Below are 72,089 nucleotides of genomic sequence, written 5' to 3' on the forward strand. Positions count from 1 at the left end.
TAAGGGATACATACCAAGCTTTCACTGCTTTGTGACAAAAGTTTGACATGTGTAATCTGGGTGTTTGTTTGTATTGTGAGTGGTGTTAGAGGATAGTGATCTGGCTACAACAGAAAGGTAATGAGGAGAAAGTTTGCTGAACGAGAAGCATAACAGAGAGTGATTTCTACTAGGATTGGATTTAGGAAATAAATTCCTCATCTGATTTGAAATAGACCCATGTTTACTGCAGCTTTCCCTTTGAAATGCACACTGCACTCCTTGTAAAGCCACGCAATTAAGCCTGGAGTTGTATTTCATTCGAATAGCGTGCTCTTCCTCCCCGACCACTGAGCGGATTGGAGACACAACTTTTTATTAATTAGAATTTTATCTCTTTGATTTTCAGCCCATATTTAGATTAGTAGTGACATGCAGAAATCCCAGGTTCCTCCAGATATGTGAAGAGTTTCAATGAGCTCAGTTGTTCTGCTGCCTCCACAAAGGCATCAAACAATAAACATGTGAACAAAGACAAAAAGAGGAAGAGTGAGAGGAGTCACTCCGCCTAGTATACACAGGGAATTGAACTCCAAAGGAATTGTCCTCCTCAGTTAGAAACACCATCTTATTAATAGGCAGACACATGCTACAGGCACACTGCATCATTATTGTCTTGAGAATGCAATTGTATGGAAGGGGCAATTAGGATTTAGAAGCTGTGAGGTTGCCATTATTTTTGCATTTAATGACCAGGCAGTACGGCAGGAGCTTGATGTAGAAATGAGGGCTGCAATACAAAAATTATGCATAATCTGGCAGATTTTACTGCACCCCCCCCCCCCCCCCCCCCCACACACACACACACACTCTCTTCCTTAGCCTTGAATAAATTTACATGGAAATGCTTATTCCTCTAATTTATTCTGAGAATTAGAATATACATTACAAATATTTCCATAGAAGACATCAACGACATGCAGTTTGTTTTCAATGGGTGTAGATTGGATTGTTACCCTCCCTAAAAAAGCTTTTTAGGAAATCAGATAAATAATTACTGTAGAGGTATGAATATATATTTTGATTTGTCTTAAATACTATAGGAGGACCTATATAATTAAAAAGCTTTCAGGAGGAAAAACTGTGGCACATACTGTAGGTAGTGCACATACGATAAATACCACAGACATACCACAGGATATGAATGTAAGATGCATGGGTATACGGACACAATCCAAAAGCATGTGATATTGACATGTATGCTAGACCATTAATAAGCTGCTGTATCCGCTGTGTTCAGGGTCACCATTGCCTGCTATAACTATACCTTGTCAAGACTGCTCCAGCCTCACAATATGTACCTCATGTACCTCCTGTCAGCAGACATAATTCCTGTGTGCTGGCACACCACTGACTTCTGCATAAGTGATGCAAGCCTTCTACTAGAGTTAGGAGCTGGCGTTTTTTTACCACTGAAAGATGTTCATCATTCTTGATCTGTCTCTGTCAGGGCCTAGTGTTTTAGTGCCTCTCACGATTAGGCAGAATTGACAGGCCAAGAAGGCAGCGAATAGCAGAAACGTGTGCAACTAAGGGAGGTGTGGTGTAGGGTGGAGGATGAAGTGAAGTGTGGCCGTCATTTAATCTGCAATTTATCAGTTTAGGCTGCACCATGTAACATCAGGATATTACATTCCAGAGAGGAGAAGCAGTATCTCTCCACTGCCTTCTCTTGTATGCTTCTTAATGTCATCTAGGGAGGCTGGAAGAAGAGAGGGCGGGATTTCTTTATTGTTATTATTATTATTTCTGAAACCCTTCATTAATATATAGCATTGTGGACTCATCTGTGGGGTAGATGTGGAGTGTTGGTGACAGAGTGATGGAGTGAAAGAGGTGTGCTGCAGGAAGAGAGAAAGTGAGAGAGCATCTCGCATGGTGACTGCATCATTGCCTGTCATGAGACCGAGGTCATACAGTATTGACACACACACATACACACCCGCAGTGCACACTCATGCACGCATGCACACACAGACACACACACAGAGCGAGAGAACTGATGCCAACTATGTCTACAAAAACAGTATCTGCTATTATACATGTTCTCTCTAACAACACTGACTTCGATACATGACCTCTAACAACACTGACCTCTATACATGACCTCTAACAACACTGACTTCGATACATGACCTCTAACAACACTGACCTCTATACATGACCTCTAACAACACTGACCTCTATACATGACCTCTAACAACACTGACCTCTATACATGATCTCTAACAACACTGACCTCTATACATGACCTCTAACAACACTGACCTCTATACATGATCTCTAACAACACTGACCTCTATACATGACCTCTAGCAACACTGACCTCTATACATGATCTCTAACAACACTGACCTCTAACAACACTGACCTCTATACATGATCTCTAACAACACTGACCTCTATACATGACCTCTAACAACACTGACCTCTATACATGATCTCTAACAACACTGACCTCTATACATGATCTCTAACAACACTGACCTCTATACATGACCTCTAACAACACTGACCTCTATACATGATCTCTAACAACACTGACCTCTATACATGATCTCTAACAACACTGACCTCTATACATGACCTCTAACAACACTGACCTCTATACATGATCTCTAACAACACTGACCTCTATACATGATCTCTAACAACACTGACCTCTATACATGACCTCTAACAACACTGACCTCTATACATGATCTCTAACAATACTGACCTCTATACATGACCACTAACAACACTGACCTCTATACATGATCTCTAACAACACTGACCTCTATACATGATCTCTAACAACACTGACCTCTATACATGACCTCTAACAACACTGACCTCTATACATGATCTCTAACAACACTGACCTCTATACATGATCTCTAACAACACTGACCTCTATACATGATCTCTAACAACACTGATCACATTTTGGAGTAATCAATGTTTAATTGGCACGTTTTCCCATTAGGCATCTATTGATCCAAACGCATCTATTGATGTTTTTTCAAAGCCAATACATATGAAGTGCTTGCTGGTCCCACTCGACACTAAATAGATGTATTGATTTAGTAGATGGTTACATTCACTGTATTACCTTCAGTTGAAATTACTTTACAATATCAAATTCCTTTACAAGACAAAAAATATGTAAATGATCCTGATGCATTAAAATTTGATAAGATGTGTGTTTTCCTCAATAGCATTTCCCTGTGGTAACCCCTAGGATGGTATGCCCAGGGGCAGGTCTCCTGCTTGTAGACAGGGAGCAGCGGCCAGTGGCCAAATAAACTCCCTTCTCCAGAGGTGTCACTCAGATTACCTCCCAGTAAGTGATCCCCAGCCCAGTGTTTAGTGGACTGTTACAAAGCCAAATCACAGTTAGTGGCAAGGGGCATTGCGTTTCTCTCTCAAAATGGATTAATTTCCTCCTTTCTTGGGAGAGCTTACTCCACCTCATGTCCTGCACATACGGCTAGTAGTAGTGAGCAGACACTGCAAGTAGGGCCTAGTACAGGGGTGGGAAATTTCAGTCCTCGAGGGCCTGATTGGTCTCACAGTTTTACCCCGGCTAACACACCTGACTCCAATAATCACCTAATCATGATCTTCAGTTTAGAATGCAATTTGATTATTCAGCTGTGTTTGCTAGGGATGGAGAAAGTAGGATGTGTGCAAAATTATGAAAAGAGAAATGCATTGATAATTATTAATGTTAAAGTATACCTCAATATAAAATCACCAATATACAACAATAGCATAGTCATCATGCTGATACTACTGATAATGTAGTCTGCCCAGTACATCACTGGAGCCAAGCTTCCTGCCATCCAGGACCTCTATACCAGGCGGTGTCAGAAGGAGGCCCTAAAAATTATCAAAGACTCCAGCCACCCAGGTCATAGACTGTTCTCTCTGCTACCGCACGGCAAGCGGTACCGGAGCACCAAGTCTAGATCCAAAAGGCTCTTTAACATCTTCTACCCCCAAGCCATAAGACTGCTAAACAGTTAATCAAATGGCTACCCGTACTATTTGCATTGACCCCCTTTTTTACACTGCTGTTACACACTGTTTTTTATCTATGCGGAGTCAGTTTACTCCTACCTACTTGTACTGTACATATTACATCAATTACCTTGACTAACCTGTACCCCAGCACATTGACTCAGTACCGGTACCCACTGTTTATAGCCTCGTTATTATTATTTTATTCTGTTACTTTTTTTAAACTTTAGTTTATTTATTTATATTTTTTTAGAATATATTTTTTTACTTACTTTACATAAAAACTCTGCATTGTTGATTAAGGGCCTGTAAGTAAGCATTTCACGGTAAGGTCCACACCTGTTGTATTCGGCTCATGTGACAAATACAATTTGATTTGATTTGTACAGTCAGTATGTATTAATAAGGCTGAGAGCAGCAGCTATTGATAAAGCTTCATTGTGTTTTTAGTGGTTGATCCAATTGGCTTCCAGAGCAAGTCAACTTGGAAGTGCAATGGGTGTTTAGGTCACAAAAGGCAGACAGGATAATAAAAGCAGACCAAGGTGACCAGTCTGAGATGGGTGACTATACGCAGTCCACCTACAGCTAACAACAGACTGGAGCCTGGGCTGACACACTGGGCAGGGAATCAGGCTCTGAACCCTTTTAAGCTAGGGTTTGACAAACAAACTTGCACAGGAGAGAAATTATGTGCAAGTCAAGTACCTTCAGGGCGTACGGGGGGGAAGAGAGGGGGAGCAATCTAGGGCATCTGAAAAGGTAAATTAGTAGGGAGCTATGACTGGATTATGCAGGCAGCAAGAAATAAGTGTTTTAGTTATGCATTGACTCTAGAAATATATTTACAGTGCCTTCGGAAAGTATTCAGTCCCCTTGACTTATTCCAAATTTTGTTGCGTGAAAGCCTTATTCTAAAATTAATTAAATCGTTTATCTACACACAATACCTTACTACTTCATAATGACATGGCTGATTGGCTGATATTTTTTTTTTTTTTTACGGAAATATCACATTTACATAAGTATTGAGACCCTTTACTGAGTACTTTGTTGAAGCACCTTTGGCAGCGGCTACAGCCTTGAGTCTTCTTGGGTATGACGCTACAAGATTGACACACCTGTATTTGAGGAGTTTCTCCCATTCTTCTCTGCAGAACCTCTCAAACTCTGTCAGGTTGGATGGGGAGCAATGCTGCATTGCTATTTTCAGGTCTCTCCAGAGATATTCGACCGGGTTCAAGTCCGGGCTCTGGCTGGGCCACTCAAGGACATTCAGAGACTTGTCCTGAGCCACTCCTGCGTTGTCTTGGCTGTGTGCTTAGGGTTGTTGTCCTGTTGGAAGGTGAACCATCGTTCCAGTCTGAGGTTCTGAGCAATCTGGAGAAAGTTTTCATAAAGGATCTCCCTGTACTTTGCTCCATTCATCTTTTCCTAAATCCTGAATAGTCTCCCAGTCCCTGCCACTGAAAAACAACCCCAAAGCATGATGCTGCCACCACCATGCTTCACCGTAGGGATGGTGCCAGGTTTCCTCCAGACCTGATGCTTGGCATTTAAGCCAAAGAGTTCAATCTTGGTTTCATCATACCAGAGAATCTTGTTACTCATGGTCTGGGAGTCTTTAGGTGCCTTTCGGTAAACTCCAAGCGGGCTGTTATTTGCCTTTTACTGAGGAGTGGCTTCCGTCTGCCCACTCTACCATAAAGGCCAGATTGGTGGAGTGTTGCAGAGATGGTTGTCCTTCTGGAAGGTTCTCCCATCTCCACAGAAGACCTCTAGAGCTCTGTCAGAGTTACTGTTGGGTTCTTGGTCACCTCCCTGACCAAGGCCCTTCTCCCCCGATTGGTCAGTTTGGCTGGGCGACCAGCTCTAGAAAGAGTCTTGGTGGTTCCAAACGTATTCCATTTAAGAATGATGGAGGCCACTGTGTTCTTGGGGCCTTCAATGCTGCAGACATTTTTTGTTACCCTTCCTCAGATCTGTGCCTCGACACAATCCTGTCTCGGAGCTCTACGGACAATTCCTTCAAACTCATGGCTTGTTTGTTTTTTGCTGTGGGACCTTTTATAGACAGTTGTGTGCCTTTCCAAATCATGTCCAATCAATTGAATTTACCACAGGTGGACTCCAATCAAGTTGTATAAACATCTCAAGGATGATCAAAGTGTCTGAATACTTATGTAAATAAGGTATTTCTGTTTTTTATATTTTTTATGTCATTATTTGGTATTGTGTGTAGATTGCTGAGGATTTTTATTTATTTAATCGATTTTAGAATAAGGCTGTAATATAACAACATTTGACTGAGGTTCACCACAATTTATATTTTTATATTCCTTATTTTTCTTTGCAAACACTTAGGAATTTATTGGTTTTACTGTAACTATTTAAACGATACCCATAACATATCCATGACATGTACTTCAACTACTTAAAAAACAGCATATAAGGTTACCATTTTGAATTACTTAGATAAGTGACTTACTGTATTTTCTCCCACAGAAATCCTGTTGCCCACCATGGAATAATGGAATACTCTACCCTTCCAGGAGGATCATAAACTTTACTGTATGCAGGAGCAGCACAGTACTGTAGTTAAGTCTCTCTCTCTCTCTCCACAGCAGAGAGAAGCCTGCTTCCCTCACTACAGCCTCCTATTCCCCTCTGGATGCCTGTAACCTGAATACCGGACAGCTAGCCTGGGTTCATGCAGATCCTTCACAGTGCATGGCTTCTCACTGAACCCTGCACTGACACAGAGCTGTAGTAAAATGTTAATGTCTTTGTGCAATGCCTAAAAGAGATGGATGGGACACAAGCACAAGAGTTACTGACTTTTAAATGGCTCCAATTGTAAATTGTGTCAATGCTACTGTTTCTGTAGCATGCTTATTCATATATTTTAGATATAGACTGTGACAATGTATGAGTATACAGAAATGTCAATCAGGGAAAGTGAAAAGCAGTTCTGTTCCTACCATCTTACAAAATGAAGCAAGAGATCATTTAAATGTAATCTTTACACCTTGATTAAATGCCATATTTTTAAATACTGTATGATAGGGCAACTGTATGTCTGAAAAGGATAGGGATCTGAGGATACACGTATCTTCATGGGTTCTCTCCAATGACAGAAAACTCGATTCCTCCTGAAATGTGGATTGAACTCTTCCCAGATGAAGACATGACATGACATCTTCCGCTCACTTGATGTCAATGATAGGACAGCTCACTTCTAGATCGGGCACATTGCCAGCCAGCCCTCCTCGGGTCCTGAGATCCAGTTGTCGTCTCAGAGCCCATATGAAAAAATACAATAGTATACTATGTTGAAATACGGTATTATTCACTGTAGTGTTTATGCAGACTTTAGTCCGCAAAAACACTACAGTGAATACTGTAGTATTTACTGTAGTTTTGCGGGCATGACTGTAGTATACTGTAGTATTTACAGTTTACTATAGTATAAATACTGTAATAAGAAAAAAACTGTAGTGTATACTATAGTAATTACTGTACTGTTTTTGTGGACTTTAATATACTGTAGTATTTACTGTATGGTTTTGCAGACATTACTGTAGTATTTACTATAGTGTTTTTGTTTTATTATCTTTGACATAGCAGTGGGGGCTTTATCCTTCAGGAAACCTACTGGACACAATACTAAAAGAGAAAATGTTCCATAACCTGTTGGTAGGTAGATAGGATTGAGGTCTGAAGAGAAAGTTCAGCACTTTTGCTATTTTTTAATAACCAGTAGGGACCACAACATATGCTCTATACTTGGCATGTAGATTTCTCACTTACGGATGGCACAAATTGGGATATGGGGGATGTGAATGGGCAGGATATATGCTAAATAAATACTGTAGTATATACTAGTAATTACAGTAGTGTTTTTGCAGACGGTGGTGTTTTTGTGGACATTACTGTAGTATTAACTGAAGTAATTTTTGCAGACAGTAGTGTTTTTGCGAACATTACTATGGTATTTACTGTAGTGTTTTTGTGGTCTGTACTACACTGTAGTATTTACTATAGTATTCTACATTATAATACAATATTCTATACTAAGTACTGCACATGATTGATGTATACTACAGTGTGTATAGTATTCTACAGTATACTACAGTTTACTGTAAAATCCTATAGTAAGTAGTGCAGTATTCTGTAGTAAACTGTAGTATTGTTTCATGTGGGAGCAGAGGCTGATGACACAGACAATGCCTAGGAAAGCCCATCAGCTATTGCTGAAAAGGGAAATCTGCAGTTGAAACCCTGTTATAGTTTTGAGGCTATACAGTGTTTGTTAACAATTGCGTTGTTAACAAACAAAGATGTAAAACAAACTTATATTTTGGGTTCTGATTGGTTAAGAGATATATTTAATCTGTATCGCTGTCGTGTTACAGATTGCCCGATAGAAATGTAAAGGTCATTTCTGATTGAGCCAACATATGCAGCGTTTACCGTGAATCCAGTCCCTGCTTACGCGGGAACATTGCCTTGAAATTTAAATCACGCTGTAACTCTGAACTTCCACAATACAGATTGAATAGAGCCCTAAAACAGATGAGCTAAGCTCATGAGGCATGTATAAGTTATACTCTTCAAGAATCAATGGGTATATATCATGAATTTAAAAGTAAAAAATGGATGTAGCAAATCGCAGATTGCCCTTTTAAGGACAGCATAACCAAAGTAGGTCACACAAGGACAGGGGCGGTACCCAAGACATCTTCAGTGCATGTGGGTGGGATGATCATCTAACCAATCCGATGCTCCCAGTCAAATCCCTTCTCAAGCTCACAACTGATCCGTGATATCCATGCTGACAGAGATCAACATAATCAGCAACAGCATCACATGCCCTGTCCAGATCATACTCACTCTGAAGGCCAGGCATTGACAGTACGTCCTGCTGGACAGCATGTGTGCAGTAGTAGCTGACGTTTTTGAGGAAATGATTCAGTTGAGAATAGTCTGTGGCACTTAGGCTGATTGTGACAGCATTGTGGGACTATGACTAGTTTATGTAACTGATGAATGGTACAGTTTAATGAGAAAGAAGTATCACTTTTTGACTGAATACATCACACGCTCATGCACGAACGCACACACACAATTCACAAAACTGTATATTGCTGTAAACAATACAAAATAGCTTTTCTCAGAAACATCAGCTCAATTCATTTAGAAGCATCATAGAAAAACGCATGGTTCAGGAATCACATCTTTCTCCAGGGGATTTTTTTTTTAGAATAGAAGTCTTCCCTAACTACGCTGCTTAATTGCAAGAACAAAGGAAAGTGCGTGTACAGTAATAGCAGCATCTCATTGTTGCCATGTATGTGAATGCTATAATACTGTATGAAAGTGAAATGAGGGATTTGTGCACCTTCACTTGTCAAGTCCACCAGGTAATTGCATGTTGATTGTTTCCATTTACATATGATGGCTAAGTGCATCTAATTCTTGTTATATTTCCATTTCCATGGTTCAATTTGATGTCACCACCTACACTTTCACCCGTAGGTGATTAGACATGCATAGAAAACTGTTTGTCTCTAATGGCGCAGGTAAGTGCAATTTTATGAAGGTGCGCTGTGTTCTAACCACCACAAGCACAGATGTAATTGACACCAATGCCTAATTAACACTTTTTGGTACACAATAAAGGAACATGACAGACACATTTAATTTCCTATCTCTTATTTCAAAACTAAACCACTTCTATTCACTGGCAAGGATGAATTTGTCAGGGCTGTCTTTGACCATACAGCCTAGTCCAATGTTATATTATATCTGCCTCTCTGTCTGTGAGTCTAGGTTGATACAGTCTCCGAGGAACAAAAAACCACTCTGAAAAACTATACATTTGGAAATGTTCTCTTGAATCATTTTCCTGATCATGTTGATGAAATCAGCTTTTTTATATTATGCACCAATACCACAGGCTCCTCAATTTTTTTGTTGTCAATTATTTTGTACTGCATTTCAGTTTGTAGAATGGGTCTATTGACGTGAGACAGTGCTGAGTTTTCAGCTGCATCATATCAGCGGGAGATCTCCATCCAGTTGCCCATTCATTCCCAGTCTGTGTAGTTTGGGAATCATCATAGAGAAGAAAGCTGAGTTTCATTATTTACGCCTGTTATCACCTCAGGCACAGATACTCTGTATCCTCCTAGGTTTTAATCTGCTCGTCTCCCAGCATCCTCCAGGCTATTTCATTTAGGTTTTAATATGTGTATTTGACATTTTGTTCATTTAGCCTCTCCTTTAATTTAATTGACGTGCTGCTGCCTTGTGCTGTTGGTTTTCTCCTCGGTGAAAGGATTCCTTACAATTGCATGCCTACTTCTCATAGTTGGCCTATTGCTTATTCAACTTCTTCTCTTCACTGCATCCCCAGATGGAGTAGGTTGATTGGTATTACAGAGGAGTGGAGAAATAAACAGAAATAGGACTTTTGAAAATTTGAACTAAAATATGAATAGTGACCATTTAGACATACATAACACATAGACATACACACACAGTCCAACTTCCAATGTATTTAGACAGTTGGTGTACTACTTTGAGCCATAAATATATACATGTAAACATATATGGGTTTAGATGGGGAGTTTTGCAATGCCATCATCAACTGTTTGCCCACTTGAATGCATGCATGTATGAAAAGTAGTTAGGAATAGGGGAATTATAAAACAGTGGTGACCACAGACAGGTATGTATATGTAAATATGTATCGATTCTGTCTGTCTACCCAGTAATTTGAATGTAGAGCTTTGTGATGGTAATATGCATTACTTCGAAAATAGCTTCAGCTGTGGCGATTTGTTTGAGAGCGCAACTGTGCAACGCTAATGGTGAACTGCCCAAATTAATGGGGACGCACACCTTTCATTATTACGATTAGATTAGGTGGCGCCAATTGATGGATTCACTTGTGGCCAAATTTACCGCATTACCGCGGTTCCCATCAATTTGGTTTAAGACCAAATACAGGTCTTAATGTTATGGGCACTTGCTAAGTAGCTTTTTGTCTTTGTCAGTCATTCATTAATTGTAATGATAAGTTTACTTCTATCCTTAGGGATTTTGATAGAATCTTTATTAAGTAGGGCGCCACATTGCCTAGCGGTTAAAAGCGTTGAGCCAGTAACCGAAAGATTTCTGGTTCGAATACCCGAGCCGACCGTGTGAAAAAGCTGTCGATGTTTAGGCCTACTTGGGCAATGCACTTAAACCCTGTTGCTCTGGATAAGAGCGTCTGCTTAATGACTAAGATGTATATAGACAACAAATAAATAACATCGGCTTCCCTACAAAAGTAAAGTTTTATTGATGTAATAAATTAAAGATATAGAGACAATAATAATAAAGCGAATAGGCTTTATAAAATGTGTGTATAACTTACTTTCTAACGCTTTATTTGTCCATGCATTTAGATCTCATTTTTTTTATAATCCTCGTTCGCTCTATCATGGATATTGTTTACAATTACATGCGTACCTCCATAGACTTTTAAATTGGTAATGTTCCATAGGTCCCTGTTGTTCTTTGTCTAAACTCAGCTCAGGAGACCGTCGTCGGGAATGGTGCGTCTGCCATCTGCAGGAGAGCGACCGCACGCCACATTAAATGACCGTTCCATTGGCCACAGTCCACACATTCAGACGTCCTCACGGCTGCACCTCTTCTTTTCAGACTATTGATTTACCACATATCGTTAAAAAGGAAAGTGCACTAAACATGTCCAGTTAGAGGGAACCTTCATTTCCCTCAGTTCCCATGGTTTGGATAGGCCTATTTTCTATTAGAAAACGTAAATGAACACAGTGGAGGCCCACTGTACACTTCTAGCCTAAATTCCTCTCTGAAGCTAACCTTTCAAATATTGATTGGTGAGACTTACAAAACTGTACCATGGTACTGCTATGGTACTTTAATTCATATCATAGTACTACTATGGTACTGGCATAGATGTGGATCATGGAAATATCATGGTTTTAAAATGTGTTATAGCCTACATTCTACCACAGTAACGCACCATTATGATAAATGGTACCAAAAATGATCATATGGTCCCATCTTTATTAGTATGTTAGTTACCATAGTACAATTGCAGTATAATGCAATAACCCCCTGATTTCAAAAGAGGTTGGTTGGCATTATATTGATTAATCTATATACCATTATAGGCTAGTTTCTGGTAAAGTCAGAGGCAGACTACTAGTGATCCTAGTTTGTCTAAAACATCAAAGAAAAAGGGAAATGGTTGCTGTGAAAAAGGAGTAATACCTTCTGTATTAATAGTATCGTTTTTTGCTCATGTTTGGGTTCCCTGTGTTGTCAACCTGAAATGTCGATCATGTAAGATTTTGTAACGTAATTTTGGGCATAATTTTCAGTATTTATAGTCAAGGGGTGTTACTCTTGTTTTGGCCCGCAGAGGGAGCCGCTTGTTGCGCTAGCCTGCCTAGTCAGTGAGTCAGTTGAGCCAACTGAAAACTGAAGAGTGAAGCACCAGATAAACGAAATATTTTAAACGTTATCATCACGATGAGTGAGTTGTAAAGCATATGATATGAAACCAAGTTAGACGGAGTGTAATGTTATGATTGTTGTTATTTTTTGACGATGTTTGATAGCTTAATGAATTTCAAAAAAAAAAAACTAGTTAGCTCCAGTCAAGCTAACCTGTCTATTCATGGCAGCAGGACCACCGAAAGTTCACACAGTGTAAACAAAGGGAAACATTGTAACTTGCTGTTTTTAGGGATATGTTGAGAATTACATGATGGAAATGTATCTATAAGATATGATGATAATTTATACATTTTTACAAATAGTTTTTTAGTATGTTGACTATTTAGAATTGTATAAGACTAGCCAAGTCAGTTGAATGAGAGAGAGACAACTGAAAACTGTAATGAAGAGAGAAGCACCAGATTAACTAACTTTTTTATATCTTCAAGGTGTCAGACTCAATTCTTCTCACCATACCCTATCCAGGTTTTTATTGTACTTTTACTTAAGCTTTATTTAACTAGGCAAGTCAGTTAAGAACACATGCTTATTTACAATGACGGCCTACCCTGGCCAAACCCTAACCCGGATAACGCTGGGCCAATTGTGCGCCGCCCTATGGTACTCCCAATCACAGCCGGTTGTAATACAGCCTGGAATCAAACCAGGGTCTGTAGTGACGCCTCTAGCACTGAGATGCAGTGCCTTAGACTGCTGCGCCACTCGGGAGCCAGGTCCCCAGGTTTAAGAGGATGCACTACTCTACTGGACCATGTGTGTTGTGGTTATTCACTATGACCTTAAGGGGTTTAAGAGGGTACTACACCGAGACTTTGCCATTGCAGAGCGGGTAGTCAATGTTGCATTATGTGAGTACCTACCATAAATTACTATGTTTTTGGTCACTTTACCCCAAAAATGGTGGGACACTTCACCCCAAAACTGGTGGGACACACACCATCATAATACATTGTAAACAACTGCCATGCTTTCATGTTTCACTACATGCTGTTAGTACAAAACCATGGTATTCATTTTAATTGTACTACCATGGTTCATTTTTGTACCATGGTAGCTAGTATACTGAACAAAAATATAAATGCAACATGCAACAATGTCAAAGATTTGACTGAGTTACAGTTCATGTAAGGAAATCAGTTAATTTAAATAAATAAATTAGGCCCTAATCTGTGGATTTCACATGACTGAGAATACAGACATGCATCCATTGGTCACCGATACCTTAAAGAAAAAGGTAGGGGTGTGGATCAGAAAACCAGTCAGTATAGGGTGTGACCACCATTTGCCTCATGCAGCGCAACACAGCTTCTTCGCATAGAGTTAATCAGGCTGTTGATTGTGGCCTGTGGAATGTTGTCCCACTCTTCTTCAATGGCTGTGCGAAGTTGCTGGATATTGTTGGGAACTGGAACACACTGTCGTACACGTCGATCCAGAGCATCCCAAACATGCTCAATGGATGACATGTCTGGTGATTATCCAGGCCATGAAAGAACTGGGACATTTTCAGCTTCCAGGAATTGTGTACAGATCCTTGTGACATGGGGCTGTGCATAATCATGCTGAAACATGAGGCGATGACGGCGGATGAATGGCACGACAATGGGCCTCAGGATCTCGTCACGGTATCTCTATGCATTCAAATAGCCATTGATAAAATGCAATTGTGTTCGTTGTCCATAGCTTATGTCTGCCCCTACAATAACCCCACCGTCACCATGGGGCACTCTGTTCACAATGTTCACATCAGCAAACCGCTCACCCAGACGACGCCATACACGTGGTCTGCGGTTTTGAGACCGGTTGGACGTTCTGCCAAATTCTCTAAAATTACGTTGGAGGCAGTTTATGGTAGAGAAAATAATATTCAATTATCTGGCAACAGCTCTGGTGGACAATCCTGCAGTCAGCATGCCAATTGCACACTCCCTCAAAACTTGAGACATCTGTGGCATTGTGTTGTGTGACAAAACTACACATTTTAAAGTGGCCTTTTATTGTCCCCTGCACAAGGTGTACCTGTGTAATGATCATGCTATTTAATCAGCTTCTTGATATGCCACACCTGTCAGCTGGATGGATTATCTTGGCAAAGGAGAAATGCTCACTAATAGGGATGTAAACAAATTTGTGCACAAAATTTGAGAGAAATAAGCTTTTTGTGTGTATGGAACATTTCTGGGATCTTTTATTTTAGCTCACGAAACATGGAACCAACACTTAACATGTGGTGTTCATCACTACCATGGCACGAAAATACCATGGTATTTGTGACCAAAATAACATTATAGTACCATGGTATTTTTTCATTGTACTATCATGGTACATTTTTGTAATAGACAATATTAATATCTACCAAATCGTGAAAAAAATTAGCAAAGATTTAAAAAACTCTCAATAATTGAGTTTGTTCTAAGTTTACTGAGGTCAGACTTACATTACATTTGCAAACACTATTCAATTCCCTCCTAATTCAAGGAACTCAAAGCACTGAGGCTGGACTACAGTATGTCCCCTGTAAAAAAAGATATAATTGAAGAATATAGATGACCACAGTACTCTATTTTGTCTACAGACCTGTAAAACACTTATATAATTTAACCTCTCAATGTAGGCTACTAGTGGAGGAGCAAGGAGAGATATGACTCTCCATGGTTCCCCCAGAGTCAATGGAAGTGTTTGGTGCAGACCAGTGTGTGTGAAGTCATGCACAAGCCCCGCTGGACTGATCATCTGTTATTTCAGAGCCATCTGGGCCAGGCCCAAGGCTGTTTATATCCTCATGCAACAATCTGACTAAATATGAAACAAGAGTTGCATCAGAGAAGCCCAGTCCACATTTTCTACACTTCATCCCCCAACAAATAAAAACAGCATGCATCTTTTGTATCTAATTTACACATCAGCATAGAACAAAATGTATGCTGTTGTCCATACAGCAGAGGAAATTAGAGCGGTCTAATATGACCACATTGGGATCATGTACAAGCAGAGAAGGGGGAAACAAAGACCTCGTCCTCCATGTATCTGAAATCAACAGAGTAACAAATAAACAAAAGAGCCAATCTGCAAACGAGGCCAGTGGCTTATTAATCCATCTAATAAACTACACAACATTTTGTATTTAAATGAACAATCGGGAGATATCAGGAGATGCAAGGCAGCCCACGAGTAGTTTTTTTGATAGATAACTATTACAGAAGGCTATTGGTGAAATGAGGGGAGCTTTTATATGGGGGAAATCTTCAATTACAAATGAGCTGTACACTTGTTAGCAGTAATTCAATGTTTGGTGAGAGGTTGCTATTTGTGGCGCTGCCGAGATATGATCTTGCTCGAATGCCCTCTCCAACAGTTACAGTATGTTCCATGTAAAAAATGTGGTCAACATGAACCACCTATTGTGCAGCCTAAATCTCAGAATTTCTCAGAACCTAAATCTGAATTAGGAAAAGGAGGACCGAGCACGCCCCCATTCTCATCGACAGGGCTGTAGTGGAGCAGGTTGAGAGCTTCAAGTTCCTTGGTGTCCACATCAACAACAAACTAGAATGGTCCAAACACACCAAGACAATTGTGAAGAGGGCACGACACAGCCCAATTCCCCCTCAGGAAACTAAAAAGATTTGGCATGGGTCCTGAGATCCTCAAAAGGTTCTGCAGCTGCAACATCGAGAGCATCCTGACTGGTTGCATCACTGCCTGGTACGGCAACTGCTCGGCCTCTGACCACAAGGCACTACAAAGGATAGTGCGTACGGCCCAGTACATCACTGGGGCTAAGCTGCCTGCCATCCAGGACCTCTACACCAGGCGGTGTCAGAGGAAGGCCCTAAAAATTGTCAAAAACCCCAGCCACCCCAGTCATAGACTGTTCTCTCTACTACTGCATAGCAAGTGGTACCGGAGTGCCAAGTCTGGGACAAAAAGGCTTCTCAACAGATTTGACCCCCAAGCCATAAGACTCCTGAACAGGTAATCAAATGGCTAACTGGACTATTTGCATTGTGACCCCCACAACCCCTTTTTACACTGCTGCTACTCTCTGTTTATCATACATGCATAGTCACTATAACTATAGACTCATGTACATACTACCTCAATTGTGCCGACCAACCACTGCTCCCGCACATTGGCTAACCGGGCTATCTGCATTGTGTCCCACCCACCACCCGCCAACCCCTTTTACGCTACTGCTACTCTCTGTTCATCATATATGCATAGTCACTTTAACCATATCTACATGTACATATTACCTCAATCAGCCTGACTAACCGGTGTCTGTATGTGGCCTCGCTACTGTATATAGCATGTCTTTTTACTGTTGCTTTTATTTCTCTACCTACCCATTGTTCATCTAATACCTTTTTTTTGCACTATTGGTTAGAGCCTGTAAGTAAGCATTTCACTGTTAAGTCTACACCTGTTGTATTCGGTGCGCGTGACAAAAACTTTGATTTGAATTCCAGAGCTCTCTCCCATAGCATGATATTTATGTATTTTATTTAACCTTTATTTAACTAGGCACGTCAGCTAAGAACAGATTCTTATTTACAGTGATGGCCTACACCGGCCAAACCCGGACGACGCTGGGCCAATTGCGCCGCCCTATGGGACTCCCAATCACGGCCGGTTGTGATACAGCCTGGATTCGAACCAGGGTGTCTGTAGTGACGCCTCTAGCACAGATGCAGTGCCTTAGACCACCGCCACTCGGGAGCGAAACGGAACAAGACTAAACTACAGCATACACCTTCCCTCCATCCACAAGAGAGCCCTCACATACTAATACCTGCATGCACAGAAATAACAGGATACAGGTACAGAAAAATGAATTTTATTGTTTTAAAGAATTATATGATACATGAAATCACCTTAAAGACAGAACGCCTTCCCCTTCGCATGTCATAATTGTGCAAGCTTACAAATGTAAAATGGATTATTTTCTGCTTGTTCTGCCTACTCTGTACAGAGCTTTGAAGACCAGATTTCCATAGTCAAGTCTCTTTTAGTCCACCATTCTGGCAACTGTCCACTTGTTTGCATACAATCAATGCTAAACTCAGGCTATAGTAAAGAATTATTCTCAAAGTTAGGATGTGTATTTGTACTTTAACTTCACAATGCGAGGTATTCTGTCACTGTATGAACAGTATGAATCAGGTCAGACACGAAGGCTGGTTGTAGTTTTCTAGCTATTGAAAAGTATCTTTGTTCACTGATATGTAGAAGGCAACATTAATACACAAGCCAGGTCCAGATTGTGATCACATTGGTCTGTACTGTACATACTTTTAAAGTGACATCACATAAACACTTCTGGATACAGTCTATCTACATTTTGTGTCCGATCAGTACATGGGTGTGTTTTCAAACAGGTTAAACAGCAGTATCATCTATTTTGCACAGGTGTATTTAAAAACCATTAGATGCTGTACACACATTACTCAAAAAACAGGAACATAAGTCAGGAAATGTGGAGACAACACTAATATCACAACTTTAGAGATTGCTTATAAATGTGTGTCCTTATGACTGATGTTATTGGATAAAGTGTAACAGTCAGACCTAGCTAAACTACCCATAGAAATCTCCGTTACAGTATCATTTGTAATGTCAGAGGCTTTAGTTAAAACGAGTGTGACTCATTACTAAAGAGCAGAGTAGAAAACATGTGAAGTTCTGCATGTCAAATGTACGGAGCAAGCTTCGCTAACCTTGTACAAAAAATCCAGAGTAATTAAGCTCTGAACATTGAAAAAGAAATTACATCAGTGACACAGACAAAAGAAAACCCAGCCTCATTCTTCACAACCCTTTCAGAAGTGGTCTGAGTTCAAAATTAACTCTAGAAATATTTTAGGTTTTTCACCAACAAGGATTTACTGCTCATCGAGTAGTACTGTAGCTACAGTAAGGAGATCGTCCTGACATTGTGAAAGAGGAGGAAGAGGGTGGACCTCTCAAAAACACACTCTTAACAAACCAACATATCACACATTCACTGTACAAACCTCTCACGCAACACAGCCCACATTATCCCACAATGCCTTTTTCAATGGTCAGTAACATATCAGATAGTGTTCTGATTATTTGCTCTTTTTGTTGTGCTGTCTATTAATGGGATACTGTTTGAAAGCAGTGATTTAAAAGAGAAAATAAGACATACACTTGGCACAATGCTAAGTTGCACAAAGAGGGGGCAGTGCTCCTGCTTTTTGTAGCTGCAACATAAACAGATGATTTTATGAGTTTTGGTGCCTTTGGCTGTAAGTGATTAGAAACATGCCTGTAAATGAAAGATATGAAACTGGAATATACCTGCACTCTAAAATGAAAGAAGAATTCAAATAATACAAGAGTGCATACACATTTAAGAGTCCTTTTCTTGATCGTGTGAGGAGGTAGAGAGCTAATCCAATCACTAGTCTTTCTGCTCTATGCTGAAACATACATGCATTATAACAGCTTCAACTACAGAAATAGTCAACTTGTTCATTTGGAAATGCTTTACTTCCTTGTTATACCACGTAACTGCAAGAGAGCATTAATCAGTGTCAATAGAGGAAGCTGATGCTAAACAGTGAATACCTGTTCCATTACTCTTCATATCCAACCAATATTAAAGAGTATTGTGCACAAACAGAAACGTCAGGCTCATTGGTTCTAACTTTGAGGTAGGATATTAAATATTGAAGGGGAAAACGGCAATGGGAAAGGAGATGAGTGCAAAGGGAATGAACCGAAACAACCAGTGGTGTTCCACTCCCAGCACTAAGGTTGGAAAGAGGTTTCTCAGTGAGACCGGCTGTGGGGTTCAATGGTGATAATGCAGGGGTGACCAATAATTTAGGCTTGAAGGCTTTTCAAAATTCAGTGGAGATGCGCAAAGATTTTTTTCCCGGACCGATTTGTTCGTCAAAAGTAATTCGCTGGCAGTTGTTTGAAAACGTATAGGTCATTATAACATTAGAAATTGTACATACTTAATTAATCTTGTTTTAGACATTCAAGAGTGGCCTGGATTATTTTTTAACCCAATAATAATTTACCCAAAATAACCTTTTTTTTTTTTTTTTTTTTGCTCAAACCTCCCGCGGGCCAGACTGAATAGGGCTCGCAGGCCAGGCCGTATGTTGCCTACACCTGTAATAATGGTATGGGGAAGTAATGCCTATCCTATCCTTTATGGAAAACCAAAAGCAGAACCCTCATTCTCAAGAAAACATTTTTTTTTTTTTTTTTTTTTAACAGACTTACACAAAGTGGCCCTCCTCAAGGCACATTTCAGTATTTCTAAAAATACCAGCACTACTGATATTGTGCAGGAGCTGATCAGTGGTGACCCTGTCTATAAGCTGTAGCAAACAGCCAACATCTTATCCTGGGGGCTTCTCAGTCTGAGGACAATGCTGTGCTTGCCCTCCTAACACTATTAAAATATCTCAACCCTTACAGCTGCCTTAAATCTCCTAAATAGGCATGGTGTATGATTTCATTTATAGAAATAAAATACAATTCCATTAAATAGAATGAAAGAAATAAATACATTTTATATATAAATATGTGGGCCCTTCTGTCCAAATTGCCACGGAAAGTATTTAGGGAAGGATGAACCGAATAATGAATACATCTGGTTTACATTTTATGAAAAAAGCTGTCCTATTATTGATGTGCTAATGTAAAAAAAATATATATATATTAGCATGATTATTTTGGGTTGATCTTATAAATTTACTTGAGTCACCAATACTCAGTCAGTATCTATTGAGTTATGTGATTCCCCAGGATACGATGCATCTTGAAGAGCATTAGGATGAAGAGTATTTCAGGGGAAAGATTGCACAATTTAACAACCTTTCTCTCTTGCTCACCTTCAGGTAGTCCCCCTTCCACAACATATATATCTGAGATCATCTCTAGGAAACATGGTCCCTTTTCATCTGATTAGACGCTTTCATCAGTCAATTTAACGTCAGAATCATAACTTTAGATAAAACATTCAAGACATAGACCCCCACACCTCAACATGACTAGAGACAAGAGATTAAATGAAAAATGCTAATTAGTTTAAATTCAAAGTTAACATTTGCAATTTTTTCCAAGGCCTTTTTCTCCATGATAAAACCTGGATTTTGTCCACATAATAATCATATATACTTTTTAAATCTCTCAAAGTCTCTGACTATGTACAGCTATACAAACAGAGAGCAGACAGACAGGGTGTGGGTCTGGGTCCTGGGGAGCAGAGGGAGAGGGAGCAGTTGGTTGGGAAGTCTCCCAGTCTCCCGTCTCCTTCCCCATACAGGTGGCGGTTCTGCTTCACTTGCGATCATCGATGGTCTTAATGAATTCCACTGCCGCGGTGAACTGCATCCACCAATAGCACTCCTCCCCACTCAGCCGGCTGGCGTAGAAATTATTGATGTACTGAATAGTGGACAGCAGGCAGGGCGGGTTTGCCTGGGGGGTAGGGGGGCTCACATTAACCACAGAGAGCCATACGCCAGGCCATGTATAATACATGCCATTTGTAAATATGTCTATACAGGTTATCATACAGCAAGATCTTCATGCTACTACACATTTACTATACAGCTGTCAATGTGAGAAAGGATTGTCAGAATGTGTGCTGAGGATTCAGTTTCTCCCTCTGTGCATTAAGGAGACTGGGTTCATACTTCTAGCAAGGCCTTATGCTCACAGTAACAGCAGTTTGAACATTTTATGAGGTATAATTAGTGTTATCTAAAGTGAATTTGATGTTGACGTAACCATCTCAGAATAACTTGATATCAATGTGCGATGGATGCTCACCTTTATCAGGACAAAGACAAGCACAGGGACGAAGTCGTCAGCTCCAGGGACAGAGTCCTCGTTGGCCAGACTCAGGAGGTTCATGATGGTGGAACACATGCGCAGTATACACTGCACTTTGTCCCGAGGAGTCTTGTAGGCACTGATGGTCCGGATCTCCGACTGGGCAGACGGCCAGGGAGCCTCCCTCGCATACACCTGGAGCCAGACAGAAAAAAGCATTCAGCATGTCAACTCTGTAGAGCTCCAAACAGCAACACAAAATGAAAAACAGACTGATGGACAATTGAGGGGATACAAATCTGTGGGGAGTTACCTCTGGGATTTGAAGAGCTTTGTGATTTGCCGTCACCACTTTTGAGAGACGCGCTATGTGTTCCTGAAGAAGCCTAGAGGGGGGAACATAGTGTATTGATTGTTCACTTAATCTAAGCTTGAAACCTATTACTATAGATATACAGTGTAATCTTCATTCAAATCTGTAAAGGATAATGACGGTAAACTAGCATCCGAGGAGGACAGGAAGCTGGGTAATTTCTAAGCGTGAGTGGCAGCAGCCACACGAATGCTGAGGCCATGTGACCGAGGTGAGGTGGCTGCAGCCACAGTTCCTCACTGGTCTCTCAGGATGTCCCCGTCCTGGTTGGGGTAGAAGGCCAGCTTGAAGATGCGGTTCATGACGCTGCGCTCTATGGCCATCTGGGCATCCTGCAGCTGGTCCTCGCTGGCGTACTGCCAGATGGCATCATGGGCCATGGCCCCGTACAGGTAGCGCAGGAAGTCCTCCACTGCCGCCGTCTTGTCATCTGACGCTGTGCACCCCTGGAAGGCTGGGGGGAATCAGAGATAGACACACTGAGCACTGGAACAGAGACTGAACACTGACAGACACACTGAGTACTGATCACCCCTGGAAGGTTGGGGGAAGAACCTGAGGTACAGACACACTGAGCAATTAGAGTATTTTAGAGGTTCCAGATTGTAAATGACACACTGCAATGAGATGCAGATAGTTAGGTTGAATTTCAGTGTCTGTATTTTGAATTCCATACTATGGCCCTTCAGAGGTCAATCAACTAGCAGAGACACCATCAGTCGATTCATGGTTCCAAAGTCCCAGTGAGTACATCAGTAATAAGGAGCAGAGACCTTTGATGAAGTCCAGGGACTTCGCCTCCATGTGTTCCAGTAGGAGGCGAACACAGACTGTGGTGAAGTAGCGGTTAGCCACCTCTTTGTCCCTCAGCACCCGCTGCAGCAGCCGCTCCAGGTGGGCCTGGGACGTCTGCAGGCCTTGCCGACACCGCGTCAGATACGCTATGTAGGGCGCCCGCTTCCTAACGGGGGGGACATGCGGGCATTACGGATTATGCTTCTGAACGGTTGCGTTCACTGAACTACTGAAATAGTACTACTGAAATCAGACATCACCCACAATATTCATTGATAGGCTATCTAAATGTTTATTTTAGCCTTCCAAATAGAGCTACAGTTGAAGTCGGAAGTTGAAATATATTTGGCTAAAGTGTACATAAACTCAGTTTCACAGAATTCCTGACATTTAATCCTAGTAAAAATACCCTGTCTTAGGTCAGTTAGGATCACCACTATTTTAAGAATGTGAAATGTCAGAATAATAGTAGAGAGAATAATTTATTTCAGCTTTTATTTCTTTCATCACACTCCCAGTGGGTCAGAAGTTTACATACACTCAATTAGTATTTGGTAGCATTGCCTTTAAATTGTTTAACTTGGGTAAACGTTTTTTGGTAGCCTTCCACAAGCTTCCCACAATAAGTTGGGTGAATTTTGGCCCATTCCTCCTGACAGAGCAGGTTTGTAGGCCTCCTTGCTCGCACATGCTTTTTCAGTTCTGCCCACACATTTTCTATGGGATTGAGGTCAGGTCTTTGTTATGGCCACTCCAATGCCTTGCCTTTGTTGTCCTTAAGCCATTTTGTAAGTATGCTTGGGGTCATTGTCCATTTGGAAGACCCATTTGCGACCAAGCTTTAACTTCCTGACTGTCTTGAGATGTTGCTTCAATATATCCACAACTTTCTTTCTTCATGATGCCATCTATTTTGTGAAGTGCACCAGTCCCTCCTGCAGCAAAGCATCCCCACAACATGACGCTGCCACCCCCGTCCTTCACAGTTGGGATGGTGTTCTTCGGCTTGCAAGTCTCCCCATTTTTCCTCCAAACATAACGATGGTCATTATGGCCAAATAGTTCTATTTTTGTTTCATCAGACCAGAGGACATTTCTCCAAAAAGTACTATCTTTGTCCTCATGTGCAGTTGCAAACCGTAGTCTGGCTTTTTTATGGCGTTTTTTGAGCAGTGGCTTCTTCCTTGCTGAGCGGCCTTTCAGATTATGTCGATATAGGACTCGTTTTACTGTGGTTATAGACACTTTGTGCATGTTTCCTCCAGCATCTTCACAAGGTCTTTTGCTGTTGTTCTGGGATTGATTTGCACTTTTTGCACCAAAGTAAGTTAATCTCTAAGAGACAGAACACGTCTCCTTCCTGAGCCGTATGACGGCTGCGTGGTCCCATGGTGTTTATACTTGGTACTATTGTTTGTACAGAAGAACGTGGTACCTTCAGGTGAATGGAAATTGCTCCCAAGGATGAACCAGACTTGTGGAGGTCTACAATTCTTTTCTGAGGTCTTGGCTGATTTCCTTTGATTTTCCCATGACGTCAAGCAAAGAGGCACTGAGTTTGAAGGTAGGCCTTGAAATACATCCACAGGTACACCTCCAATTGACTCAAAAGATGTCTATTAGCCTATCAGAAGCTTCTAAACATAATTTCCCCAAACTGTTTAAAGGCACAGTCAACTTAGTCTATGTAAACTTCTGACCCGCTGGAATTGTGATACAGTGAATTATAAGTGAAATAATCTGTCTGTAAACAATTGTTGGAAAAATTACTTGTGTCATGCACAAAGTATATGTCCTAACTGACTTGCCAAAACTATAGTTTGTTAACAATAAATTTGGGAAGTGGTTGAAAAACGAGTTAAGACTAACCTAAGTGTATATAAACTTTCGACTTCAACTGTACATATTTCAAACAAAACAAATCAACTGTACCACTGAACTATGTCCTTGCAGTAACAGCAGTGAATGTGCAGTGCTGCTCCTTTTGCAGCGTCTCTCTTCCTCCACAGTTACCTGTAATCCTCGGCGATGGCTGCCAGCAGCTTCCTGCAGGTACGTGCGTCAAAGCGGCTGACGCAGCGAGTGGTCTCCTGGATCTGGGCCATCTGGTTCTTATCCTGCAGGTTGATGGCCTCCGCCAGCTGGACCTTCAGGAAGCACACGATCTCATTGTCTGGGAAGGAGACGGGAGACAGACAACGGTGGGTGAGACGCTCAGACACACTGGCCCCTCGCTGGGAGGAGGACTACTGCTGTAATCAGATCAGCCTGCCATGCTCCCCCCTGACATGTGGATGTGACTGATGACTACCGAGAGAGTGTCTTATGGATTTCAAATGTAACCATTTCAAAGGATGTCACTTTCTATTGTGTAGTCGTGTCCTGCTGGTAAACGTGCAGCGGGCAGGCTTACTTACAGGAATGAATGTGGCCAGATATAACATGGCCAGCAATAATAGAATGGTACCTTCAGAGTCCGTGTGGTCAGGCAGCCCATTGCGTGTGGTGGCAGGAGCCATGAGGGGGAAAGCCACAGAGTCTGCTGAACACAAGGCCAGTCTCAACTTCTTCTTTGCATCACTGCAACATTTGAGCAGAAAAAAGGAAAATGGAGATTTGGTTTGGTTCTTATCACTTTTGTCAATTTTCATGCCTCTGAAGCACTTCTTGTTAATAAAGCATTGCATGAAAGCTGAGGTATTAACACATTTTGTATTATTACTGTCATCATAGCTGTGTGACTTCTGTGAGCTGGTAAGGGTTTACTGACCTGAATGAGAACTTGCTGGAGTCGTGTTGCTGGGCTGTCTGGCTGGCTGAGTCTGGCAGGTCGTCTGTGGACATGTTCTGCAGAGCTTCGTCGTGTAAACCCTCCTCTCCACACAGCTCTGTACACAACACATTCACACACTCAAATTAATTCACTGAATGTGTGTGTGTGTGTGTGTGTGTGTGTGTGTGTGTGTGTGTGTGTGTGTGTGTGTGTGTGTGTGTGTGTGTGTGTGTGTGTGTGTGTGTGTGAGAGAGAAAGACACTGACCTCCTGTGGTGTCATAGGCTGCAGCGGTGGCTCCTTCACTAGGGCTGGTCCTCTTGATGTTCCTGTATTTGTCCAGGATGTCTTCTGCTGCCTGGGCCTGGGAGTTCCTGGACAGAGTTTCGTCTGACAAACACACAGGACGCATTTGGGTTAAACCTACCATGGGAAACATACCCACTCCCCCACTGATTCAGCAATATTTGAGTGCAATGACAAATCAGGACAGACCTTGTGGGACGCGTTCATGGCCCACATCGTCTTTCTCCTGCCTGTCCCTTTTCCGGAAGGCTATCGGAGCTGTGGAGAGAACATAATGAGTGGGCTAGGAGAAGTGATGCTCTGCTCTCGCTCTCTCTGGACCACAGTCTCATCATGACAGCAGAACAAGAAGTGTTGTTGCACACATTTACGGTGGTTTTTACCATTGACTAACATTGTAGATGAGAGATGCACATAGTAGCATAGCAGCATATAAACTGAACAAAATTAAGATGTATCCCTATTCTGAATGCACGACAATAGCACAGGAATGCTGGAGAGGTAAATAAAAGCAAAATGGCTGAAATAATACGACTGCTAGACCATAATGGACAAAACATGTCAGATACACCCCGAGTGTAGAAAACATTAGGAACATTTCCAATGACAGGCTGACCAGGTGAATCCAGGTGAAAGCTATGATCCCTTATTGATCTCACTTGTTAAAACCACTTCAAATCAGTGTAGATGAAGGGGAGGAGAGAGGTTAAATAAGGATTTTTAAGCCTTGAGACAATTCAGACATGGATTATGTATGTGTACCATTCAGAGGGTGAATGGGCAAGACAAAATATTGAAGTGCCTTTGAACGGGGTATGGTAGCATGTGCCAGGAATTGTGTCAAGAATTGCAACACTGCTGGGTTTTTCACGCTCAACAGTTCTGTGCGTATCAAGAATGATCCACCACCCAAAAGGACATCCAGGCAACTTGACAACTGTGGGAAGCATTGGATTCGACATGGGCCAGCATCCCTGTGGAACGCTTTTGTAGTCCATACCCTGACGAATTGAGGCTGTTCAAGACAGAGTGCAAAACAAGGTGCAACTCAATATTAGGAAAGTGTTCCTAATGTTGTGTACACATATTAAAAGATAAATATATACAGTGAGTGTATGTATGTATGTATGTATGTATGTATGTATGTATGTATGTATGTATGTATGTATGTATATACACATACATACATATATACATATACATACATAATATATATAGAGATAGAGATATGCAAATAAGCAGGTGAGGCTATTAACACACGAGTGTCAACAGGACAAACAGGGGGTCTAGATCCAGATGACAGAATAATCTTGCAGGTCAGTATTTACAGCCAGAGAACGTGGAGAGGTATAGCAATGTATAAATGCGTTGCCATTCTGTGCGCCCTAATGATGCATTGCAAACATTACAGTACAGAAAAATGGGGGCATCCAAAAGAAATGCATGAATGAGGAGCCGGGACATCAACTCAGGCAGCACCATGTCACATCACAGCTCTCTCTATCACAAAGGGCCACGTCTACAAGCGTCATGGCTTACAGCACTCAGCCACTAGCGCTGCCGTCAGTGCAGCTAGCTCGATGATGACAGCTAGTGTTGGAAGTGTTACCTGGGACTTCACTCTCAGCCGTCCAATACAGCACTGTGTGAGGAACACAACAGACAGGGTTGGCCTTTCACACACTCAAGTCTACCTGGCTGACACTGAGGGGCTAGGCAACACATCACCATGATATTTCACAGCACAGCAGCAGGACCAGGCCAACAGAAAGGCCTTTTTGTGGACTCTGGTTTTCTACAGTTTGACAGAGGGGTTGATATTGAATGGATGGACAAGGACATTTTTTTCCTCAAAGACTAAAATATTAATAGGCTATTCCATGTACACTAAACGGTGCTCTGCTGTTCTTTCTGTCAAACTCAAACTTACCGGGTTTACACTTCACTGTGCAGAGCAGGCTTTATTAATACAATGTTTAATGTTTACTAAAGGAACATCATTATCTAAAAGAGTAATAAGCAGTCATCTCTTGTAGGCACAGCTCATTATTTCCCTGACACTTCTATGAGAGATGGTTTTGGAGTTTAACCGCAACAAGAGATGTGTAATCACTCAGCGGTGATGACAGAGAGGTCTATGTAATGACCATTAGGCTGGGGATGACAGGACCGCTGGGAGGGGTACCACCGCACACTCTACACCCGCTCAAGCCCCTCAAATGACTGATTCGTTTTTAGAAACTAAAAAAGAAAATCTAGTGCAAGTGAAATGTAAGAAAACACTTGTCCATTTGTCTGGTGTAACATTCAACAACAAGAAACGGTATTTTTCAAAGCAGAACATCGACGTTGGAGTGGAGCGATCGTGCATCATTCTTCTCACATTACAAATTGTTAAAGTATAGGTCTTAAAAAAAAAAGTGTACATTTTCTGCAATAGATGTGATTAACCTGTTGAGGATGGGGGCGCTGTTGTGACTATTTATGCTAATCGTGTAATTTTTGAAACGGCTTCCCACAAAATCCTTGATCGTACAATATGCATATTATTATTATTATTATTGGATAGAAAACAGTCTATAGTTTCTATAGGAGTTGAAATTTTGTCTCTAAGTGGAACAGAGCCCATTCTACAGCAATTTCCCTGACATGGAGTCAGATTTCAGAAATTTTGGCCCCTGATCTGGAGTCAGTTAAAAGGGCACTGTTATTGCTATGAGTATACGGACACTGCTTACGTCTTCCCCTGGATGCCTTTACGTGATGACGATTTGAATGGGGTCGATTGCGCGTTCACAGGCACTACAAATTAAAAAACCCTGAGGCTAGTCACTTTTGGAGCTGCGTCATGCGCCTAGAGGACACCGACCCGCACCTGTTCCAAGCATTAGTGGAGGGAGTAATATTACTCGGGTCATGTTTCTACTCGTTATGGGAGTTAAAAACATCATAAGGTAGTTAATTTAAAGCGTTTTATAGCAATTTATATCCGTTTAGTGCGATTTTGGGACATTTATTTCTGAAACGCTGTGAATTGCTGGGCACGCTTCCAGTTCATCCCGAACGCAGTTGGCATTTCCACATGGCAAGAGGACAGCTTTCCACCAAAAGACGATTGGACCCAAGAAAGGATCCTTTGCCCAAGATACTGATGGAAGAACAGCTCAAAGTAGGACATTTTTATTATGATAAATCGTGTTTCTGTCGAAAAATGTTAGTGGCTTAGGACGCCATGTTTTTTGACGTAGCTTCGCTTGGCGCAAACTGTATTGAAAAGTAAGGATAATTTAAAAAATGTAATTCCGCGATTGTATTAAGAATTAAATTGTCTATCAATCCCTGTCCACCCTATATTTTTTAGTCACGTTTATGAGTATTTATGTATAAGAGTAGATCACTGTCTAAGTGGCGCACGGACATTTTCTCACCAGCTGGGCTACATTTCACATTGTCTAACCATGATTTTGGTGGCTAAATATAAACATTTTCGATCAAACTCTATATGGATTGTGTAATATGATGTTACAGGAGTGTCATCTGAAGAATTCTGAGAAGGTTAGTGAAAAAATTAATATATTTTGGCGATGTTGACATTATCGCTCACTTTGGCTAGAATCAATGCTGGGCTGCTATGTGCTATGTTAATATAACGATTTATTGTGTTTTCGCTGTAAGACACTTAGAAAATCTGAAATATTGTCTGTATTCACAGGATCTGTGTCTTTCGATTAGTGTATGCTGTGTATTTTTACGAAATGTTTGATGATTAGTAAGTAGGTAAACACGTTGCTCAATGTAGTTTTTCTAGTCCATTTGTGACGTTGGGTGCAATTGTAACCTATGCCATCTACCTGAAATATGCACTTTTTTCTAACAAAACCTATCCCATACCATAAATATGTTATCAGACTGTCATCTGATGAGATTTTTTCTTGGTTAGGGGCTATAAATATCTTAGTTTAGCCGAATTGGTGATAGCTACTGGTGTTGGTGGACAAATAAAAGATGGTGGATTATGCTAATGTGTTTTTAGGTAATAGATGTACATCTTTACATATTGTGTCTTCCCTGTAAAACATTTTAAAAATTGGACATGTTGGCTGGATTCACAAGATCTGTGTCTTTCATTAGCTGTATTGGACTTTAATGTGTGAAAGTAAAATATTTAAAAAAAAAAAAAAATTTGAATTTCGCGGCACTGGTTTTTCAGTGGGGGTGGGGGGGGAGTGCCGCTAGCGGCACCCTCATCCTAGACAGGTTAAGAGAACATCGTGAAAGAGTGAAAATAATGAACGAGACATAGTAACAATTTCATGGAATATTCAAAGAAATTGTCAAAATGCTTAACCCACTAAAAGCATTTGTTGCAACATAGAAAAGAGGGCGTGCCAAACTGACACAGAGATGGATGGGGAAAGAGCAGGTTTAGAAGTTATTTCTTACCTTTGGGAATGGCTGACTGAAAACGTTTCTTCCACCATGGTCTGTTGCGATCAGACTTTTCCTCATCACTGTCCTTTCTCTCCTCAACCTTTGGAAAATAAATATTCAAGTATGTTTTTGAATGCATACTGACGCTGTACAGTAGCACAGGAAAGAAAGGCTTAATGTACTGACAAAGCGACATTCTACTTCCTTATCTCACTTCACCTTTTATAAATGTAATCTTTAGTGAAATGACTAAGACTGTTGTTACAGAATGCAGTTGGTATAAAACTGGGCTTGGAGAGCAGAGCAGCATGCAGGACTGATGTGACAGTGATGAACAGCAGCTCTCACCTCTCCTTTTAGGGAATCCTTGCTGGGGGACGAGGACGGCCCCATGGAGAAGTGCCCGGCAGGGTCCCGCTCCTCGGCTGCCGCTCTGCGGTTGAGTCCCGGGTCGCTGGTAGGCCGGCGGCCTTGGCAAACAATATCAGAGCTGCGGCTGCGTACCAGCCTGTCTGGGTAGGAGTGGCGTTGCTTGGTGTGCTCCAGCTCAGCTTGGGCCAGGCAGTGGGGCGTGAACAGGGAGTAGCGGGGCTCCTGGCCTAGGGCACAGGCCTCTGGGATGGGAGGGTCAGGGGGAGGATGAAGGGGCCTGGCGTAGTGCACTTTGGGCCTCACGATGGTACCAGTAGAGAAACCTGTGGGGGGGAAAAAGGCTTAGTTTGGTTATACAGCTTAGCACATAGGGGTGTATCTGAACAACAACTACCTCCTCATTCCTCAGAAACACTTTCACAATTATCGAGTGTGTCCAGAAACAAAGGAACCACAGCAAAACAATGAGGAAGTGGAGGAAAGTGAGGCTGGTTGGTGGGAGACAAGCCATAGGTGTGGGTAGGCCACCTGTTCCAAGGGTAGATTCTCTCTCCTGAAAAGCTTCCAATGGCAGCCTGGTGCCATGAGCACAGTGGCACAAGGGACTGTGCCAAAGTGCCTGGGGTGAGGTCTGTCATCCCCTCACCTTGCCACACAGCTCACCTCACTCAAATTAGCTAATTGAAATGATATTCCCACTCAGTAGACATTTTTATTGCACTAAAGTTTTGTCCAGTAATTGGGGCGAGACTCTTTTGGTTCATTTTCTCAGAGATCAAGCTGTTCTGAGCCTATGCCACTAGAAACAACTTAATGATGCTAATTTCCTGGTCTGATTGGGGGAGCAGAAATTACCTTCCCCGGAGGATAGGGGATCGAACATGGCCAGTAAGGAGTCTGCCTGCGAGGCCGGAGAAGCCAAACTGTGGTGTGCTCCTGAAACAAGAATGTTATTCATACGTTAAACAGATAGCCACTTTCTGATATAATTGTTCATGCCATTAAAAAAAACGCATGGGCTATTCTTTGTATTGGCCATCATGTACCTATGCTTTGTATGAGCCATCTGGTCTAAATATTAATTTGAAAACAAAGCAGAACGTTTCCAACAGGGTCAGCAGCATTCTAGTGTAGTGGAAAGGTTATGGCAGCTCATCTGACAGGGATTGATAGGTCTAGCTGCTGACAGTGTAGTGATGCCACGGCCAGGCCACACGGGAGGTGACACTCTCCCCTCTCTCCTACCGTGGGACGACTCCTCCCCATCTGGACTGGTCACAGAGTCCTTCCCCCCAAAGTCCGAGCTGCACTCCGACCGTAGGTCCTCCGTCTTGCCTCTATCTTCTGATGTCGCTGCAGGAAAAAAACAGGAAAAAAAGATCTGTTACAATCTGTGCCATCCAGGAGTTGGTAACATTTTGTGGAAGACTTGGTTTGGATTTGGCTGACTAGCTCCTATTCTGAGTGACGGGGAATGTGTGACAGTTAGCAGTCAGAGCATACAAAGCGTATTGAGAGGATATGCTGAACGGTCCCTCTCAGCCAGGGATCCACTGGGACCTCTAAATATGGTAGCGGGAGCTCCCAGGGTGGGAAGGGAGATGCAGTAGTAAGATTGGATAGGCTCTGTCTGATTTATCATCGGCACGGCCCTTGTGGGACAGGTTCCTACAGGAGCGCAGCCGTGGGCACAGGCCTAGTCATCTTAATCTGAGATGCTATGTCAAGCATGTCAACGCACCCTGTTCACCTGAGCTACCAGTACAGAGTGCCAGTGTTAACCTCCATGTCCTAGCCAAACTCTCACACCGACCTGGTTGTACTGGCTTATCTAGCACTATCTGACTGTTCTCCAGCCAACACAGACAAAACCCAATATGGCTCTGAAATACATTCATTATAATTCTTTGACTGGTTAGACTTGTTATATTTCAATCTGTACGTTTGTATAGAAACTGATGTGTTGGGTATACTGTAAAGCTTCTATGAGTGAAAGAGGTGCAGGGTACCTGAGATGACGCTGAGCCCTGGGGTGCTGGGCCGGGAGCTGACCTCTCTGACCTCTGTGTCATCGGAGGTGCTGCCCAGCCCTGAGCAGCTCTCCAACTCCTGTAGACGCTCTTCCTGCTTCAGGTCTGGGGCTTCTGGAGGGGGAGGAGCAACACACACAGAGAGAGCACAGTCACATCCAGTTATAGTCAACAATGTAAGTTGTTCATAGGCACATAGTGTATGTAAGAATGCAAGTGTAGGCATATACCTTACTGTATGTTTAGTCTCCCCTTTCTGGCAGGATAAAGTAATAGCTAAGAAAACTAATATGCACGAAAGCAAACAAACCATCTACAATTGACAAAGGGAAAAGCGTAAACTCGAGTCCAGGCCGTTTTGTGGCTGCCCAATGGAGCTGTTCAGCTTAACCCAGAGGCCCCAAAGTAACCGCACTACTCATTTGCATGCTCGTTAGTAATAATGTGCTAGTGAAGTGCTCTTCAGAGTGTAGTTTTCTGCTGCCTAGCCATGAAATAAACTCAACTCCAGGCGCGCATCAGATAGCCCTATTACAGAGCAGAACAGGGGCAGCAAACGGAAACAAAAAGCAATCAAGACACTCATGCATGTCAATTTAACACTGCACATATTGCAATGGTGCACTTCAATTAACAGAGAGAGTCCGGGCTTTCCCAAGAAACACTCGTACTGATGTTACTAAAGTAATCTATTGATATTCATGAAACGCTGACTTGCAAAGGGGTTTAACCACGTAATCTAACATATGGTTTTAGGACATTTTATTAACCAAAGAATAGACATATTTTAAGATTGATTTGACTCCTACTGTTCATAATAACGTTTGGTTTGTAATTGCTGCAATGGGACCATATTCACACTGTGCTGGAACTGCTCAGCACAACATGTCCATACATAACCCCCCCACTGTCAGAGGATTGTGTTGCAATGCCTACAGATTTGTGAGAGGATGTTGCCAGCAAAAAGGTTGACACCATGTCAATAGACTGCAAACAGCTGCTGTCCTTGAACATTTCCTCATGGCTGTTCCTCCACTACAGGTGCAAACACACCTGGAGGTTCCTTTGGGGAAACCCAGAGCTGTATTTTACTGGCAAAGGCAGATCTACCCTGATAGACAGGGTAGTGTACACAAACATGACAGATTGCACCCACTTCCTTGATATGGAACTGGGGGGGGGGGGGAGCACACCTGGCGTGTCCAGCCACACACACCTGCCGATGCAGTGCACGGAGGAAGACAAGAAAAATACTTCTACGTAGAAACTCATGAAAAATGTTTGTAGAGTTACGAAACAGACAAGAGGAGACTCCATTCAGCTCCTAGAACCCCTTCTCAACATTGAACCCACCTGAGTCGCTGGGCAGGACCTCCACACTCCAGGCCTCGCTGGTGGTCTCTGAGATGGTGGATCCATAAGGGTCTAGCAGCACTGAGCTGGAGCCTGGTAGGCACAGCAGGCTGCCCAGCATGTTCTCTACAGTCGCCCCTTAGCACAGACAGACAGAAAGAGAGAGCCTGAGGTCACAGGCATTTCACACTGGGCCCACAGGCACACACTACTGTGCCAAAGTGCAAAGGTTAATGGTAATATCTCACCCCAACCCTGCCTCCTGAGCCATGACTTTGAGATGTTGATTAAGCTGGGCATTACTCACAACTAAATTACCCCACACCCACAAAGTCCTCCACACGACGTCCCTCCATTTCCATTTGGGATGCGGCAGGTTAACAGCAGGTTAAGCAGGTGTGAGTGGGTTAAGCAGGTGTGAGTAGGTTAAGCAGGTGTGAGTGGGAGTATGGTGGCCGGGGAGCGGATCAGGAGTCGACCCGTGGTACCCGCACCCACAGGTACGCCATGTTTCCACTTCACAGCACACACACCATGGGCGCACGTGCGTGCCAGCGCCCAGGCAACAGTCTGCGGGGCTGGGCGGGGGCAGGGCCCTTTCTAGCGGCAGGAGAGCTCTACCCTGCTGTCCATGTTTACAGTCTTCAAGGTAGGGGCGCAGAGCACTTGTCTTTCAGGTGGATGATTAAATGAGTGGCACAACAAGAAGTGAAACAATTAGAATTTCTGCCTCATTATCATGGTAATCTTATCAGTGGGATAATGAGGTATTAATGGATATTTAATGTGCATCTCATAACCCAATCCCTTGGAGAAAACACATAAGGAAATCGCTGTAAATTCACTTAATGATGGAAAAGTCCCCCAACGCCATATTCCAAGCAATGAAAAATGGTGGATGCAAATGAGAAGGAACCAAGGTCAATAAGACTGCAGGGACTGAGTGAATGTCAGAGCGAGAGAGCGAGAGAGAAACCAGTGAGGGAAGAAAGGAGAGAGGAGGAAGAAAGGTTTGCGTGGAATAAAATGAACATTCTGATAATTCTGTCTTAGAGAACATTGAAGGTTGTCCTTATTTAACAATTGAAAAAAATAGATGGAATGCTCCAGAATATCGCCCCGTAGCGCTCACATCTGTAGCCGTGAAATGCTTTGAAAGTCTGGTCATGGCTCACATCAACACCATCATCCCAGACACCATGGACCCACTCCAATTCGCATACCGCCCCAACAGATCCACGCAATGTCTTGCACTCTACACTGCCCTTTCCCACCTGGACAAAAGGAACTACATGACAATGCTGTTCAGTGACTACAGCTCAACGATCAACACCATAGTGACCTCCAAGCTCAACACATAAGCTAAGGATCCTGGGACTGAACCCCTCCGGCAACTGGATCCTGGACTTCCTGCCACGCCAACCCTCAACACGGTGGCCGCTCAAGTTCCCTCCTGTACACCCACGACTGCCTCGACCGCCACGTCTCTAACACCATCATCAAGTTTGCTAACGACACAACAGTGGTAGGACTCATCACAGACGACGAGGCAGCCTATAGGGAGGAGGTCAGAGACCTGGCAGTGTGGTGCTAGGACAACAAGCTCTCCCTCAACTTCAGAAAGACAATGAGCTGATTGTAGACTACAGGAAACAGGGGTGCGAGCACGCCCCCAACCACATTGATAGGGCTGTAGTGGAGCTTCAAGTTCCTCAGTGTCCACATCACAAAGGAATTAACATGGTCCACACACACAGTTGTAATATGCTGAAAATATTTGGCTATGACCCTCAGAACCTCAAAAAGCTCCACCACTGAGAGCATCTTGACTGGCTGCATCACCGCTTGGTACGGCAACTGTAAGGCACCCGACCGCAAGGCGCTACAGAGGGGGGTGAGTAGGGCCCAGTACGTCACTGGGGCAGAACTCCCTGCCACCCAGGACGTCTATATCAGGCAGTGTCAGAGGAAGGCCCAAACATTTTTCAAAGACACCAGCCACCCAAGCCATACTGTTCTCTCTGCTACCGCATGGCAAGCGGTACCAGTGCACCAAATCTGGACCCAACAGGACCCTGAACAGTTTCTAATCCCAATCCATAAGACTGCTAAATAGCTAATCAAATAGCTACCTGGATGACCTGCATTGACACTTTTTTTTGCACAAACTCTATACACACAACCTAGACTGACACCCCAACCCACACACTAGATACACCCACACACAAATAACATGCATACTGACGCCAAAACACACTCACCACATACGCTGCTGCTACTGTCTATCATTTATCCTGTTGTATAGTCACTTTACCCCTACCTATAAGTACATAGCTACCTCATACCCTTGCACATGGACTCGGTACTCCCTGTGCATAGCCACGTTGTTATTTTCTACTACTCCCTGTGCATAGCCACGTTGTTATTTTCTACTACTCCCTGTGCATAGCCACGTTGTTATTTTCTTCTACTCCCTGTGCATAGCCACGTTGTTATTTCTACTACTCCCTGTGCATAGCCACGTTGTTATTTTCTTCTACTCCCTGTGCATAGCCACGTTGTTATTTTCTTCTACTCCCTGTGCATAGCCACGTTGTTATTTTCTACTACTCCCTGTGCATAGCCACGTTGTTATTTTCTACTACTCCCTGTGCATAGCCACGTTGTTATTTTCTACTACTCCCTGTGCATAGCCACGTTGTTATTTTCTACTACTCCCTGTGCATAGCCACGTTGTTATTTTCTTCTACTCCCTGTGCATAGCCACGTTGTTATTTTCTTCTACTCCCTGTGCATAGCCACGTTGTTATTTTCTTCTACTCCCTGTGCATAGCCACGTTGTTATTTTCTACTACTCCCTGTGCATAGCCACGTTGTTATTTTCTTCTACTCCCTGTGCATAGCCACGTTGTTATTTTCTACTACTCCCTGTGCATAGCCACGTTGTTATTTTCTACTACTCCCTGTGCATAGCCACGTTGTTATTTTCTACTACTCGCTGTGCATAGCCACGTTGTTATTTTCTACTACTCGCTGTGCATAGCCACGTTGTTATTTTCTACTACTCTCTGTGCATAGCCACGTTGTTATTTTCTACTACTCCCTGTGCATAGCCACGTTGTTATTTTCTACTACTCCCTGTGCATAGCCACGTTGTTATTTTCTACTACTCCCTGTGCATAGCCACGTTGTTATTTTCTACTACTCCCTGTGCATAGCCACGTTGTTATTTTCTACTACTCGCTGTGCATAGCCACGTTGTTATTTTCTACTACTCCCTGTGCATAGCCACGTTGTTATTTTCTACTACTCCCTGTGCATAGCCACGTTGTTATTTTCTACTACTCCATGTGCATAGCCACGTTATTTTCTACTACTCGCTGTGCATAGCCACGTTGTTATTTTCTACTACTCCCTGTGCATAGCCACGTTGTTATTTTCTACTACTCCCTGTGCATAGCCACGTTGTTATTTTCTACTACTCGCTGTGCATAGCCACGTTGTTATTTTCTACTACTCCCTGTGCATAGCCACGTTGTTATTTTCTACTACTCCATGTGCATAGCCACGTTATTTTCTACTACTCGCTGTGCATAGCCACGTTGTTATTTTCTACTACTCCCTGTGCATAGCCACGTTGTTATTTCTACTACTCTCTGTGCATAGCCACGTTGTTATTTTCTACTACTCCCTGTGCATAGCCACGTTGTTATTTCTACTACTCTCTGTGCATAGCCACGTTGTTATTTTCTACTACTCCCTGTGCATAGCCACGTTGTTATTTTCTACTACTCTCTGTGCATAGCCACGTTGTTATTTCTACTACTCCCTGTGCATAGCCACGTTGTTATTTTCTACTACTCCCTGTGCATAGCCACGTTGTTATTTTCTACTACTCCCTGTGCATAGCCACGTTGTTATTTCTACTACTCTCTGTGCATAGCCACGTTGTTATTTTCTTCTACTCCCTGTGCATAGCCACGTTGTTATTTTCTTCTACTCCCTGTGCATAGCCACGTTGTTATTTTCTTCTACTCCCTGTGCATAGCCACGTTGTTATTTTCTTCTACTCCCTGTGCATAGCCACGTTGTTATTTTCTTCTACTCCCTGTGCATAGCCACGTTGTTATTTTCTACTACTCCATGTGCATAGCCACGTTGTTATTTTCTTCTACTCCCTGTGCATAGCCACGTTGTTATTTTCTTCTACTCCCTGTGCATAGCCACGTTGTTATTTTCTACTACTCCATGTGCATAGCCACGTTGTTATTTTCTACTACTCCATGTGCATAGCCACGTTGTTATTTTCTACTACTCCATGTGCATAGCCACGTTGTTATTTTCTTCTACTCCCTGTGCATAGCCATGTTGTTATTTTCTACTACTCCCTGTGCATAGCCACGTTGTTATTTTCTACTACTCCCTGTGCATAGCCATGTTGTTATTTTCTACTACTCCCTGTGCATAGCCATGTTGTTATTTTCTACTACTCCCTGTGCATAGCCACGTTGTTATTTTCTTCTACTCCCTGTGCATAGCCACGTTGTTATTTTCTACTACTCCCTGTGCATAGCCACGTTGTTATTTTCTTCTACTCCCTGTGCATAGCCACGTTGTTATTTTCTACTACTCCCTGTGCATAGCCATGTTGTTATTTTCTACTCCCTGTGCATAGCCACGTTGTTATTTTCTACTACTCCCTGTGCATAGCCATGTTGTTATTTTCTACTCCCTGTGCATAGCCACGTTGTTATTTTCTACTACTCCCTGTGCATAGCCACGTTGTTATTTTCTTCTACTCCCTGTGCATAGCCACGTTGTTATTTTCTTCTACTCCCTGTGCATAGCCACGTTGTTATTTTCTACTACTCCCTGTGCATAGCCATGTTGTTATTTTCTACTTCCTGTATAAAGCCATGTTATTTTCTACTTCCTGTATATAGCCATGTTATTTTCTACTTCCTGTATATAGCCATGTTATTTGTACTCGTTATTGTTATTCACTGTGTATTTTATTCCTTTTGTCACTATTTCTATTTATTTGTGTATTTTTTATATTTAACTCTGCATTGTTGGAAACGACCCTTAAGTAAGCTTTTCACTGTTAGTCTACATCTGTTGTTTACGAAACATGTGACAATTAAAATACAATTTGATTTGCTGAAGGCTTAACATGCCGTTTTAACCATGAACCACAAGGTGGCAGTATTGTGCTACATTTTCTGACGTAGTAAGGACCTCTATGTCTTTGGGAGAATCTCAATTGCATACTCCTCGCATCCTCTCTCTCCTTGCCCCCTTCTCAAAACCAATTGTTAAAGAAGGTCAGAGGGGAGGGACCTCTGGCTTTTAAATCCAATGGATTTTGAGAAGGAGGCGAGGAGAGGACACGAAGAGTACGCCATTGAGATTCTCCCTATGACTTACCAGCTATTTCCTGCAGTCGATCCTCATCCATGTTGGGGTCAAAGTCGCTGCCCAGCACGTCTGTGCTCCAGGTCTCACTCACTGTCTCAGAGATGTCCCGGTCATCTGTCAGGCCCATCATGTCGCGGATCTCAAACTTACGCAGTTTGTCATCCAGGTTGTCCTGAGTGGTGGCTGGGGGTGGGACAGGGATAATGACAATGTTATCATGGCTCAATGTAATGATCCCTGACATTGATTTCCCACAACACACCATGTTCATGCTCCAGCAGTTGTAGAGCCTCCACCCCATTGCTCCCTGATGGCCCAGCTCCCAGCTCAGACACAGACTCTCCCTCCAGGTCCAGAGACGACACAGAATTAGACCGGTTAGATGGACCTGTGCAAAGAAAACAATTACATTTAGACATCTCCAACGCATCAGATTACACAAGGTCCTCTTTTTGTGGTACATGAACAGTTACTGTTTACATTAGAACAGATACACTTATTACAGTAGTTTAACAGCCATTAACACCTCATTCCATGGTGATACATTAAAAACATTATGTTGTGTTGCTGTAGTAACTAGTAAGTCAGCAGGGCATGTGGGCTGTTAGAACGCTGACCCTCTGAGATGCCCTCCAGGTTGTCACTGCAGAGGGAGAAGCGCAGGGTTTTGTCTGGCTTGCCATGGTGCTTGGTGTCATCTGCAGGAATGTCCCCTTGTGACCCATCAGTCAGCTGCATGGTCAACACCTGAGAGGGAACATCACTGGTTATTGCCATCCTGGCTCTTAATGTGGGCTTCCGATAATGACAAATATAAAAAATGCATTGATCCTTCATTTCCAATGTTGTGTGCAAGTGTATATTACACCATATACTCTCCATAACAATGTGCATGTTCCAGGCTCGTTAGTTACCTCATTCTCTGACATCATCCCAGGGATGGTCTGCGGGCTGCTTCCTAGTGAGATCACCAGCACCTCATCTGGCATAACCTCCTGCAGGGACTCCAGAGAGCTAGCCTCTGCCTCCCCCTGCTGGGCCAGCTCGGAACGGCTACGACTGCGGGAGGCTGCTGGGGGAGCAGGGAGAGAGACAGGGTATAAGGCTTTACTCATTCACTGAGATTCAGGGGGAGTAGGGGCCAAGATGTTACTAACTAACAGAGACTCAGGGGGAGCAGGGGACGAGATGTTAGTAACAGAGATTCAGTGAGAGCAGGGGACGAGGTGTTACTAACTAACAGAGACTCAGGGGGAGCAGGGGACGAGGTGTTACTAACTGAGACTCAGGGGGAGCAGGGGTGGAGATGTTACGAGCTAACAGAGACTCAGGGGCCGAGATGTTACTAACAGAGACTCAGTGTGAGCAGGGGACAAAATGTTACTAACTAACAGAGACTCAGTGGGAGCAGGGGACGAGGTGTTACTAACTAACAGAGACTCAGGGGGAGCAGGGGACGAGATGGTACTAACTAGCAGAGACTCAGTGGGAGCAGGGGACGAGATGTTACTAACTGAGACTCGGTGGGAGCAGGGGACGAGATGTTACTAACAGAGACTCGGTGGGAGCAGGGGACGAGGTGTTACTAACTAACAGAGACTCAGTGGGAACAGGGGACGAGATGGTACTAACTAGCAGAGACTCAGTGGGAGCAGGGGACGAGGTGTTACTAACTAACAGACTCAGTGGGAGCAGGAGACGAGGTGTTACTAACAAAGACTCAGTGGGAGCAGGGGACAAGGTGTTACTATGTAATACTCACTGAGATTCAGGGGGCGCAAAAGACAGGGATCGGCTTCAACTATAATAATAATAAAAGCAAAAAGGTAGGCTATACTAACTATAAACACAAAAACTCACATACCTATAGACAACTACACACGCACTGCATTGCTTCTTAGATTACCTGTTAGTTGCTCCCAACCCGTTAGCTGCTCCCAACCTTTCAGTTTTGCATTGTGAAAGAGGTATTGCAGTGAACAGAAATTTGACTCAATTGGATTCAATCATTAAATCAATCAATCTTTCCTAATAGAGACTGGATATTTTGCTCGGCACTGCTTAGACAACCTGTGCTGTGTAACCCGTCCAGTGCAATACAGGTCAATGAGTGCATCCAATAAGGTTCACAAATCACAAGTGCATGTCGGACGCGGTGAAGCAGCCACACTCCACATCCCAATCAGCACGTGGCATGCATACCATTCTAATGACTGACCTGATTGTGCTCTGGATGGTAATTATGATGCATTGCTTTATGCAGAAGGATCTAAGATCCCAACATCAGGAAAACAAACACCCCAAAAAAGTGTCTGACTTCAATCTTCTCTTTAGCCAAAAGCATGTATCATTAAACACAATATAATTTATCACGTGAGTGAAAACAAGCTCAGAGAACCAGGTATAAACCAGGTCTACAAGACTAGAGCACAGGGCAAAGCAGGCATGGTGAAAGGCATGGTGACAAGAGCACATCTAGTAGCTAGCTCTATCTGGTGGTGAAGCAGTGGGACTGCAGCAGGAACCATGGCTATGAGCATGGCTGGTACTGGGTGTATGTGACTGATAGTGGCACATGACTAGGTGGCACAAACACGCTTTAGTTCTAGTCAGCTTCACAGGGCTGCCAGGCTACCCACCAAAAGGGGTAACTAATGGAATGTGAGCAGACAGGGTGGTGGTTGTGGAGTCCCAGGAAGTTGCTAACTGTTGTCCTGGGTCGATCACAGGCAGCAAAGGAGGAAAGGAGGAAGAAGGTTGAGGGCAACAGAGAGAGAATACAGCGCGAGTAGCAAGCAACTGTAAAACAGCTTCAAATCGAAAAGGTTCACATTTCAGTAGGGCAGCTTAAAGTGGCTTATTTTAAATGGAGGAGGATGTTGTCACCATCACATTTAATTGATTTATTCCTAATGATGGAAGGTATATATTTCTCCATCCATACCAATTAAGAAAGGGTTCATTTATATTTTGTAATTTAATTGGCTTTCATTTGCGTAATGGATCTCCAATCTAGAGGCTGCTAATTACCTGTAAAACAGGCCCAGAACCTCATTAGCTTCCTACATAAGAGGCTTCCTGCAGCCATTACAACTTTAGCTACTTCTTCTAGTTATTTATTACCATGAATGAAACAACCTATAGTTAGTACATAAAAAGGCTGGTTTCATTGTAATTTCAAACTGAACTCTCCAACTGGTGCAATGCTATAACAGGGGTTCACGTATTTCATTATGCAGTATGTATTTCTCTGTCAGAAAGCCAGTGGCTGCAGGTCTACAGTAACAACAGCCGAGGAAGTCGGTAGGTACCTATGTTCCTGTTTTTTTTGTTGGCGGGGGTGGTGGCTGGGGAGAGCTGGGGGGTGTTGGAGGGGGTGAGCTCCAGACTGTTGCTCTTCACCGTGCGGGACTGGGGCACGTTGGCCAGCATGGTCTCCAGGAGCATGTGCTCCTCCTCCCGGAGGTGGTCCCCTGCCATCACACTCCGTACAAAGTCCACCTGAACACCATAGGAGTTAATTACTTCATTTAATACTCTCACATCCTAGTTTCTATGAGGAATCCAATTAACTTTTTACTAAGGCTTCAATAGCTAAGCTGGTGGAGAACTTATGACACGGGTGATAAGTGCAGGGCTCTTTTCACAATGAAACTAAAAGTGGGGCTTGAGACATGCAAATAGAATACAGCAAGGGTAATTATTTATTACTGCACTAATGTTATAAAGAAAGGTAACTAAGGGAGGAGCCATAGCACGCAGTTCCAGGAGGATGTGGTAATACTTTATTTCTTGAGTACGCTATGGTAACTCCCAGTCCTTGAGACATAACAGCACTCTCAACAACCTGTGTGAAATGTCTCCTCCCTTTCTGGTCTGACAAGCCTGGGCATGTCAAGTACACTTCCTGTAACATCGGAACATTTACTGTTGCCTGTCTAAAACATGTGTACATACTGTTCCAGACTAGGCTAACTACAATATAAGCCACACAAGATTAAGACTGAAACAGTCAGATCAGCAGCGTACCAGGCAGAGGAGCTGACTGTGTGTCATGTACGCCACAGTCCTGCTGAGTCCTTCTAGTAGGTTCATGGAGGACATGGGCGGTGTCTCCACAGCTCTCCCTCCGATTACCACATCCAAGAAGGCAGCTACACAGCTCTGAGGTGACACAACCAGACAGTCAACTTCAATAATAAGGCAAGAAGCAAAACATGTATTCAGAATGTAATAAAAGCTACCCCATGGACAAACCGGTAATATATTAAGATGTGTGTTTGAGGATCTTACCTTATCGAACTTGGCCAAACTCTTTTTCCTCCGGGGGTCTCCATCATCGTCAGCCATTGCCAACTGTTGAAGAAGCTGCCCTACCTACAGGACAAAGATAATGATTAGAATGCATAAAGGGGAAAGGTAACAATATTTGATCTAACATTTCAAATAGGATTTGTAAGCGGTCAATGTCCAGGCATGGATAAGAATAGTGTGGATGTATGAGTCTGTTGGGTCGTCCACTGACCTGCATGAGGTTGAAGCGAGCCACCTCATTGATAGGGGCGTCTGAGATGATGCCGTACTGCTCAGGGTTGACTATGGCTGGGCAGATGAAGCAGGTGAGCAGCAGGTCCGTGCACATGGTCCGCACCTCGCCCACCTCCAGCCGTTCCACGCACGACAGTGTCTTGTACATCTGAGACACTATCCAGCGCAGGTTGTGGGGGAAGCAGTAGGTGTTCTGCTTCAGGTAGCCGATGAACTTGTTGACCAGGGTCACCAGCTTGGCCTCGTTGGCTTCCACGGCGGCTGCCACCTTCTGTCTGTAGCCCTCCGAGCCCTTCTCCCCAAAGAGGCGCTCCTGCTGGGCCGGCGTGAAGCGCTCCGTCACCTTGGAGGGGTCCGTCTCCAGGTGGTCCTCGTCCTCCACCAGCAGCTGCATGATGGGCTCGTGGAGGGTGGCGGTGAGGAAAAGCTTGGCCGAGTACAGCCCCTCGGAGAAGAGCTTGAAGAGGATGCTGAAGGCGCACGTGCCCCGCCGCAGCAGCCGCCGAGGGTTGTCGCTCTCCTTCAGCTCAAACTCCACCAAGTAGCGGAGGACCTGGAATTGATAGAAACAGCAGCACCCTTACCAGATTTAGCAGTACAGAGGTTAGAAATGGCCTCATCACACTACCTATGAGGACAGGTAATAGTGTTAAATAAGAGGTGGCTGCTGTGCATTTGGTGAGTGCATGTGGCTATGTGTTTATAGTATAAGTGTATAGATCTTAGCTCAGAAGATGTCCGGGCTGCTCACCTGCAGCAGGTAGCGCTCATCCTCCTGCATGATACAGTTGCCGTAGAGTGAGGTGAAGACCGTGTAAATGACCCCCTGTGTGTGCTCCTGGTTCAGCCTCTCCCCAGCCACCAGGCAGGAGGCCAACAGCCGAGGGTTCTCGCGCACCCGACCCAGGAACTCCCCATAGATGCTCTCCTGAAAGCCCAGAGTCTTGTAGCCGTCCAGGAACTGTGTGTCCTCCAGCACTTTGGCATGCTGGCAGCATTCGGCCGGGGAGGCCTCAGCACTGTAGGACAGGGAGCTTTAATTACTACGAGAGCAGAAGGCTCCACAAACCAGTGGCTGGAAATGGGCAACAGTGAGCCACAGAGAGCTGTTGATTACTGATTGGAGTGACATGTAATTGTATGACATGCTTGCTGATCACAGGACTCCTCTGATTCCTTGCAAATTTTTTTTTGGGCTGCTAATCTAAATAGTGCTCGGCTGGCTCTGACATGCACCGTGTATGGCAGGATTTACAACAAACAACATGATCACATCAGGAAGATAAGACAGTTTAATACGGTGGGATCCTACTTTAGGACTATTAAGTTACTAGTTCACTAAAGGTCACATTGCCGAATGCAAACAAGAGGACAACTCAAAATGTATTTTTATAATGGTGAGTTCCTATTAGAACTGTTTCTATTCTCCAATTGGAACGATCTCGTTGAAATGCCCTGGTAACAACAGCTCTGGGGGCCCCATGCTGACCTGGTGAGAATGAGCCTGTCGAGATTGATCCTCTGCTGTTTGGTGATCCAGGCAGCACGGTACAGTCTCTCAGCAGTCTTCAGCACGTCCCCGTTGAGCCGCTGGATCAGCTGCTTCTCTGAAGCCACATACAGCCGCTCCTGCTTCAGGTGGTGGGCCAGAGTGTGGATGTCTGGCTTCACCATCTTTACCAGCTCACTCAGAGGATAAAGACTGCAGAAGAGGGAGAGAAGAGGGAGATCAGTGACACTGGGGGATAAATGGTAATGACATCGTTGTCGAGAGAATGAGTACTGGGCAGTCAGGACAGAGCTACAGTTGAAGTCGGAAGTTTATATACACGTAGGTTGGAGTCATTAAAACTAGTTTTTCAACCACTCCACAAATTTCTTGTTAATAAACTATAGTTTTGGCAAGTCAGTTAGGATATCTACTTTGTGCATGACAAGTAATTTTTCCAACAACTGTTTACAGACAGATTATTTCACTGTATCACAATTCCAGTGGGTCAGAAGTTTACATACACTAAGTTGACTGTGCCTTTAAACAGCTTAGAAAATGATGTCATGGCTTTAGAAGCTTCTGATAGGCTAATTGACATCATTTGAGTCAATTGGAGGTGTACCTGTGGATACATTTCAAGGCCTACTTTCAAACTCAGTGCCTCTGCTTGACATTATGGGAAAATCAAAAGAAATCAGCCAAGACTTCAGAATATTTTTATTTTTTTTACCTCCACACTGGTTCATCCTTGGGAGCAACTTCCAAACGCCTGAAGGTACCACATTCAACTGTACAAACAATAGTACGCAAGTATAAACTAGAGGATTATGACTAACGCCGATACCGATTGGAAGACCAACAAATGCCGATACCGATTAATCGTTAATATATATATATATATATATATATATAAATAATAATGACAATTACAGCAATACTGAATGAACACTTAATATAATACATAAATAAAAATCTATTTAGTCTCAAATAAATAATGAAACATGTTCGATTTGATTTAAATAATGCAAAAACAGTGTTGGAAAAGAAAGTAAAAGTGCAACATATGCCATGTAAAAAAGCTAACGTTTAAGTTCCTTGCTCAGAACATATGAAAGCTGGTGGTTCCTTCTAACATGAGTCTTCAATATTCCCAGTTAAGAAGTTTTAGGTTGTAGTTATAGGAATTTATAAGACTATTTCTCTCTATACAATTTGTATTTCATATCTTTGACTTTTGGATGTTCTTATAGGCACAATAGTATTGCCAGCCTAATCTCGGGAGTTGATAGGCTTGAAGTAATAAACAGCGCTGTGCTTCAAGCATTGCCAAGTGCTGCTGGCAAACGCAGGAAAGTGCTGTTTGAATGAATGCTAACGAGCCTGCTGCTGCCTACCACCGTTCAGACAGACTGCTCTATCAAATCATAGACTTAATTATAATAAACACACAGAAATACGAGCCTTAGGTCATTAATATGGTCAAATCCGGAAACAATCATTTCGAAAAACAAAACATTTATTCTTTCAGTGAAATACGGAACCGTTACGTATTTTATCGAACGGGTGGCATCCACAAGTCTAAATATTGCAAACTTCAATGTCATAATTATTTAAAATTCTGGCAAATTAATTACGGTCTTTGTTAGGAAGAAATGGTCTTCACACAGTTCACAACGAGCCAGGCAGCCCAAACGGCTGCATATACCCTGACTCTGCTTGCACAGAACGCAAGAGAAGTGACACAATTTGTTAATATTGCCTTCCTTACATGAATTTCTTTTAACTAAATATGCAGGTTTAAAAATATATATACTTATGTATTGATTTTAAGAAAGGCATTGATGTTTATGGTTAGGTACATTGGTGCAACGACAGTGCTTTTTCGCAAATGCATGTTAAATCACCACCCGTTTGGCGAAGTAGGCTGTGATTCGATGATAATTTACCGCATTGATTATTTGTAACGCAGGACAAGCTAGTTAAACTAGTAATATCATCAACCATGTGTAGTTATCTTCTTAATAGGGGGGCGCTATTTTCACTTTGGGGAAAAATCGTGCCCAAATTAAACGGCCTTGTACTCTGTTTTAGATCATACAATATGCATATTATTATTACTATTGGATAGAAAACACTCAAGTTTCTAAAACTGTTTGAATTATATCTGTGAGTAAAACAGAACTCATTTGGCAGCAAACTTCCAAATTCTGAAAATGGGGCTCTGTGTCAGGGCCTGCCTATTCAACTGGCTTATATATATGGATCTGTATGCACTTCATACGCCTTCCACTAGATGTCAACAGGCAGTAGAATGTTGAATGGGGTGTCTAGCTTGATGTGAGACCGAAAGAGCTTTTGGAGTGACAGGTCCGCTCTTTTGTCAGTATTCAACTGCGCACCAGGGAACCTCACATTGTCTTCTGAAAAGCGTTAGGTATACACGACAAAATGCTCCGGCTCTGATTTTATTGGATACATATGAGAAAAACATCATAAAGTAGGATTTTCAACCGAGTTTGACCAGTTTATTAGACGTTTATTGGGACTATTGGAATTTTTCGTTCCAGGCGCAAAGATTTCTTGGACATGTGCCCTCCACATGGCTAGTCAAAGTTGCTAATTCGACAGAAGAAATGGACATTCTAAAACAAAACAACGATTTATTCTGGAACTAGGACTCCTTGCACAACATTCTGATGGAAGATCATCAAAAGTAAGAGAATATTTATGATGTTATTTCATATTTTTGTGCTTTGTGTTGGCTCCAACAAGGCGGAGAATTGGTGAGCGCTGTCTCACAATATTGCATGCTGTATGTTGTACTAAAGTTATTTTTTTAAATCTAACACAGCAGTTGCATTAAGAACCAGTGTATCTTTCATTTGCTGTACAACATGTATTTTTTAGTAAAGTTTATGATGAGTTCTTTGGTTAGATTACGTGACTGTCCAAAATATCTCCGGACAATTTGGTGCATCATGGCTACGTTTTCACAATGTAAAACCAGGATTTGTACCTCTAAATATGCACATTTTCGAAAAAAACATAAATGTATTGTATAACATGATGTTATAAGACTGTCATCTGATGAAGTGTTTCAAGGTTAGTGATTAATTTTATCTCTATTTGTGGGTTTTGTGAAAGCTACCTTGCGGTGGAAACATGGCGTTGTGTGTTTGGCTATTGTGGTGAGCTAATATAAATATACACTGCTCAAAAAAATAAAGGGAACACTTAAACAACACAATGTAACTCCAAGTCAAATCACACTTCTGTGAAATCAAACTGTCCACTTAGGAAGCAACACTGATTTACAATATTGACAATTTCACATGCTATTGTGCAAATGGAATAGACAACAGGTGGAAATTATAGGCAATTAGCAAGACACCCCCAATAAAGGAGTGGTTCTGCAGGTGGTGACCACAGACCACTTCTCAGTTCCTATGCTTCCTGGCTGATGTTTTGGTCACTTTTAAATGCTGGCGGTGCTCTCACTCTAGTGGTAGCATGAGACGGTGTCTACAACCCACACAAGTGGCTCAGGTAGTGCAGCTCATCCAGGATGGCACATCAATACGAGCTGTGGCAAGAAGGTTTGCTGTGTCTGTCAGCGTAGTGTCCAGAGCATGGAGGCACTACCAGGAGACAGGCCAGTACATCAGGAGACGTGGAGGAGGCCGTAGGAGGGCAACAACCCAGCAGCAGGACCGCTACCTCCGCCTTTGAGCAGGAGGATCAGGAGGAGCACTGCCAGAGCCCTGCAAAATGACCTCCAGCAGGCCACAAATGTGCATGTGTCTGCTCAAACGGTCAGAAACAGACTCCATGAGGGTGGTATGAGGGCCCGACGTCCACAGGTGGGGGTTGTGCTTACAGCCCAACACCGTGCATGACGTTTGGCATTTGCCAGAGAACACCAAGATTGGCCAATTCTCCACTGGCGCCCTGGGCTCTTCACAGATGAAAGCAGGTTCACACTGAGCACGTGACAGACGTGACAGAGTCTGGAGACGCCGTGGAGAACGTTCTGCTGCCTGCAACATCCTCCAGCATGACCGGTTTGGCGGTGGGTCAGTCATGGTGTGGGGTGGCATTTCTTTGTGAGGCCGCACAGCCCTCCATGTGCTCGCCAGAGGTAGCCTGACTGCCATTAGGTACCGAGATGAGATCCTTAGACCCCTTGTGAGACCATATGCTGGTGCGGTTGGCTCTGGGTTCCTCCTAATGCAAGACAATGCTAGACCTCATGTGGCTGGAGTGTGTCAGCAGTTCCTGCAAAAGGAAGGCATTGATGCTATGGACTGGCCCTTCCGTTCCCCAGACCTGAAACCAATTGAGCACATCTGGGACATCATGTCTCGCTCCATCCACCAACGCCACGTTGCACCACAGACTGTCCAGGAGTTGGCGGATGCTTTAGTCCAGGTCTGGGAGGAGAACCCTCAGGAGACCATCCGCCACATCATCAGGAGCATGCACAGGCGTTGTAGGGAGGTCATACAGGCACGTGGAGGCCACACACACTACTGAGACTCATTTTGACTTGTTTTAAGGACATTACATCAAAGTTGGATCAGACTGTAGTGTGGTTTTCCACTTTAATTTTGAGCGTGACTCCAAATCCAGACCTCCATGAGTTGATAAATTTGATTTCCATTGATAATTTGTGTGATTTTGTTGTCAGCACATTCAACTATGTAAAGAAAAAAGTATTTAATAAGAATATTTAATTCATTCAGATCTAGAATGTGTTATTTAAGTGTTCCCTTTATTTTTTTGAGCAGTGTATATTGTGTTTTCGCTGTAAAACATTTAAAAAAATCGGAAATGATGGCTGGATTCACAAGATGTTTATCTTTCATTTGCTGTATTGGACTTGTGATTTCATGAAATTATATTATATGATATGCCTGTCGCGTTAGGCTAGGCTATGCTAGTCAGCTTTTTTGATGAGGAGGATCCCGGATCCGGGAGAGAGAAGCGGTAGAGGTTAACTAGTGATTATGTTAAGATTGACTGTTTTGTATAAGATAAATTTAATGCTAGCTAGCAACTTACCTTGGCTCCTTGCTGCACTCGCGTAACAGGAGGTCAGCCTGCCATGTAGTCTCCTCGTGGATTGCAATGTAACCAGCCGTAATCAGCATCCAAAAATGCAAGATTACCGATTGTTATGGAAACTTGACATCGGCCCTAATTTTATTATTTATATATTTTAAAATCGGTCATGCCGCCCTCTAGTATAAAGACCATGGGACCACGCAGACTTCATACCGCTCAAGAAGGAGAGGCGCTCTGTCTCCTAGAAATGAACGTACTTGTGCAAAAAAGTGCAAATCAATCCAAGAACAGCAGCAAAGGACCTTGCGAAGATGCTGGAGGAAACGGGTACAAAATTACCTATATCCACAGTAAAACGAGTCCTATATCGACATAACCTGAAAGGCCGCACAGCAAGGAAGAAGCCACTGCTCCAAAACCGCCATAAAAAAGCCAAACTAGTTTGCAACTGCACATTGGGACAAAGATCGTACTTTTTGGAGAAATGTCCTCTGGTTTGATGAAACAAAAACAGAACTGTTCGGCCATAATGACCATCGTTATATTTGGAGGGAAAATGGGGAGGCTTGCAAGCCGAAGTACACCATCCAACCGTGATTCACGGGGGTGGCAGCATCATGTTGTGGGGGTGCTTTGCTGCAGGAGGGACTGGTGCACTTCACAAAATAGATGGCTTCATGAGGTAGGAAAATTATGTGGATATATTGAAACAACATCTTAAGACATCAGTCAGGAAGTTAAACCTTGGTCGCAAATGGGTTTTGCAAATGAACAATGAACCCAAGCAAAGTTATGGCAAAATGGCTTAAGGACAACAAAGTCAGGGTATTGGAATGGCCATCACAAAGCCTAGAACATTTGTGGGCAGAACTGAAAAGGTGTGTGTGAGCAAGGAGGCCTAGAAACCTGACTCAGTTATACCAGCTCTTTCAGGAGGAATGGGCCAAAATTCACCCAACTTATTGTGGGAAGCTTGTGGAAGGCTACCTGAAACTTTTGACCCAAGTTAAACAATTTAAAGGCAATGCTACCAAATACTAATTGAGTGTATGTAAACTTCTGACCCACTTGGAATGTGATGAAAGAAATAAAAGCTGAAATAAATCACTCTACTATTATTCTGACATTTCACATTCTTAAAATAAAGTGGTGATCCTAACTGACCTAAAACAGGGAATTTTTACTAGGATTAAATGTCAGGAACTGTGAAAAACTGAGTTTAAATGTATTGGGCTAAGATGTATGTAAACTTATGACTTCAACTGTACATGCAGGGCAGTTTGGAGTAGATTTACAAGTGAGGACAATGGATCATTTTTATTTCTCAGAGTGCAATCCTGAGGAAGAGCAGGAAAGGCCATGTTGGCAGAATCCTAGCTCACACACTGACAGAGGAAGTAGACTGTCAGTAGTCAAGAGAAGGCAGAAACACTAGTTCTATTGGCTAAGATTGACAGTGGGGGGGGGGGGGGGGGGGGGGCTTTTAAACAATAGCAAGCCCCTACTCTCGCTCACACAAGCATCTGGTAGCACTATTCACAGCACGAGAGTATATGCAAATCATATTAGTCTCCCTTTCCTTCACACACAAACCAGACAGAATGCATGAAATTTAATTGATTTCCTAGAGCATTCTTTGACACAAGGTTCTTTGTGGATGGCTGCTACCAAGGAAAACAGACAAGATTGTGAGGCTGGGAGGCCTGTGAAAACAGCCCAGAGAACCCTGCCTCAGAGCGTGCACACAACTACAAAGGCTTGATACTATTAAACGTATGTGGTTTGAGGCATAAATATTTTGATGAGGCTTAGAAGCGTTTTATTAACCATGTCATGCCAGATAAGGTTAATCATGGGTTATACACAAAGTCTCTGTGTTCCTTTAGTAGGCTAAATCCAATGATGGACTGGCCACTGTGAAGTTTTCTGGAACCATGAAAACACTGGGGGATCTCGGGTAAATAAATAAAAATCTGTCAAACACTTACTTAAGGCTAATCAATCGATTAATGACCAACATAGTGTACCAGTCCATGAGAATACGCTTGTGCCGTAGGCTCTTGAAAGAGTAGACTACATTTGTCACAGTCCTGTGTGGAAGTAAAGGGTATAGGCCTAGGGCCAACACACAGGTGGTACTGTAGGACCTGTGGCCTGGTACGGGTAAAGCAGTTTCCGTGTTGAAGATTTGTTGAGTAGACCTACCTAATGAGTAAGTAATGGAAAAGGACGGGGAACTCAAAAGCAGAAGAAAAACCACTGTAGGTGGTGTGAAAAGGCACTGGCGGGGGTGTGCGAGAGAATGACGGTAGTTAGCGGTAGGTAGGCTAGAAATAGAATTCAGTCCAAAGCCATCCCTCCCAACATTACATACATGATGCTTTGGCTCAGAACAAGGAATCATTGTGAAGCAAACCATCTGGAAAAGAAAACTGAAAAGCACCTCAACCAATGATGCAGCTCACCACACAGCACATTTATGGAGGTGTTTGGAACACAGCCCAAACATTCCCTCAGTTGAACATGCAATACAAGCCAACAGAACAAAGTGCTTTTTATAGACACACAGAAAGGAATCACTTTCTAAAGGCACTCGAAACTCGAACACAAAGTCCCCTTTTCACTTCCCCTCAACATGAGATCAAATAAGACTGTTTGCATGAGCAGGTTAACGACTCCAGTTGCCTAGCCCAACAGCAGCTTCAAGGGCTGTGTCCCTTTGAAATTCATCAGGCCTTCTTCCGTTGGACTGCAGACATTTTACCAGCTCCTGTGTGCAATGGTATGGGGTGCACACTGCACCTCCCAACCATCACCTCTCAGAAGGAGCTCACACACCACAAAGAGACATGGCAAAACTATACCCAACCTATTCCAGCAATCCAGCCCCACCACATCCAATTGACAACATAAGATTGTCAGATATTTGGTCTTAGATAATTAGGAAAATACAAATATGAAACTGAAACCAGGGTAAGCAGGGTAGCTGAAAGTGAGGTAGTGGTGGTGGTAATAAACAGCCTAAAGTACTTCAGTCAGAACGAGGATCTGAGAAATTATTCACTAGGCTACATCACCGAAGCTCAGCAATAGTGAGTGTTGGACAGCACAATAAAAATGTGAATAAGAGACCCTTGTCTCTTTCATGCGTGAGTTCCCCACAGACATTGTTTGTCACATCTAGTAGACCTACCCTAAGCCTGTCCTACAACTACTGTGTAGGAACAAGTTATTTTGTGTTTTTTTAAAGACCTGCCACATACACTACACTGTAACGCATATACAAAAGTATGTGGACACTCCTTCAAATAAGTGGATTTGGCTATTTCAGCCAAACAAGTTGCTGACAGGTGTATTCAATCGAGCACACAGCCATTCAATCTCCAGAGACAAATATTGTCAGTAGAGTGTAGAGGTTGACTGATTAATAGGGCCGATTCCAAGTTTTCATAATAGATCATCTGCATTTTTGGACGCCGATTACATTGCATTCCCCGAGGAAACTGCGTGGCAGGCTGACCACCTGTTACGCGAGTGCAGCAAGGAGCCACGGTAAGTTGCTAGATAGCGTTAAACTTATCGCGTTAAACTTATCTTATAAAAAACAATCAATCTTCACATAATCACTAGTTAACTACACATGGTTGATGATATTACTAGGTTAACTAGCTTGTCCTGCATTGCATATAATCAATGCAGTGCCTATTAATTTATCATCGAATCCCAGCCTACTTCGCCAAACGGGTGATGATTTAGCAAAAGCACAATCGTTGCATGAATGTACCTGACCATAAACATCAATGCCTTTCTTAAAATCAATACACAGAAGTATATATTTTTAAACTTGCATATTTAGCTAAAATAAGTTCATGTTAGCAGGCAATATTAACTAGGGGGAAATTGTGTCACTTCTCTTGCGTTCATTGCACGCAGAGTCAGGGTATATGTAGCAGTTTGGGCCGCCTGGCTCGTTGCAAACTAATTTGCCAGAATTGTACATAATCATGACATAACATTGAAGGTTGTGCAATGTAACAGCATTTTCTTTTTTTAACTTAGGTTTGCCACCCGTTCACTGAAAGAATAAATGTTTTGTTTTCGAAATGATAGTTTCCGGATTTGACCATATTAATGACCTAAGGCTCGTATTTCTGTGTGTTTATTATAATTAAGTCTATGATTTGATAGAGCAGTCTGTCTGAGCGGTGGTAGGCAGCAGCAGGCTCGTTAGCATTCATTCAAACAGAACTTTCCTGCGTTTGCCAGCAGCACTTGGCAATGCTTGAAGCACAGCGCTGTTTATGACTTCAAGCCTATCAACTCCTGAGATTAGGCTGGCAATACTATTGTGCCTATAAGAACATCCAAAAGTCAAAGGTATATGAAATACAAATGGTAGAGAGAAATAGTCTTATAAATTCCTATAATAACTACAACCTAAAACTTCTTAACTGGGAATATTGAAGACTCATGTTAAAAAGGAACCACCAGATTTCATATGTTCTCATGTTCTGAACAAGGAATTTAAACGTTAGCTTTTTTACATGGCATAAATTGCACTTTTACTTTCTCCAACACTGTTTTTGCATTATTTAAACCAAATTGAACATGTTTCATTATTTATTTGAGACAAACGATTTTATGTATTATATTAAGTTAAGTGTTTATTCAGTATTGTTGTAATTGTCATTATTACAAATATATATATATATAGATACAAATTTGCAGATTAATCGGTATCGGCTTTTTTTGGTCATTCAATAAATCGGTATCGGTGTTGAAAAATCCTAAATTGGTCGACCTCTAGAAGAATGGCCTTACTGAAGAGCGCAGTGACTTCCAACGTGGCACCGTCATAGGATTCCACCATTCCAACAAGTTAGTTCATCGAATTTCTGCCCTGTTAGAGCTGCCCCGGTCAACTAAGTGTTGTTATTGTGAAGTGGAAACGTCTAGGAGCAACAACAGCTCAGCCGCAAAGTGGTAGGCCACACAAGCTCACAGAATAGGTGCTGAAGTGCGTAGCGCATAAAAATTGTCTGTCTTGGTTGCAACACTCACTACAGAGTTCCAAACTGGATCTGGAAGCAACGTAAGCAAAATAACTGTTCGTCGGGAGCTTCATGAAATGGGTTTCCTTTGCCGAGCAGCCACACAAGCCTAAGATCACCATGTGCAATGCCAAGCATCGGCTGGAGTGGTGTAAAGCTTGTCGCTATTGGACTCTGGAGCAATGGAAACGAATTCTCTGTAGTGATGAATCACGTTTCACCATCTGGCAGTCCGACAGATGAATCTGGTTTTGGCGGATGCCAGGAAAACGCTACCTGCCCCAATGCATAGTGCCAACTGTAAAATTTGGTGGAGGAGGAATAACGGTTTGGGGTTGTTTTTCATGGTTCGGGCTAGACCCCTTACTTCCAGTGAAAGGAAATCTAAACGCTACAGAATAGAACATTCTAGACGAGTCTGTGCTTCCAACTTTGTGGCAACAATTTGGGGAAGGCCCTTTGCTGTTTCAGTATGACAATGCCCCCGTCCAGAAAGTGAGGTCCATACAGATATGGTTTGTCGACATCTATGGACTTGTATGTTTTTCTGTCATGCGTAATGTACAGTAGCCTATATCACATATGTATTGGATAACGGCACAATCATTTTGACTTTTGGGGGCTTGGGATCATTAAATGTCTAATGTAAGGGCTCATAAAATGTGTTTAATGTATGGCTCATCGGGCTCAGGTAGCATCAAGCTTTAATGTTCAATCAAAGCTCTATTTAAATCCAGACTTAGGCATATTTATATGCTTTATAATGCTCTTGAATGACACTTCTGGTTTTGGCGGGAAATACTGTGTTACTCGGGAGAAAAAGGATTTATTCTCAGGGTTGAAACATTTTTAAAATACCGGAAAAATAACCCTAGTGATATCATCAATGCCTACAACCTTGGGTTAGGCTATCAGATCCCAGGGATTACAAATGAGTAAACGCTTCCTCTTACACAACCATACCCAAAAGGGGGGCATTCTGTAGGTCAAAGCAGTGCTAGCATGCAATATCTACAAAGGCTTTAAGTTCAGAGGTGGGAGCAAATGGGTAGCTTCCAAATATAAGGAAAGGAGAAATTCTGTATGCCTAAAATCAACACCTTCACAGAGATGTATGCTCAAAATCTTATTTTGCTAAATGTAGGCCAAATGTTGCCTGTCAGGAAGACAAAGCCTGACAGTGCACTCCGACACTGAATGAGACATCCTGATCCTCTGCTCTGGAGCGTTCAACATCCTTACTCCTGACCTTGCCAAAACAAAGACTTCTACCTTGCCTCGGAACAACACTACTAGTACTCCAGGCGCAAAGTCAGTTGAGATTCATGGGAACCTGAATGATATCCAATGTCTGGTAGATCACTATAACTCAAGAATAAAAAAATAAATAAAAAGCTAGGAGCACACTCTTCATTTGTGTGATTGAGATGTATTCATGTTTTGGCTCTAACAATTAGCCTAATCAAAAGGTCAAGTGCATTCCTTAAATCAACATAAATTATTGTGACCATTCTGTTTTGAAAACCTTTGAGCCCTGCTTGATACACAAACACGTCTGAAGTTCTTTATGGTTCATCATACTACACTAGTCATGGATAGTCACGGCCCCTGCACTGGGTGGGGCTCAATTCTACACCTAATGTAGGGGATCAGGTGGGTAAGGAGAGGCGACCGCCGTTCGCTAGCTAGTTAATTATTCAAGCAACCAAGACAACTTGCCCATCTAGTAATTTTTAGGGCCCCAGCCTTGTCTTGTTCACTTTTGCAACACAGTCGACATCTTGCGGAATTGTTAGTTTAACTAGCTAGTTAGCTAACTAACGTTAGTTACTAATACTAGATAATGTGTCACCGTCGGCCTCTGTTATAAACAGTTAGCTGGCTTCCTTTCATCATACTGGCATACGTTAACAGTGAAATGCTAGTAATCTAGCTAGTTAGAAAGCTTGCTATTAGAGGCGCATTGGTTAACTATCTAGCCAACTACCTAATTATCTAACTAACGTTAACTAGCTAACGTTAACACTAACAGGTCGCTATAGCGTAGTTAGCTAGGTGCCTAGGTACTAGTTTACAATCAAAATAGTTAACTAGTTATCACAGAGAGCATAGCTAACATTACTGTACTTAGCTAGCTATCAACAACGGTAACCGTTAACTAGCTTACTAGCTAGTTGGTTAAGTAACGTTAGCTAGTGACCTAGCCAACTTGAAATGTTGCAGCACTGTTACTAGCCAAACATCGAGCTACGGTGGGATACCTTTATAGGGATATGTCAATGTTGCCCGGGTAGGCCAGGCTGGCCAGTTGTGGAAGAAAACAGCGTTCAATCACGAAGGACATCCAAGAAGTAGCTAGCTAACGTTAGCAGAAGGCCAGCGATGAAAACAGAACTAGCTAACACGTTAGTTATAACACGAATTCCATGACTTACCAAACAAGTTGTTGATAGTATACCAGTTCTTTATGGAATCCCTATAACCGTGAAATAATGTCAGTGTCTGACCAGTTAAATCGCTAGATATGTCTATTCCAGACCGTTCCTGATCTCCCCTTTTCGTCAGAGCGCTAGCTCAGTCAGCTGTCATCTGCTGTCATCACGAGTAGGCGCGCTCTACCCGCATGCGCGCTGGGTCACAGAGATTTTAGTAAATATCTCAACCTCGAATAGTTTGGTGAGTTTTCTGTTTTTACATTTAGTAAGAGCTTGTTTATAAATGTCGTCTGTAGTGGACTTCAGGATGCTAAACTATGTTTTTCTTACTTACTGTACACATTTACGGTAAAGTTTAAAAAAATATACACTGCTCAAAAAAATAAAGGGAATACTTAAACAACACAATGTAACTCCAAGTCAATCACACTTCTGTGAAATCAAACTGTCCACTTAGGAAGCAACACTGATTGACAATAAATTTCACATGCTGTTGTGCAAATGGAATAGACAAAAGGTGGAAATTTTAGGCAATTAGCAAGACACCCCCAAAAAAGGAGTGATTCTGCAGGTGGTGACCACGGACCACTTCTCAGTTCCTATGCTTCCTGGCTGATGTTTTGGTCACTTTTGAATGCTGGCGGTGCTCTCACTCTAGTGGTAGCATGAGACGGAGTCTACAACCCACACAAGTGGCTCAGGTAGTGCAGTTCATCCAGGATGGCACATCAAAGCGAGCTGTAGCTAAAAGGTTTGCTGTGTCTGTCAGCGTAGTGTCCAGAGCATGGAGGCGCTACCAGGAGACAGGCCAGTACATCAGGAGAGGCATCCCTACTGTTCAAACTAGGCAGACTACCTGAACAAAGAAAACATACTATTTTTACAAATGCAGGTCAGATTTGTATGCTATAAACTACAAACTAGGTTTTTGAATAATATGAAATACAGTAATTTGACATTCCTGATTTGCCACTAGCAATGTCTAAAGTTCATCAATAGGTGGCGATCAAGTTCCATGAATTTATACACTCTTCAAAATGACTTGTCTCCAGGTTTTTCTCGCCATCCATCTCCATTTGTAAAGAAAAACAAAGATGAAAACTGTCTTACATAAGAATATTGAGATGTCTGTTTTAAGACCAGCAGAAGTAGTGCTGGTTTCTCACATTTACCTGCATATTCCAGGGTGGTGTGCTATCGTGATGGGATAGTGTCTGTTGGCAATTTACGAGGCACTATCAAAATGGCAATTGAATATTGATTAACCATTTAAATGACTATCTGTATTGTCTATGTCTGTATAATGGGCTGTAGTCCTTCCGGATATCTAGATTCCAGTGCAGAGGATGTGCCATGGCTAATTTGATTTACAGTCTGTCTATGCATTAGTTAGAAAAGGATGTGCCAGTTGCTCATCAATCTTGGAATCATCTGAATGTCCTTCAGGGCTATCTGATAGAAGTGTGAATAACTACAGGCTTCCCATCTACTTGTGCATAAATTGGTCAAAATGGAACAACACATGGAGACCATCAACAAAAGACACTGACGTAGCTTGTAAGACCAACAAAAAGGGGAAAGACTAAATACGTTTGTCAATTGATCACATTGTATGATCATTGTTTTAGTGCTCTGTATGGTTTACTTAAGAGACTTGAAATAGCTGAATACAGGGCTCTGCATGTGTAGCAGTGTGATGTTGTTCCCCTAGATTATGCACCAAATTGCACACAAGGACCAATTCAAATAGGCCAGGTCAAGAGGGGATGTTAATAATTTGATAATAATAATAAGAATTTAATTACAGCTGCATAGCTAATGCTTTTCTTTGGTTTACAAACACTTTTTCATATCAATATTGTACATACATGTGATTGTAAAGGTTTTGTATATTTTGGTTTGGCCCATCGTGGGTTATCTGTTTTTCCGTACACCCTTATTGTTCTCTTTTGCCTGACCTTCAGCTAGCAAGGTATGTTGTCCTTGGCTCCGAAATTGTTTAATATAAAACCGCCATAATGTTACACAATGTACTGTTATGCTACAATAAGTTTGTTACAATGTGGATAATATAAATATTTATGTTAACAAATTTCACAAAGCTCGCTAACTAGGGTATCTATTGTAACTTGTGAGTACTTGGGACAGTGTTTGAGTGAGTGTCCATGTGCTTGCGCAGGTGCCTGAGAGCTAGGACTGCGCCAAGGGTCAACATAATGTGTGTTGTCTCTTCGTGTGCAGGTATGTCTTTTATTTTGTCCGAATTATGTTCTGTATCATTTTACTTGTATTGTATTGTATGGTGTGCTGTTCCAGCCATGGAAGACTCTCAAGTCCATAAAATGAGTTATGCTGGGGATTTTAGTGTGGGTAGATGGAGGGATGTCCTTGCATTTACACCATTTGTACAGTCAGCTCCTGGGAGTAGAGTGTTTGCTAGTCCTGAGTATACAAGCACTGGGAGGGGTAGGCTGTTTACTCCACCTGACCAGGCTATCCCACCTATGTCTCTTGATGTACCATCATCCCCAGTCCTCAGTAATAATGGGACACCTCCGAGTCAGCTTAGTGACCTTATTAAGCAGATTGGTTCAGAGATATGAGAATCTATCAGAGTGAGTTTACTGTAGCCTGGGGCTTCCAAGTCTTTCTCCTGCTCATTCCCCTCACCAACCCCAGCAGTTTTCCCTGCCTGAGCAATGTGAGTCAACTTTTCTTGATGCGTCCAAGCTGAATCTGGTCGTGAAGTCAGATGTTAGTGTTCCACCTTTCTTTTTTTTTCTTCTTTTTTTTTAAATTTTTATCCCATTTTCTCCCCAATTTTTCGTGGTATCCAATCGCTAGTAATTACTACCTTGTCTCATCGCTACAACTCCCGTACGTGCTCGGGAGAGACGAAGTTCGAAAGCCATGCGTCCTCCGAAGCACAACCCAACCAGCCGTACTGCTTCTTAACACAGTGCGCCTCCAACCCGGAAGCCAGCCGCACCAATGTGTCGGAGGAAACACCGTGTACCTGGCCCCCTTGGTTGGCGCGCACTGCGCCCGGCCCGCCACAGGAGTCGCTGGAGCGCAATGAGACAAGGATATCCCTACCGGCCAAACCCTCCCTACCCCGGACGACGCTATGCCAATTGTGCGTCGCCCCACGGACCTCCCGGTCGCGGCCGGCTGCGACAGAGCCTGGGCGCGAACCCAGAGACTCTGGTAGTGTTCCACCTTTCTTTAGGGGTGATGGCTCAGATGAGTACTCTGTCTTGGAGTGGGAGGAGCTAATGGGAGTCTACCTAGAGAAAAGGGGTTACACTGGGTCTGAGAATGTTGGGGAGTTGATGTCTAGGCTCATGGGGAGGGCACGGAATGTGACCAAAGTCTGGATGCGTAACAACCCTGTTGTCACAGATGTTAAGGCAGTGTTCAGTGTTCTCAAGCAACACTTTGGGGATACTGTCTGCTCAGGTATGCTATTAGCTGATTTCTAATCAATTAACTCATATGCTAATGAGGGTCCACTAGATTTCTGGATTAGGCTTAACAAAGCTGCAGAGGCAGCTGAACAGTACCTTGTAAGTGAGGGTAGAACCTTGCACAATCAGTGCTCAGAGTTGGCAGTCATGTTTGTACGCAACTGTCCTGATAAAGAGTTGGCCCAAGTGTTCAAATGCAAATCCCTTCGTGACTGGACAGCCAGTGAGGTACAGGATCGTTTGGATGAACTGTTAAGGGAGCGTAAACCATGTAGAACACAACTTTCACAGCAGGTGGCTGCTGTCTTTGACTCCCCCCAGGAGGAAATGGATCCTGTGAGCAGACCTAATGTGTCATCTTTTTCTCGATGTGGCCGTGAACCAGAACAGGCCCCATCTGTATCTGAGGGTGGGACATTAGAGAATGTTTTGAGTATGTTAGAGAAGGCTCTTCTCAGCAATACTCAGTCTGTGAACAGAGGGCCCCGTAAACAGTTCCCCAAACGTGAGCGTGAGTGCGCTGTCTGTGGAAGCACTAATCACTGGACCAAAGCTCACTCAGATGCACCAGCTGTGTGAAGTGCTTCTCTCCTGGCCACATGAGCTTTGACTGTAGTGAGACTGGGAATCGAAAGAGCCCTGGATGTGGACAGACTGGCAGGTCTGGACAACTAGAAAGCCTCCATTCTGAGGAGGGCAATGTGGGGCAGTCTAATTTTTCCTCCACTGATGATGATATCCAATCTGTTTATTCTTATTTTTGTGAGTCAGTACCCAAGAACAACACAGTAATTTTTCAGAACACAATGAGAATTACTCAGAATGACAGTTTGTTTTACACCACCGTGCTGGTACAGGATAAAGTTGAGCTGAAGGGGATGTTAGATAGTGGGTCTATGGCTACTACTCTGCGCGCAGATATTGTACCTCGGTTGAGGGAGGCAGGAGTGGTAGAGGAGAACTTCTGGGTCCTTCAGACATCATCCTGGTGGGTTGTGGTGGGACGCAAACTATCCCAGTAGGCATGTGTGACTTACAACAACAGTTTTATGGCCTCAGTTATGTAGTCCCAGTGCTTATTGTAGATGGGCAGGGTGATGAACTCATTGTGGGCAGTAACGTGTTGAAGTCTTTGATTAGACAGTTCACATCAAATGACAGCTACTGGCGGGTGGTGGGTATGCCAGGTCCTTCTGGCCAGTGTGATGACAGCCAGTTCCTGCGTCTTCTATCAAATCTGAAGAGATGGAGAGGAGACTCCATCCCAGATAAAGTGGGCACCATTAAGTTGAAGAGAGCAGTAACGCTCCAACCCATGAGTGAGCATCTAGTGTGGGGTCACCTACCCACAAAGACAAAAACTCTCTGTGGGCAGTACTGTTGTTGTCGAGCCCAGCATGTCTCGTTGTGTGAATCGACACATACTAGTAGGGAGACTAGTTATGCCTCTGTGGGGGGATGGATGGCTCCCTGTGAAGATTGTGAATCCAACAACTTCGCCAGTTACCCTGAGACGAAATGCTAAAGTGGCAGATGTGTACCCTTGCATTGCATTGGAGGATTTTGATGATGGCAAGCAGCTTACCAGAACGTGGCACAAGTACAATGTGACAGCTCACATGGCAGTCTTACAGCTAAGAGTTCAGTTGGTGGCAGTGTAGTTAATGGCAACAGTACACTGAGCAATCTTGGACTTCAAGGCCTGTCTGTTGAGGAGTGTCCAGTTTCACAGTTCTGGAAAGACAAACTTGTCGGTTTAATTGAGAAGTATGACACCGTGTTCTCTAGACATAGCCTGGATTGTGGAGAGGCAAAAGAGTTCTGCCATCGCATGCGGCTGACTGATGACCGCCCATTTCGATTACCTTATCGTAGGCTTTCTCCAGCTCATTACCAAAAACTCAGGGAAACACTGGATGATATGGAGGAAAAGGAAATCGTCAGAAAATCCATCCGCGAGTATGCCTCACTATTGGTGCTGGTATGGAAAAAGAATGTGGACTTGTGTCTATGTACTGACTTTAGGTGGTTAAACGCCCGCACAGTAAAGGATGCTCATCCCCTGCCTCATCAGGCTGATGTACTGGCTGCGCTGGGAGGTAATGCCTTCTTCAGCACAATGGACTTGAGATCAGGGTACTACAATGTGCCACTGCACGAAGAGGATAAGAAATACACTGCCTTTTCTCTCCTTTAGGTCTGCACGAGTACAATCGTTTACCTCAAGGCCTTTCCAACAGCCCAGCTACTTTTATGAGAATGATGCTGACCATCTTTGGGAACCAAAACTTTCTAAGTCTCCTTTGCTATTTGGATGATCTGATGGTTTTTGCTAAGACGGAGGAAGAGAGATTGCAGACACTTGAGATGGTTTTTCAGCGGTTGCAGGACCACAATCTTAAACTGTCTCCGTCTAAGTGCAAGTTTTTGAGGAGGTCTGTTAAGTTTTTGGGCCACATCATTTCTCAGGAGGGTGTAGCCACTGACCCTGCTAAGTTTCAAACCATTTTAAATGTGACTGAGAGTGAGATGATGGAAGCTGATGGTGTCACTCCGTCTCCTAGCAAAATCCGTTCTTTCCTTGGTATGGTTGTTACGGCTGTCCTCGCTGACAGAAGGTGTGGACCAAAACGCAGAGTGGTTAGTGTTCATTCTTTTAATGAAAGTCAATAAAACAATTCAAAATACAAAACAACCAACGTGACAAAACCGAAACCGTCCTGTGTGGCAACAAAACCTCCACAGGAACAAACACCCACAAAACACAAGTGAAACCCAGGCTGCCTTAGTATGATTCTCAATCAGTGACAACTATAGACACCTGTCTCTGATTGAGAATCATACCAGGCCGAACACCAAAATCCCAACATAGAAATAGAAAACATAGACTGCCCACCCAAAACTCACGCCCTGACCAATAAACACATACAAAACAAGGGAAAACAGGTCAGGAACGTGACAATGGTAGTATACTATCAACACTACATTGAGAATTGTTCCATGGTTGCTAGGCCATTGTTTCATCTGACTACAGGTCAGAAGAAGCCTAGGAGAGGCAAGGGCAGAAAGAGGCCTGGTCCCTCTCGCAGGCTCACTGCTGCAGACTGGACTGCCAAATGTCAACTCGCTTTTGAAGCTTTGAAAGCAGCACTAGTTGACCAGGCACTGCTGGCTCATCCAGATTTTTCTCTGCCATTTTTACTTTCTGTTGATGCATCTACTAGTGGTTTGGGAGCTGTACTATCCCAAGTGCAAGATGGGAAGGCCATAGCCAGGCCAATAGCCTTTGCTAGTAAGTCTCTTAATCATGCACAATCCAAGTATCCTGTTCACCGGCTGGAATTTCTAGCCATGCAATGGGCCATTCATGTTAAGTTCAGCCATTGGCTGCGAGGGCATAAGTTTACTGTGTGGACCGACAACAATCCACTCAAATATATTTTTACAAAGCCAAGACTTGATGCATTCGAGCAGAGATGGGTTGCAAAGCTGGCACCCTTTGATTTTGATATCCAGCACATACCAGGGCCCAAGAATGTCGTTGCTGATGCTTTGAGCAGAGAGCCATTTGTCCGCTCCAAAGTTCGGCACCGACTGACAAGAATTCCATATTATGTCCTGCTGGAGGAAGCCAGAGGTCTTCGAGTGGATGATGTACAAGACATGTTCTGTCTCTCCTGTGAGCAGCCCAAGGCTGGCTGTAGAACGTCTATGGCTCCTGGGAGTGAGTTGAGTAAAGCTGGAGACGATGTCAGTGGGTTGGTTTCCTGTGAAGAGGTGTCTGCTGTCCTCCAAGCCCATCGCCGATGTGATGATGGTGCCACAGTGAGGACAGTTTCACATGTGCAGCACCTTGAGAAGTTGATGTCCATGGGTCAGAGCCCATTACCTGTCCTTACACACAAGGAGCTGTATGAAAACCAGTCACTGGATCCTGTCGTCAGCAGAGTCATGTTCTTTGTAGATAGAGGCCGGCCGCCCATCTAGGAGAGAGCGAGTCCTTGAAGCTAAAGAAACAGTTTATACTCTAAGACCGTGGGGAAAACTCACCACGTGGTTAGAGATTCTGTATCGTGTCTCAAAACACCCAGTGAGTAAGAAGAAAATATTCCAGTATGTCGTACCTGTGTCTTTGAGAGGCCTTGTGTTGAAGGGAGTTCATGATGATGCTGGTCATCAGGGTCAGCAGCGCACATTGTGGCTCACGAGACAGCGGTTTTACTGGGAATCTATGGAGAAGGATGTCAAGGAATACGTGGCCCACTGTAAGAGATGTGTGTTGAGTAAAGCACCTGAGCCTGAAGCAAGAGCTCCACTTGTCTCCATTGTGACAACGGCACCTTTAGAACTTGTGTGTATTGATTTCTGGACTGCAGAAGATTCAAACAACAAGTCTATTGATGTGTTAGTAGTGACTGATCACTTTACTAAGCTGGCCTGTGCATATCCATGTCCAAACTAGTCTGCTAAGACTGTTGCACGTGTTCTCTGGAATAATTTCTTCTGCATTTATGGGTTCGCTGATTGCATCCATTCTGACAGGGGTGCTAACTTTGAGAGTTTACTTGTTGCAGAATTACTTCAGTTATCTGGTGTTGAAAAGTCCCACACCACACCTTATCATCCCATGGGTAACGGTCAAGCAGAACGTCTGAATCGCACACTGGGTCTGAATCGCAAACCCAGGCCCTGCATGTCCCCAGTCACCCTCATTTGTTGACTTCTGTGATCGAAAAAGCCTTGGCCTCATGCATGTCAACATCAGAAGCCTCCTCCCTAAGTTTGCCTTACTCACCGCTTTAGCACACTCTGCCAACCCTGATGTCCTTGCCGTGTCTGAATCCTGGCTTAGGAAGGCCACCAAAAACTCTGAGATTTCCATACCCAACTATAACACTTTCCGTCAAGATAGAACTGCCAAAGGGGGAGGAGTTGCAATCTACTGCAGAGATAGCCTGCAAAGTTCTGTCATACTTTCCAAGTCTATGCCCAAACAGTTCGAACTTCTAATTTTAAAAATTAATCTCTCCAGAAATAAGTCTCTCACTGTTGCCGCCTGCTACCGACCCCCCTCAGCTCCCAGCTGTGCCCTGGACACCATCTGTGAATTGATCGCTCCCCATCTAGCTTCAGAGTTTGTTCTGTTAGGTGACCTAAACTGGGATATGCTTAACACCCCGGCAGTCCTACAATCTAAGCTTGATGCCCTCAATCTCACACAAATCATCAAGGAACCCACCAGGTACAACCCTAAATCCGTAAACATGGGCACCCTAATAGACATTATCCTGACCAACTTGCCCTCCAAATACACCTCTGCTGTCTTCAATCAAGATCTCAGCGATCACTGCCTCATTGCCTGTATCCGCCACGGGTCCTCATCACTGTCAAACGCTCCCTGAAACACTTCTGCGAGCAGGCCTTTCTAATCGACCTGGCCCGGGTACCCTGGAAGGATATTGACCTCATCCCGTCAGTTGAGGATGCCTGGTCATTCTTTAAAAGTTACTTCCTCACCATGTTAGACAAGCATGCTCCGTTCAAAAAATGCAGAACCAAGAACAGATATAGCCCTTGGTTCACTCCAGACCTGACTGCCCTCGACCAGCACAAAAACATCCTGTGGCGAACTGCAATAGCATCGAAGAGCCCCCGTGATATGCAACTGTTCAGGGAAGTCAGGAACCAATACACGCAGTCAGTCAGGAAAGCAAAGGCCAGCTTTTTCAAGCAGAAATTTGCATCCTGTAGTTCTAACTCCAAAAAGTTCTGGGATACTGTAAGGTCCATGGAAAACAAGAGCACCTCCTCCCAGCTGCCCACTGCACTGAGGCTAGGTAACACGGTCACCACTGATAAGTCCGTGATAATCGAAAACTTCAACAAACATTTCTCAATGGCTGGCCATGCCTTCCACCTGGCGACTCCAACCTTGGCCAGCAGCCCCGCCCCCCCCCGCTGCTACTCGCCCAAGCCTCCCCAGCTTCTCCTTTACCCATATCCAGATAGCAGATGTTTTGAAAGAGCTGGAAAACCTGGACCCGCCATTGTCGCACCCCCTATTACCAGCCTGTTCAACCTCTCCTTCGTATCATCTGAGATCCCCAAGGATTGGAAAGCTGCCGCTGTCATTCCCCTCTTCAAAGGGGGAGACACCCTGGACCCAAACTGTTACAGACCTATATCCATCCTGCCCTGCCTAGCTAAGGTCTTCGAAAGCCAAGTCAACAAACAGATCACTGACCATCTCGAATCCCACCGTACCTTCTCCGCTGTGCAATCCGGTTTCCGAGCCGGTCACGGGTGCACCTCAGCCACGCTCAAGGTACTAAACGATATCATAACCGCCATCGATAAAAGACATTACTGTGCAGCCGTCTTCATCGACCTGGCCAAGGCTTTCGACTCTGTCAATCACCATATTCTTATCGGCAGACTCAATAGCCTCGGTTTTTCTAATGACTGCCTTGCCTGGTTCACCAACTACTTTGCAGACAGAGTTCAGTGTGTCAAATCGGAGGGCATGTTGTCCGGTCCTCTGGCAGTCTCTATGGGGGTACCACAGGGTTCAATTCTCGGGCCGACTCTTTTCTCTGTATACATCAATGATGTTGCTCTTGCTGCGGGCGATTCCCTGATCCACCTCTACGCAGACGACACCATTCTGTATACTTCCGGCCCTTCCCTGGACACTGTGCTATCTAACCTCCAAATGAGCTTCAATGCCATACAACACTCCTTCCGTGGCCTCCAACTGCTCTTAAATGCTAGTAAAACCAAATGCATGCTTTTCAACCGCTCGCTGCCTGCACCCGCACGCCCGACTAGCATCACCACCCTGGACGGTTCCGACCTAGAATATGTGGACATCTATAAGTACCTAGGTGTCTGGCTAGACTGCAAACTCTCCTTCCAGACTCATATCAAACATCTCCAATCCAAAATCAAATCTAGAGTCGGCTTTCTATTCCGGAACAAAGCCTCCTTCACTCACGCCGCCAAACTTACCCTAGTAAAACTGACTATCCTACCGATCCTCGACTTCGGCGATGTCATCTACAAAATAGCTTCCAATACTCTACTCAGCAAACTGGATGCAGTTTATCACAGTGCCATCCGTTTTGTTACTAAAGCACCTTATACAACCCACCACTGCGACCTGTATGCCCTAGTCGGCTGGCCCTCGCTGCATGTTCGTCATCAGACCCACTGGCTCCAGGTCATCTACAAGGCTATGCTAGGTAAAGTGCCGCCTCATCTCAGTTCACTGGTCACGATGGCTACACCCACCCGTAGCACGCGCTCCAGCAGGTGTATCTCACTGATCATCCCTAAAGCCAAAACCTCATTTGGACGCCTTTCCTTCCAGTTCTCTGCTGCCTGCGACTGGAACGAATTGCAAAAATCTCTCAAGTTGGAGACTTTTATCTCCCTCAACAACTTTAAAAATCTGCTATCTGAGCAGCTAACCGATCGCTGCAGCTGTACATAGTCCATCTGTAAACTACCCACCCAATTTACCTACCTCACCCCCATACTGCTTTTATTTATTTACTTTTCTGCTCTTTTGCACACCAGTATCTCTTCTTGCACATGATCATCTGATGATTTATCACTCCAGTGTTAATCTGCTAAATTGTAATTATTCAATTTATTGCCTACCTCATGCCTTTTGCACACATTGTATATAGATTCTCTTTTTCCTACCATGTTATTGACTTGTTTATTGTTTACTCCATGTGTAACTCTGTGTTGTTGTCTGTTCACACTGCTATGCTTTATCTTGGCCAGGTCGCAGTTGCAAATGAGAACTTGTTCTCAACTAGCCTACCTGGTTAAATAAAGGTGAAATAAAAAAATAAAAAAAATAAAAAATCTGTATTTCCGTATCCCCTTATTGTTCTCTTTTGCCTGACCTTCGGCTAGCAAGGTGCCTGAGAGCTAGGACTGCGCCATGGGTTAACATAATGTGTGTTGTCTCTTCGTGTGCAGGGCAAATAAAAATAATTCAACTAGCAGACCGTCAGTTGTGGCAGCGTCCTAATTAAAAGTACACAACGCAGAATGAACCACGCTACACATGGTTTACTCTAGAATACAAATGCAAAGAGAATGGTCAGTCTTCATTTTGTGTTTATTATACATGGGTTATAAACATCACAAAATAGAAAATTGGGTAACATCTAGCAGGGGGAGATATGATGTAAAAGATCAACCTTAGATTTTCAGGCTCTATCAATGGACATTTAACATGCTCGTTTCGGTGCTGTGTAGCTAGATACATTAGGAGACATTCTGTATAATTTATGTTCAAGTGCAATAGAAGCTTTTAGCAGCTCAACGCTCAAGCTCGTCATTACCAATATGTTACTGTTCAAATATGAAGGTTGCTCTTTCTTTCTTCTCTTTATTGCATTTTTGTGTTCGTTTAAAGGTATGAAATACATTAGGCGGTATAGAATATTAATGTATATTCTTCAACAAATGTGTTAATTATACCATAAATATGTATGCCAGAAGGAAGGTGTATTTTCTCAACCAAAAAATAATAGTACTAGCATTTTATTCTTTAAACACAATATTACAATTCAAATAATTAAATGTCAGTTTATTATAACCATTGTCAGTTTTTCATAAGCATAATCAATATTTAAAATACCTGAATATAAATAACATGCTTTAAGCAAAGTAAATATTCATTTGCAATGTCAAGCAAATGCACCACATTCATTTACAGTCAAGAGTCAAGCCTTACAAAAGAAATCCACACATTGCTTTCTGTCAAATGCATGTTCTACTGAAGGCCACAATCTAACAAGTTATCAAGCGTGTTACAGTGAATTGGACAATGTAGAATCAACAGAATGTTAATAAAGTGATAAAGAGGATGCAATTAATGCCTAAAACAAAACTCGAGGGGGGAAGGGGATTCAGAGCATAGGTGTAGACACCTGATTTTTCTATCCATAAGTAGACATAAAGAAAGCATTATTATCAGCAGTGATATTAATCATCTTAACTAAGATGTATACCCAGACTGGCACAGCACAGCAATTTCAAGACATACTTTGATATTCAAATATTTTCAGGATATAATGAAGCATGTGCAGAAATACAACTGTCAGTATTTTTTTTGTATATATATTACAGCTGCTGAGAACATCTTCAACACGTAGAACACTAGTGGAGCTCTACATTTGGAGAAAAATGATGCTTTGTAGCTTTAATCTAGATTGCTTTAGAAATGTTCTGAATAGCAGTTCCTCCCTCAGTTACATTCAGCCAGGCAGTGGTATTTTTCAAGATAATTGTGAATTATTTGTGCCTGACAACCCAACCCAATTCATGTGGTATCAACACAGACAGTACCTTGTCTAAACAGGGATTAAAAACAAAATAATGACTTGTAAATACAGTATGACCATTTTACATGCAGATCAAGCTATTTTCAGTGTAACAGGATAAAAACAACGCTACTGCAACAAAAACCGACAATGATAAAGTGTTACATTATAGTTTGTTTGTTTGTGTGTAACATCAGTCAACACTTTCCTGCACATTGTTTTAATCATTCTTAGTGATTGACAAGCATTAATGCAAACATTAATAACGGTAGTCTTATTAACAATATTCCTTTCTGATGTAAAATACATATGTATCTACAAACATTCATCATAAATATCTGTTAAATTACATGTATCTACATGTACATATAGGTGACATCAGAGGTGCACAGTACAGTACTATATAATATCATCCATGAGATGTGGGGTGCCTACCCAGTCTAGCGTTCTGGGCTCAGAAGCAGCCATGATCATACACATGAACTGTTTCCCTGTTCTCTTATCTATGGGATAAATGGTAGTGGGTGTGAATCTCTTGTTGCTCTCCACAAACTCACAGAGTTGATTGTATATTTTGGGATACTCATGACGCAGGAAGACTCCCCTGGTCCTGAGCTCACGTTGGATATTGATAAAGCAGATCTCTCTGGCTTTCATACCCTCCTTTCCCTCTTTGTCAATATCAGGTGTGCCTGGAGGCGGGGTCAGAATGAGTGTCTCCATGTCACTCTCCTTCTTGAAGACCTTTTTATCTGGGCTGGAGGAGGCCAACGAAATCTTTGCATATTTTCGGACTGTTGGTGTTTGGACTCTTGGTGAGGGTCTGTTAGGCACTAGTTCACAAACAGCTATGGATACATTCAAGAGGAAACATTCATTGGGGTCATACTCATTGCCAGCCTGCTGCAGGTCCTTGCAGTAATCCCCCAGGTTGTCTTTGAAGCTGTCCAGCTCTCTGAGCGACAGATATGTGGGGGACATGACGAGGCTCTCAAGCCCAACCTTCAGGAAGTTGTCAGCAGTTCCTGGGTTAGCAAAGCCCAGGAAAAGAATGCCTCTCCCTCTGGAAAGGTAGCCAGCTTTGGAAATGCGAGAGAAGACTTTATGGATCTCAGAGTTCTCTCTGCAGTACTTCAGCATGTGTCTGCACACACTGCTGATACGTCCATACAGACAGTTCTCTTTATGGCTGTCCCAGTCATCCCGGCGGCAGTTCCGGGAGCAGTAGAAGGTGTAGCAACTATGACAGGATTTGAAGTAAAGACAGGCATTGAACAGGGTCTCTGTCCGCTTGCACTTCCTGTTGGCACACATCATGGTGTCATTGTCGTCTGTGCTGTGGTCTGGGGAGATCTCCTCTGGACTCCTCTGTAAGCTCTGTAAGCCATCACACCCACTGTCTGGGTCTTTGATAG

At 43.1% G+C, this 72,089-nt stretch overlaps 2 protein-coding genes across 10 annotated transcripts in view; both read right to left on the minus strand.

The window, feature by feature from the left end:
* Positions 1-17,424: 17,424 nt before the first annotated feature.
* Positions 17,425-58,035, minus strand: LOC129826246 (GTPase-activating protein and VPS9 domain-containing protein 1-like). Of its 9 annotated transcripts, none has more exons than XM_055886766.1 (29): positions 57,864-58,035; positions 45,311-45,523; positions 44,573-44,840; positions 43,799-44,374; positions 43,567-43,650; positions 43,303-43,437; positions 42,585-42,774; positions 41,036-41,074; positions 40,188-40,345; positions 39,891-40,020; positions 39,536-39,661; positions 39,283-39,456; positions 33,856-33,993; positions 32,482-32,616; positions 31,718-31,825; positions 31,328-31,408; positions 30,449-30,795; positions 30,113-30,200; positions 27,279-27,311; positions 25,859-25,927; positions 25,631-25,753; positions 25,362-25,479; positions 25,059-25,171; positions 24,605-24,764; positions 22,570-22,757; positions 22,037-22,250; positions 21,737-21,809; positions 21,421-21,618; positions 17,425-21,066 (listed from the first exon to the last, which is right to left on the minus strand). In XM_055886766.1, the coding sequence occupies exons 2-29, from the start codon at positions 45,493-45,495 to the stop codon at positions 20,926-20,928; spliced, it is 4,392 nt and encodes a 1,463-aa protein (XP_055742741.1). In that variant the 5' UTR covers positions 45,496-45,523; positions 57,864-58,035; the 3' UTR covers positions 17,425-20,925. The 9 variants fall into 9 exon arrangements, with proteins under 9 accessions (XP_055742741.1, XP_055742738.1, XP_055742737.1 ...); XM_055886763.1 differs by lacking the exon at positions 41,036-41,074 and adding an exon at positions 41,913-41,987 and having other exon boundaries at positions 40,188-40,342; XM_055886762.1 differs by lacking the exon at positions 41,036-41,074 and adding an exon at positions 41,913-41,987.
* An 11,411-nt stretch (positions 58,036-69,446) lies between these two features.
* The window catches only part of LOC129826247 (apical junction component 1 homolog), an 8,130-nt gene continuing 5,487 nt past the window's right edge, over positions 69,447-72,089 (minus strand). Inside the window, exon 2 of the mRNA XM_055886772.1 lies at positions 69,447-72,089. This exon is cut by the window's right edge and continues 2,290 nt beyond it. Within this exon, the coding sequence (XP_055742747.1) occupies positions 71,074-72,089 (1,016 nt within the window). The 3' untranslated portion in view covers positions 69,447-71,073.

Source organism: Salvelinus fontinalis, chromosome 28, assembly GCF_029448725.1.
Source record: "Salvelinus fontinalis isolate EN_2023a chromosome 28, ASM2944872v1, whole genome shotgun sequence".
Taxonomy (NCBI): Eukaryota; Metazoa; Chordata; class Actinopteri; order Salmoniformes; family Salmonidae; genus Salvelinus; species Salvelinus fontinalis.

Bases quoted from the DNA above. Each gene is read 5' to 3' on its own strand.
- LOC129826246 (XM_055886762.1), bottom strand. From the start codon at position 45,495: ATGGTGAAGCCAGACATCCACACTCTGGCCCACCACCTGAAGCAGGAG. The intron at 40,346-41,912 runs GTGGGTAGCCTG...CTGCTCCCCCAG, and splicing joins TCCATTAGTTACCCCTTTTG to CAGCCTCCCGCAGTCGTAGC. The intron at 39,662-39,890 runs GTCAGCGTTCTA...TTCTTTGCACAG, and splicing joins CCTGGAGGGCATCTCAGAGG to GTCCATCTAACCGGTCTAAT.